Source organism: Rattus norvegicus, chromosome 4, assembly GCF_021556685.1.
Source record: "Rattus norvegicus strain SHRSP/BbbUtx chromosome 4, alternate assembly SHRSP_T2T, whole genome shotgun sequence".
Taxonomy (NCBI): Eukaryota; Metazoa; Chordata; class Mammalia; order Rodentia; family Muridae; genus Rattus; species Rattus norvegicus.
The window spans coordinates 158,692,165-158,764,253 of NC_141537.1; the positions used below are offsets into that span (position 1 = coordinate 158,692,165).

The following is a 72,089-nucleotide window of genomic DNA, read 5'->3' on the forward strand; positions in this document are numbered from 1 at the left end:
GTTTTTTGTACGATGTAGTTTCTCTCCTTGTGTTGGTGTTTTCCATCTATTGTTCTTTGTATGTCTGTATTTGTATGAAAATATTGTGTATATTTGGGTTTGTCATGGAATATCTTGGTTTCTCCATCTATGCTAATTGAAAGTTTTTCTGGATATAGTAGCTTGGGCTGACATTTGTGTTCTCTTAGGGTCTGTATGACATCTGTACAGGATCTTCTGGATTTCATAGTCTCTGGTGAAAAGTCTGGTGTAATTCTTATACATCTGCCTTTATATGTCATGGCCTTTTTTCCCTTACTGCTTTTAATATTCTTTTATTGTTTATGTGCATTTTGTGTTTTAACTATTATGTGACAGGAGGAATTTTGCTTCTGACCCAATCTATTTGGAGTTCTGTAGTCTTCTTCTATGTTTATGGGCATCTCTTTCTTTAGGTTTGGGGAGTTTTCTTCTATAATTTTGTTGAATATATTTACTGGCCCTTTAAGTTGACGTCTTCTCTCTCTTGTATATCTATTATCCTTAGGTTTGATCTTCTCACTGTGTCCTGGATTTCCTGAATGTTTTGGGCTAGGAGCCTTTTACTTTTACATTTTCTTTGACAGTTGTGTAGATGTTTTCTATGGTATCTTCTTCCCCTGAGATTCTCTCTTCTATCTCTTATATTCTATTGGTGATGCTTGTATCTATGACTCCTTGTGTCTTCATTAGGTTTTCTATCTCCAGGCTTGTCTCCCTTTGTGCTTCTGTTATCATTTCTATTTCCAATTTTAAATCCTGGACGGTTTTGTTCAATTTCTTCACCTGTTTGGTTGTATTTTCATGTAATACTTCCAGGGATGTTTGTGTTTCCTCTTTAATGGCTTCTACTTGTTTACTTGTTTTGTCCTGCAATTCTTTAAGGGAGTTATTTATCTCCTTATTAAAATCCTCCATCATTATCATAAAATGTGATTTTAAATCTACATCTTGCTTTTCCAGTGTGTTTGGATATTCAGTATTTTCTTTGGTAGAGGAGCTGGGCTCTGATGATGTCAAGTAGTCTTGGTTTCTGTTCCTTAGGTTCCTGTGTTTGCCTCTAGCCATTGGGTTGTCTCTGGTGTTTGCTTGTCATGCTGTTTCTGAGAGTGGATTGACCCTGCTGTAGGTCTCTGTGTCAGCACTCCTGTAGAACTGTTTTCCTGTTTTCTTTCAGCCTTTTCTGGTATTCTTATTTCAGGTGTGTAGGTGCTCCTGGTACCTGTCTTTCAGTTCTAGGCAGTGGCAGGAATCACAAGTGTCCTGCCCCTTTAAGTTCCTGGGTCCTTGTACCCAGGGGGCACAGTTGGCATTAGGTCTTGAACATGGGCAGAGGGTAGTCTCCTCTGATTTCTCAGCAGTGTACACACTTCTGAGCATCCAGTTCTCTCCCCCATGGGATTTGGGTGCAGGGATGTGTTCGACCAGTTCATTTCAGTCCTGGGCACAGGCCAGAATCAGAGTTGTTGGTGGCTGACTGTTCCTGTTCCTTTATTCCTGTGTCCAGAGGCACTGTGCAGTTTCCTCTTGGACCAGGGATGTGGGCAGAGGCATGCAGAGTGGCAGTCTGTCCTGCAGTCTCAGGATGTCTGCAATTCTGGGTGTTCAGCTCTCTTTCTTATTCATTCTTTTAAACATTTGTCATCTAATTTCTTGCAATTTTTTCTCTCTGGGAACAATTATTCTAGTATGTTTTTGCTGTTGATACCTTAAACCAACCCTCAATTTTTCAGTCAGGCAGTTACACTGTTCAGAGAGTTCAGAGAGTTGAGTTAAGACTGAGCTTTCCCTTGCCTCCCTAGGAATCATACTTCGGGAATCCAAGCTTTACCACTAGTTTCTCTTCGAAGGAAGCTACTGTCTTGTCAGGTATGCCTTCCATTCTACTTCATAGTTTCTGGCATTAGTTTTTGACCTCCCTTTGCCTGAATACCTTGTCCTGCTTTAGCTCTAGTCTCCTTCACAGTTCCACAGTTTCTGCTCTGTTTTGTGAAACTCCATGAATCTTTGTGTCTATACATGGGTCAGTTCTCACTACATACTGGGTCCACAATTTATGCTGGGTGTTATAGAACTCCCCAGCCCAGCATCAAATTCCCTGAGTTAGCCTGAGTTTCCTACCTGGATTGGCAGTCTACTGTGAATTGTAGAGGTTCCCATACCTCTGAGGACCTTACTCTTAGTCATATTATTCTCTGTGTCCACGGCTTCTTCACAAATTTTGAACTCATCATGCCTGGATGCCTTACTTACTTACTGGGGATAAGTCTTTTCTCTTTTCTAGATCTGCAATTTTTGCCATTCATTGTGTCTCTCCCAATCCTGACAATTGTTTCTTTTATCTTTGGTCAGCATCTTTTCCTTCTTTGGAACCATAGCTTCTGCTTCATGCTGTTGTATTTCCCTCAACTGGGCAATTTATCCTGTGTCAGCTCTGATCTAGCTTTAAGTTGTGGAACACCCTCACATAAGCCTTTGTTCTTCATAAAATCGCAGGTCTCCCACAGGTATCAACCAGCCATAACACAACAAGTACAGTAAGATTAGGCATCCCTTCTTCTATTTAGGCTACACAGGGCAATTTAATAGGAAAGGTTCCTAGAGGCAGGCAACAGAGTCAGAGAGAGTTTTTGTTTCCACTGTAAGGGGTCCCATAAGAAGAACAAGCTACACAACTATAACATATGTGCAGAGGGCTTAGGTCAGTCCCATGCAGACTCCCTGATTGGTGGTTCAGTTTCTGTGAGCCCCCATATTAGTTAATTCTTTGGGTTTCATTGTGGTATCCTTTACCCCTTTGACTCTGACAATGCTTTCTTTCCCCTCTTCTGCAAGATTTGCCACACTACTCCTAATCTTTTTAAGCGGGTCTCTACATCTGCTTTCATTAGTTGCAGGGTGAAGAATCTTTTATGTCAGTTGGCATAGACACCAATCTATGAAAATAGAATATTATTAGGACTCATATTGTCTTTGTTTTTTTTTAGTTAGTGTTGTTGGGGTTTGTTTGTTTTGCTATTTGTATTTTTTTCTATTGCAGAACTCTGGGCTATAGAGTTTCTGGATCCTGGCCCTGAGGCTCCCTCTCATATAATAGGTCTCAACATGGTCCAGTTATGGTTGGCCTCTCCCAAAATTTCTGTGCCAAATTTACTATAGCACATATTGTGGGAAGGATAAATTGTAAGATGAAAAGTTTGTAGCCAGGTTGGTGTCTCAATCCATCTACAGATTATATTGCATGATTACAGGAGATATTCAGTTAAGGCTCCAAATCTTCTAAGAGTCTTAGCTAGGGTAACCCTGATTGATTTGTGGAAGTTTCCATTGGTCTATGTTTCAGGATTGTCTCTAACACATACTCCATTCCAGTTGTATTCTGTTCCTCTGTTCTCCCCACAATTCATTCCACTTGTTTTCCTTAAAGAGTATAAGGTTAAATCCTTTTTTAAAAATCCAAGAAAATACAAACAAACAGGTGAAGGAAATCAATACACCTGTTCAAGACCTAAAAATGAAAATAAAACCTATAAAGAAACACACACTGGAGGAAAACTTGAAATGGCTTTTCATTTTGTTAAGTGAACAGAAACTACAAATGAAAGTGTATCACTGGCAGGATTCAAGAGATGGACGAGGGAATCCCAGGTGTAGAAAATATAATAGAAGAAAGTGACACATTGGTCAAAGAAAATGTGAAATCTAAAACAATCCTTACACCAAAAATTCCAGGAAACCTGGGACACTATGAAAAATACAGAACCTAAGAACAATAGGTATAGAGCAAGGAAAGATTCCCAGATCAAAGGCCCAGAAAATACTTTAAAAAAATCATGGAGACATCCTGAGACCACAGGAAAGAGATATCCTGAGACCACAGGACAGACTATCACCTCTGCACACCTCAGCCCACATCCCTGGTCTAAGGGGAAACTGCACAATGTCTCTGGACACAGGGATATAGGAACAGAGAGCCGCTGGTACCCGTGGTTCTGGTCTGCGCTCAGGACCAAACTGAACCAGCCAAATAGCTCCCTGCATCCAAATCCCATGGGGGAGAGAGCTGGATCCTCAGAAGTGTGGATACTCCTGAGAAGTCAGAGGAGAATACCCTCTGCCCACAGGCCAGACCCAAGAGAGAATCGCAGAATGCCAACTGTGCCTGCTGGGTGCGAGGACCTACATGAGCAATCAGGGGCAGGACCCTTTGACTCCTGCCCATGCCTAGAGCTTGAAGACAGTCTCCAGAAGTGCTGCCACAGCTGAGAACAGAGGTAAGACCCACTTTTCTGCTACCAAATTACCTGCCTGGTGGATTCAGGATACACAAAAGCAGAAGTCCTCTAGGTCAGGGCACTTCTTGTTTCTGGCTCTGTCTGGAAGTGAACTGACACCATCCCACAGTCCAATGCACCCAAATCCCATGGGGAAAAGGGCAGATGACCCAGGAGTACAGACATCCTGAGACCGCAGTACATACAGCCACCTCTGCACACCTCAGCCCACATCACTGGTCCAAGGGGAAACTGCACAGTGCCTCTGGACAGAGGGATATAGGAACAGACAGCTGCCGGTACCCACAGATCTGGTCTGTGCCCAGGACCGAACTGAACTAGCCAAGTAGCTCCCTGCACCCAAATCCTGTGTGGAAGGGAGCTGGAACCTCAGAAGTGTGGATGCTTCTGAGAAGTCAGAGGAGAATACCCTCTGCCCACAGTCCAGACCCAAGAGGGAATAACATAGTGCCAACTGTGCCTGTTGGGTACAATGACCTACATGAGCACTTTGATTCCTGCCCATGCCTAGAGCTGGAAGACACTCTCCAGGAGTGCTGATACACCTGAAATCAGAGCACCTGTTCTCAGGAAAGGCTGAAAGTAAACAGGAAAACAGTTCTACAGGAGTGCTGACACAGAGGCCTACAGCAGGGTCAAGTAACTCTCAGAAACAGCAAGACAGGCAAACACCAGAGACAACCCAATGACTAGAGGCAAGCGCAGGAACCTAAGCAACAGAAGCCAAGACTACTTGACATCATCATAGCCCAGTTCTCCCACCAAAGAAAATATTGGATATCCAAATACACCAGAAAAGCAAGATTTAGATTTAAAATCACATTTTATGATAGTGACGGAGGACTTTAAGAAGGACATAAAGAACTTCCTTAAAGAAATGCAGGGGGTTGGGGATTTAGCTCAGTGGTAGAGAGCTTGCCTAGCAAGCTCAAGGCCCTGGGATCCATCCTCAGCTCCGGAAAGAAAAAGAAATGCAAGAAAACACAAGTAAACAAGTAGTAGCACTTAGAGAGGAAACATAAACATCCTTGAAAGAATTACAGGAAAATACAAACAAACAGGTTAATGAATTGAAAATGGAACTAGAAACAATAAAGAAAGCACAAAGGGACACAACCCTGGATATAGAAAACCAAAGGAGCTGTAGATACAAGCATCACCAATAGAATACAAGACATAGAAGAGAGAATCTCAGGGGCAGAAGATACCATAGAAAACATCAACACAACTGTCAAAGATAATGTAAAAAGTAAAAGGCTCCTAGCCCAAAACATTCAGGAAATCCAGGACACAATGAGAAGATCAAATCTAAGGATAATAGGTATAGAATGAAAGTGAAGAATCCCAACTTAAAGGGCCAGTAAATATATTCAACAAAATTGTAGAAGAAAACTTCCCTAACCTAAAGAAAGAGATGCCCATAAACATACAAGAAGCCTACAGAACTCCAAATAGATTAGACCAGAAGCAAAATTTCTCCAGTCACATAATAGTTAAAATACCAAATGCACAAAACAAAGAAAAAATATTAAAAGCAGTAAGGGAAAAAAGTCAAGTGACATATAAATGGAGACTTATAAGAATTTCACCAGACTTCTCAGCAGAGACTATGAAAGCCAGAAGGTCCTGGAAAGATGTCATACAGACCTTAAGAGAACACAAATATCAGCCCAAGCTACTGTATCCAGCAAAACTCTTAATTATCAAAGATTGAGAAACTAAGATAGCCCATGACAAAACCAAATTTATGCAATATCTTTCTACAAATCCAGCACTACAAAGCATAATAGAAGGAAAACTTCAACACAATGACAGAAACTACACTGTACTGAATGCAAGAATATAATTTCCTTGCAACAAAACTGAAAAAGAGAAACATAATTCCACTTCTAACAATGAAAATAACAGGAAGTGGCAACCAATATTCCTTAATATCTCTCAACATCAACAGACTCCATTCCCCAATAAAAAGACAGAGACTAACAGAATAAACATAAAGAGGGCCCAGCATTTTGCTGCATGGAGTAAACATACCTCAGAGCCAAAGACAGACACTAGCTCAGAGTAAATGGCTCTAAAAATTTTTCCAAGCAAATGGCCCAAAGAAACAAACTGGAGTTGCCATTATAATACCAAATGAAATTGACTTTCAACTAAGAGTCATTTAAAAAGATAAGCAAGGACACTTCATATTTATCAAAGTAAAAATCCACCAAGATTAACTCTTAATCCTAAATATCTATGATCCAAATATAAGGGCACCTACATTCATAAAAGAACCTGACTAAAGCTCAAAGCACACACTGCACCTCAAAGGATAATAGTAGGAGATTTCAACAGCCCACTCTCATCAATGGACAGATCATAGAAACAGAAATTAAACAGAGACATAGAGAAACTAACAGAAGTTTTGAACCAAATGGCTTTAACAGATTTAACAGAACATTTCATCCTAAAACAAAAGGATATACCTTCTTCTCAGCACCATATGGAAACTTGTCCAAAATTGACCATAAAATTGGTCACAAAACAGGCCTCAACAGATACAGGCAAATAGAAATAATCCCATGCATCCTATCAGATCACCACACACTAAGACTGGTCTTCAATAAAAACAATAATGACAGAAAGCCAACATATAAATGGAAGTTGAACTATGCTCTACTCAATGACAACTTGGTCAAGGAAGAAATAAAGAAATTAAAGTCTTCTTAGAATTTAATGAAAATAAAGATACAACATTCCCAAACTTATGGGACACAATGAAAGTGGTACTAAGAGGAACATTCATAGCTCTGAGTGACTGTAAAAAGAAACAGGAGAGAGCATATGTCAGCAGCTTGACAACACACCTAAAACTCTAGAACAAAAAGAAATAAATATACCCAAGAGGAGTAGAAGACACGAAATAATTAAACTCAGGGCAGAAATCAACCAAGTAGAATTGAAAAGGACTATACAAAGAATCAACAAAACCAAGAGCTGGTTCTTTGAGAAAATCAACAAGATAGATAAACCCTTAGCCAGACTAACCAGAGGTCACAGAGAGTGTATCCAAATTAACAAAATCAGGAATAAAAATAGTGACATAACAACAGAATCTGAAGAAATTAAAAAAAACATCAGATCCTACTACAAAAGCCTATATTCAACAAAACTGGAAAATCTGGAGGAAGTCGACAATTTTCTGGACAGATACCAGGTACCAAAGTTAAATTAAGAACAAATAAACTATCAAAACAACTCCAAACTCCTAAAGAAATAGAAGCACCAAAAAAAGTCCAGGTCCAGATGGGTTCAGTGCAGAATTCTATCAGACCTTCATAGAAGATCTCATACCAATACTGCCCAAACTATTCCACACAATTAAAACAGACGGAGCACTACCAAATTCTTTCTTGAAGCCACAATTACTCTTATACCAAAACGACACAAAGATCCAACAAAGAAAGAGAACTTCAAAATAATTTCCTTTATGAATGATGATGCAAAAATAATAAAATTCTTGCAAACCACAGCCAAGAACACATCAAAATGATCGTCCACCATGATCAAGTAGGCTTCTTCCCAGGGATACAAGGATGGTTTAATATACGAAAATCCATCAATGTAATGTATTATATAAACAAACTAAAAGATAAGAACCACATGATCATTTCATTAGATGCTGAGAAAGTATTTGACAAAATTCAACAGCCCTTCATGATAAAAGTCCTGGAAAGATCTGGAATTCAAGACCCATATCTAAACATAGTAAAAGCAGTATACAGCAAACCAGTAGCTAACATCAAACTAAATAGAGAGAAACTTGAGACAAACCCACTAAAATCAGGGACTAGACAAGGCTTCCCACTCTCTCTCAACTTATTCCATATAATACTTGAAGTCCTAGCCAGAGGAATCAGACAGCGAACAGAGGTGAAAGGGATACAAATTGGAAGAAAATAAGTCAAAATATCACTATTTGCAGATGATATGTTAGTGTACTTAAGTGATCCCAAAAGTTCCACAAGAGAACTACTTAACCTGATAAACAACTTCAACCAAGTGTTGGGGTATAAAATTCATTCAAACAAATTAGTAACTTTCCTCTACTCAAAGGATAAACAGGTTGAGAAAGAAATTAAGGAAATGACACCCTTCACAATGGTCCCAAATAATATAAAATACCTTGGTGTGACTTTAACCAAGCAAGTGAAAGATCTGTATGGCAAGAACTTCAAGTCTCTGAAGAAAGAAATTGAAGAAGATCTCAGAAGATGGAAAGATCCTTCATGCTCATGGATGGCAGGATTAATATAGTAAAGATGGCCATTTTGCCAAAAGCAATCTACAGATTCAATGCAATCCCCATCAAAATTCCTATTCAATTCTTTATAGAGATAGAAAGAGCAATTTGCAAATTCACTTGGAATAACAAAAATCCCAGGATAGAGAAAGCTATACTCAACAATAAAAGAACTTCTGGGGGAATCACCATCCATGACTTCAAGCAGTATTACAGAGCAATAGTCATAAAAACTATGGTTTTGGTACAGAGACAGGCAGATAGACCAGTGGAACAGAATTAAAGACCCAGAAATGAATCCACATACCTATGGTCACTTGATATTTGACAAAGGATCTATAACCATCCAATGAAAGAAATATATCATTTTAAACAAAAGGTGTTGCTTCAAGTGGAGTTCAGCATGTAGAAGAATGCAAATCAGTCCATTCTTATCACCATGTACAAAGGTTAAATTCCAGTGGATCAAGGACCTCCACATCAAACCAGGTATACTCAAACTAGTAGAAGAAAAAGTGGGGAAGAGTCTTGAACACATGGGCACTGGGGAAAATTTCCTATACAAAACACCAATGCCTCATGCTCAAAGATCAAGAATCGACAAATGGGACCTCATAAAACTGCAAAGCTTCTGTAAGGCAAAAGACACTGTTATTAGCACAAAACAGCAACCAACAGATTGGAGAAAGATCTTTACCAATCCTAAATCTCATAGAGGGCTAATATCCAAAATATACAAAGAACTAAAGAAGTTTGACTTCTGAGAGCCAAATGATCCTATTAAAAAATGGGGTACAGAGCTAAGCAAAACATTCTCTGCTAAGGATTATAGCTTGGCCAAAAAGCTTCTAAAGAAGTGTTCAACATCCTTAGTCAACAGGGAAATGCAAATTGAAAACAACCATGTGATTCTACCTCACACCAGTCAGAAGGGCTAATATAAAAAGCTAAGGTAACAGCACATGCTGGCAAAGATGTGGAGAAAGGGGAACACTCCTCCATTGTTGGTGGGATTGCACACTGGTACAACCACTCTGGAAATCAGTCTGGAGGTTCTTCAGAAAATTGAACATTCCACTACCTGAGGACCCAGCTATACCTCTCTTGGGCATATACACAAAGATGCTCCAACATTCAGCAAAGACACATGCTCCACTATGTTCATACCAACCTTATTTATAATAGCTGGAAGTTGCAAAGAACCTAGATGCCCTTCAACAGAGGAATGTATTAAAAAAATGTGGTACATCTACACAATGGAGTACTACTCAGCTATCAAAAACAATGACTTCATGAAATTCATAGGCAAGTGGAATGAACTACAAAATATCATTCTGAGTGAGGTTACTCAAACACAGAAAAACACACTTGGTATGTACTCATTGATAAGTGGATAATAGCCCAAAAGTTTGAACTACCCAAGATGCAATTCACAGACCACAGGAAACTCAAGAATAAGGATGACCAAAATGTGGATGCTCCCACTCATTCTTTTTTTTTTAAACCAAAGATACATTTATTTTACAAATATAATATTTGTATTATATATAATGTAATTTTTATAAATAAAATATTTATTTATTTATTGTTTTTTTCCTGTTTTTCTTTCTTTTTTTTTTTTGAGATAGGGTCTCACTGTGTAGCCTTGGCTGTCCTGGAACTCCCAACTCCCTCTGTAGACCGGGCTGGCCTTGAACTCACAGAGATCTGTCTGCCTCTACCTCCCGAGTACTGGGATTAAAGACAGATTTTTAAAAACCCACATAAACAAAAAAGAAGAAAGAGGAAAAAGAGGATAATTTGGCATGTTTAGTTAAGCGTGGAAGATTGGAAAAAAATGAACTTATCTCTTGTTTTTTTTTCCCCAAGTATCATTAAAACAGTGCGAAACCATGCACACTGGGGCATAAACTGTGGGGGAGAGGCCAGAAAGTATTAACAGTGGAGAGAAGCCGGGTGTGGTGGCATCCTAGCTCTCTGCAGATGGTAACAGAATCATCTCAAAAACAAACAAAACCCAACTGCCACAAAAAGAAGGGAATTAGTTCAAATTCTCCATGTGGTACTGCCTAGCTTTGTTCTTCAAAAACACAGCCAAACATACACTACCTTCCTGGCAGAGGTTGGGAAATTTATTTGAAATGATTCCAGGAGAAAAGTCAGCTTGTTATGACACTGTCTTATGGTGAAACTTAGCAGGTGATGAGCCTCACCCATGCTCAGGAACCTTAAATAGCATTAAATAACATTTAAAAAGGTTTTGTGTGTGTGTGTGTGTGTGTGTGTGTGTGTGTGTGTGTGTACATGTGTGTAGATGTGTACACATTTGTGTACATGTGTGTACACGCAGTGGCGAGCATGCTGAGCTCGGATGACGACTTTGTGGAGTTGATTTTGTCCTTCCATTGTCTTTCGGGTATTGAGGAATCTAGATCACCAGGCTTACATGGCAAGCACCTTTACCTGCTAAACCATCTTGCCAGCCCTGTTGAAACTTTGTTATCATTTTAAAATGTTTTGCTGGTCCTAAGAATCAAACCCAGTGCCTTAAGCATGCCAGGGAAATGCTATAACACTGAATAAGATCCTAAGCTTTGAGGATAGGAAGTTTGAAGGCAGCCTGAGGACATGAGAGGCCCTGTTTCAAAAATCCAACCAACCAACCAACCAGCAACCAACAGTGACTGCACGCAGTACTGAAGTGGAGTGGGAAGTGGTGATGTGAATATGTGAGATTTTTCATCTGTTAAACGTATTCCCAGCACGGCCACACGAAGAGGCCTAGAAACAGTATCTCCATCAGTGGTATTCTAGATGTTAAGACTGAGGTCCTGAAATATCTTTATTTTTTTCTGGAGGTGGGGGTCTTACTTAATCCCTTCTGGCCTCAAAGCCACTCACTATGTAGCTGTGGATGACTTTGAACTTGTAAACCTACTGCCTCGACTTCCTGAATATTCAGATTACAGATGTGTGCTATCATGTCCTGTTTCTGGGGTCCTGGAGATGGAACCCAAGGCTTCATGCATGTTAGATATTCTGCCAATTGAGTTATACCTCCAGGCTCCCAGGCCTTTAACCCCTGAAGAATCTTTATCTATCTCTATCTATCTATCTATCTATCTATCTATCTATCTATCTATCTATCTATGTATATGGTCGATTGGAGAAATTACAAAATCTAGATGAGATGACTTATCAAGATAAGTCTGAAGAATTTTGTAATAATCAGTTGTGAAGAAATCAGAACCCCTTTGGGTTATGTCAAGATTCAGGCGCCAACTTAGACTAGGACAGTTGAGCTTTGTATGTAGGTGTGCATGTGTGAAAGGCTAGAGGACAACCTCAGGGACCATTCTTCAGGCACCTCGTCTGTGTCATTCTCTCATGGTATCTCTCTCTCATCTCTGACTCACCAAGGTGACCTCCTGTGATCTGTCTCCTCAGGTCTAGAGTCATTAAGAGATGACCACAGCGGGCCTTACGCAAGACAGTTTTCCAGCTAGGCCACTTCCCCAGTCCAACCATTTGACCTTTAGACAGGATAACATGGTAATAGATCAAAACCCCATGACATGACTAAATCTTAAAAGCAAGTCTTTGTAGGACATTGGTGAACCTACCTGTCTCCTTTAAAACTGGCGCTCCCACTCATTCTTAAGGGGAAAAATATCCATAGGAGGGGATATGGAAGCCACATTTAGAGCAGCAACTCAACGAATAGCCATTCAGAGTCTGACCCACATGTGGTCCATATACATACAGTCACCAAAACTAAATCAAAAGATTGATGAAACTAAAGAAGGCATGCTGAGAGGGATGGGATATAGATCTCTCCTGGGAGATACATCCAGAGCATATCCAACACAGAGGTCAGTGCTAGCAGCAAATCACTGAACTGAGAACAGGACCCCATTTAGGGGAATTAGAGGAAGGATTGAAAGAGCTGAAGGGGCTTGGTACCCCATAAGAACAACAATGCCAACCAACCAGAGCTTCTAGCAACTAACCCACCACCAAAAGACTATACCTGGACTATCCCAGGGCTCCAACTGCATATGTAGCAGAGAATAGGCTTATTGTGGCATCAGTGCAAGGGGAAGCCCTTTATCCTACCAAGTTTGGACCCCCAGTGCAGTGGAATATGGGGAGGGGGGAATAAGGGGTATGTATAGGGGGAATACCTGTATGGGGAAGGGGGATGGGAGGGAATAGGGGCTTGTGGGCAGAAAACTGGGAAGAGGAATAATGTTTGAAATGTAAGTAAAGAAATATTTCTAATCAAAATATTAAAAAAAAACAATGTAACTAATAATGGCCCACTTAATGTCAAGCACATTGATTACACAGTACCAACAGTTAATGCAGAGTAAATGAGTTACATATACGATTTCTGTACACTAGTTTCCATGAAAGTACACAGCATAGTACTTAAGATGCAAGGTATTGTAACAACAGCATACTTTGGACACTCTGAGCAGATATCTCAGGAGAGATACCAGTATGTTGACTATGGACAGAACACAACTTACCCGTTGGCCCAATCTGATTAATGTCTTTCAGCCAAAACAGTAAACACTGAAGGAGATGTGGTTGCAGCCAATAACACATCCGAGACATTGTCAGAACTGTCAGTGGGGAGGTACTGCATCAAAGGACATCTTTAATTGAGCACGTCTAAAGTTTACGCTGGAATTTTTACAGTCCAGCTATTAGAATTTTGTCCTTCTCTACTTCCTGGACTCTTTATTTTCTATGTTGGCAATTTGCTCCTACCAAGAGCTTTTCTTCCATTCTAAGTTAACTGATTGACTTTCTTCTTACCTTTGTTCCCAAGGTGAAAAATTGAGACTTCCTTAAAATACAATAAATAATTATACAAAAGCTATTGTTTTAATATATACATCTACTGATAATGTAGTTCAGTCCTGGAAATAATTTGAAAAATAACTTCTGAAGACCTTTATATGAAATTACTGAAAGCCTATTATTCATGGAGAACTTTTAAAAACTGACCTGTTTTATAAATTCCCATTCTTACATGGTAGTTGTTCAACTATATGATAACTTAGCTATTAGCTAAATGTTTTTAGCCTTTAATTTCTTGAAATTCTACTGACTTGCATGTTTTGTCTTATTTCTAGCTAATGGTTGCATAATATTCACCAACCATAACAGTCTTCCAAACTCTGTCCTACATTTTGTAAGAGCCTCTCAGTATGTATTTCATGTATAGCTTTGTGAACTTTCTGTGTGATCTTCGAACATATTCCTTTAATGTACAATATTGTAAATAAACTGAATGGCTTTTATATAAAAATAAATACAAATGGAAAGTAAAAAATCATGTAACTTAAAGAAAGAGATGCCTAAAAGGGTAGAAGCCTAGAAAATACCAAACAAATTGGACCAGAAAGCAAAATCCCTTTGCCACATAATAATCTAAACACCAAACGTACAGAACTTAGAAATTAAAAGCAGGAAAAAATGGCCAAGTAACATATAAAGGCAGACCTATTAGAATTACACATGACTTGTCAACAGAGATTCTCAAAGACAGAAAGGGGCTGGACAGATGTCTTTCAGACTGTAGGAGAAAACAGAGATCAACCCAGACTACTAATACCCAGCAAAACTTTCAATTATCACAGATGGAGAAAACAAAATATTCTGTGACAAATTACATTTATACAATATCTATCCACAAATTCAGTCCTAAACAAACATCAGATTGATCTCTAAGATTACCATATCCACTACCAACTGTGACTACTCACTTTTTAAGGATGGTATTTAGCCTGTGTGGAAGATGAGGAAAACAGTAGATGATAAAGATGATGGTTAATTACATTGATTAAGCAGCAGGGAGGAAGTGACCTCAACCATGTTTGGCTAGGGATACTGCTGTTCCTTTTTGGAGAATCTTCTGATGTTCTATGTGGAGCTGTTGTTAATGTTAAAGCTAAAGATGAAAAGATAGCAATATGAACTACTGAATGTGAAAACAGGGATGCAATCACACACATAGGGAGAGTATGCAAGGAAAAGTTAGAACTTCCTCTGAAGATAGCGATTAATGATCAGACCCATGTAAACACAGCTACAAAGAGCAGCTCCACCACTAAAATTAGGCTTGTTGTTTAAGAGGACACATTTTGAGTATTCTCGCTGTAGACTGCATCACACATCATTGAGATTGAGAGCTGAGCCAACACCTCATCGAAGCAGAGTGGACTACACCAGAAATTGATTCCATCCACATGATGCTAGGTTACAAGAGAAGTCTCATTCACCTTTGTCTTGTACTCCTGTGTTCATTCTCTTCTCCCATCCCCAAGTTTAACTAGTGTGTCCACTATCCTAATCAAAGAATTACAGTATACATCACCCCAGAACACACAGATATGTTCTGGGCCCACTCTGTAACAGCTGGTTTGAATTACCATGATGCATACATTTGCCCTTCCACAGTATTCATAAAAGAAGTTGCATCTCTATCACCTTAATAGGAAAAGATCTAGTTTTGTTCTATTCAGTGCAGGAGAGGATTTTGCTGGTATGAGGGTCTGAGTACAGCTTTCTAGCAACCTTCTGTTTCTTGTCACAGCATTGTCTTTGCTGTCTATTTGCTGATGGTTGTTAAATGTTAATTTATTTGCTTTACTCCTTAATAACATTAGTGATTCTGATTTCAGTTTTTCTTTGTTTTTGTTTTTTTCTCCATTCTTTACATTGGTAAAGAATCCAGGAATATGACAGAAAGTTGGAATAAATATTAAATTTGTGCATTCTTTGGTAACATTTTTGAAACTACAAAGCTTTGCTACAAATTTATGAATTTCATTCAAATCAGGGGTCTGTGTGGACTGTAAAAATGTAACACTATAATTACATTCCTTCCTAGAATTAGTATGTGTGTTTTTGTGTCATTATGCTATAGTTTACACTTTGTATTATAGGTTATTTTTCTTTGGTTACAATGACTCAAGTAGAAAAGCAGTCCTATCTATATTAAATCAGTGTACAAAACTATAAATAAAATGTGTACACTGATATCTTAAAAATTAATGACATCATGAAATTTGCAGGCAAATGAATGGAACTAGAAAACATCATCCTGAAAGTGGCTTCCCATACCCAGAAAGACAAACATGACAAAAGCCTAGCATAACTGTCACCAGAGAGGCATCACCAAGTAACTGCTGGACTCAGATGCAGAGACTCACAACCAAACCTTAAGACGAACTTGAGGAATGCTGTGGAAGATGGAGAGGAAGAACTGAAGGAGCCAGAGAGGTCACAGATACCATGAGAAAACCTACAGGATCAACTAACCTGTACCCATAGGGTCTCATTGAAAGAAACTAAACTGCCAGCTTTAGAGCATGCATGGATGGACGTAGACTTTTTGCACATGTGTAAGATTTGTTCAGCTCTGTCTTCATATGGAACTCCTAAAACAGGAGCACTGGCTGTCTTTGACTATTGATCAACTTTGGATTCTTTTCCCCTAACTGGACTATCTTGTCTAGCCTCAATAGAAGGTGTGCCTAGTCTTACTACAACTTGATATGACGGTTGGATGATATCAATGGGAGGCCTCCCCTCTTCTAGGGAGGGAAAAGGAGGGGAGAGGAAAGGGAGAAACTGGGATGAGAGGAAGAAGAGGGATCAGTAAGTAAATTTGAAATCATGCCATTTCTCTAAAAAAATCTGTGAGTTAAAAATTTATATTTAATTTTATGTATATGTATTTCAAAACATTATCTTATAATCATATACAATGTAAGATGTTAAAAAACACAAATTGAATAACACTCGAAATGTATATAAGAAATACTCAAGTTAATAAAAAAAAAAACCACTAAAAAAAAATACCAACTGCTCTCCTAGAGGACCAAGGCCTGATTTCCAGCACCCATGAGACAGCTCACAAGTATTCGACTCAAGTTCCAGAGACTCCGATGCCATCTTCTGGAGTCCTAAAAAAAAAAAAAAAAAAAAAAAAACCACAAATTGATAATTGTTAGAAGACCCTATATAGTTTTCTAATGTAAGGCTTTGGCTTGGTCTTACAGAAATATACTAAAATGACACTGATGTTAAATGATTAAGAGTCCAACATTTCCCCCACAAACATTGAGCTTTGATGCCGCCTTCAAATGACTCTTCATGACTTAATTATGCTTCCACTGGTTAGTCTCTCTTTACCTTGAGGCCTTGAAAAGTCTCAGCTCACAGAGTACATACCCCACAGATGTTTAAGCATACTTCATACTTGTTCTTAATTGTATGTTTTCCTGCTGAAAATCAGGATTCCCAGGTGCCAAGTGAGAGGTTCCTGAGCCCTTGGGGACTCACAGTGACTCTGTGAAGGGGACATAATCTAGGGCCAAGTAGAGGCAAAGAAGATTATACTCACAGGAAATAAAGGAGTGTTTGGATACTGGCAGGTCTGGATCAGGACAAAACAATGCTTAGTAACCTTGATCTACACTGACCAGACAGATTCGTATTTTATCAGTTTGTTGATGTGCTATCAGGATTCATTGGCTCAAGATTCTCAACTGAATAGATTCCTAAGTTTTATTAATTATTTATCAATGTTAGTATGAAATTACTCATCGTTTTCTCTCTCCTGATTGTTCTCATTGTATTCCAGGTACAAATTTCTTATGTCTCCTTAAATAATCCTGCTTCTCCTGGCTACTATCAAGATGGGGATTTTGTTATCGGAGGACTCTTTTCCCTTAGAATGACTACTGGAGACACTAGAAGTAAATTATTTGACTTTAAAGATGCAATCTATTTGCCAGAATATGTTTATGGGTAAGCATTTTTGCTTCTCTCTTTAAAAATATTGTTTCTGGATTTCATACCTATTAAACAATATATGTTGATCAAATCATCCTCTACCCATTCCACTGTAATGTTTAATGTCACTTATCTCTCAATTTCATAGAATTGCCTCTCTCTCTCTCTCTCTCTCTCTCTCTCTCTCTCTCTCTCTCTCTCCTGGATTCTCTCTTGCTCACACTTTTTAATACTGAATTAATTTAAGTATGCCAGTACTCCATGAGTTAGGACATCATTTAGTGTATTGGTAAGCTACTAGGGCAAACCTTTTAAGGAAACTCACTCCCTTCCCCAGTAGTCCAAACGTCAGTAGCTCCACATTCATGTTCTCCATGTGTCCCTCTCCTTCTCGTGCTGAATTTTCTTAAATATGTAAGAAAACTTTGAAAATACTTTTCAGTTGAAGCAATTTTTCTTTGTTTTTATTAAGTGTATTGTACTGAGAATACAATATATATTTTTCCTGCTTTCATTCATTCAACACAATTTTTCAATTACCATAGTTGCTCAAGCACTATTTATTTTCCCAAGATTTTTCCTCGTTTTGAAGAGCACATGATATATACTAAGTTTTAATGCTTGCCATTTTCCACATGCTTTCCATCTCCATTTTAATTTCTCAGACAAATGTCGCACATTAAAAACTGAAAATTGTACATTATAAAAGTTTGTGGTGGTACAAACCTTTAATTCCAGAACTTGAGAAGCAGAGCCAGGAGGATCTTAGTGAGCCTGTGATCAACCTAGTCTACATAGTGAGTTTAAATACAGCCTGGGCCAAATAGGCAAAACTCTGTTTCAAATAAAAATTTTAAAAAATTGTGAAATTTTTAATAGGTTGGACTATAAATCTTTTTTAAGACTACTTCCTCTACATTTTTAATATAGATTATCCTGCTTGGTTCTCAGATTATTGTGTATATTCATTACATGACTTAGATTGTTAGAAATAAAATTCCAGAATTTAAGAGGGAGCATGGGAGCAGCTGCATGGAGAAATAAAAGGTTGGTAAATGGCGTGATTATATTTTATTAAAAATTAACAGTAAAAAAGAACAAAAAATTGTCTTTCCAATTTTTTCTACTAGATATCTCACTAAACATTATCAGCACATGTTGGCAATGATTTTTGCTATAGAAAAAATCAACAAGGACCCAAATATTCTATTCAATATGTCCCTTGGATTCTATCTCTTCAATGTTGACTTTATTGAGAAGAAGGCCATAGAGAGTTCTATGGCTTTGCTCTCAGGAGAGAGCCCCCCAGTTCCTAACTACAGCTGCAGGCCTGAGAAGACTGATAAGCTGGTTGCAGTGATAGGGGGCATTTCAACAGGAATATCAACTCAGATCTCCCGAGTTCTAAGTCTCTACAACATTCCACAGGTATGCAGAGAATTCTGGCTCCTAGGTTAAACATAATGCCATGTTAATAAACACTAAATAATTCAGTTCTTTATTGATGAGGTATGGAAATACTTTAAAAATTACTATCTAGTTTTTAAATTATACAGCATAATTTATTCCAAATGCACCCCTGTTTGTATTATAAATTCACTTTCAAAACCTTTAAATTGAAAAATTATAAAGACAACTGTAGGATGATGTCGTCACGCAGGTGAAGGCAGGTAGAAGATAGAACAAGGCCTGTCATTGGACAAGTAGGAAGGGTGGGAAGGAGAAAAGTTTTAGAGAGAAGAGACTAGAGTGAGGCTAGAGAGGCAGCGGAGAGAACACAGAGACACATGTTAAGATTCTTCTCTGCACCTTTACAGGTTTGTATGACTGTTCTTAAGGGAGGGATGTGTAAAGGGCTTTGTGCCTATGTAGGCAATGGTATATTATCAATTGGTTGTGAGTTAATTGTGTGGATGTGTTGTATATTGAGCATTTAACACATATATTTGGTTGTTGGGTACCAGTTTGCTGAGTAACGATTTCACTGGGTGTTGGGAGTGTGAAAGAGTTCATGACAGGAAACCGTGTTAGTCTGTAGAATGATTGGGGCTAACATGGTATGGGGCCATGCTAGCATGGCCCACAGAATGCTATGAGAATCGCAGGCGTGGTGGTAACACCCGGCAAGGGGATGGTGTATGAAAGCGGTAATAGAGAAACAGTTAGTGCATGCAGATCTTTAAAAGTGAGAACTCAAAAGGACCAGGATGAGAGTCATTATTTATTGCTTTACAGCAGCAGAAAACCTGTATTTTATCACTCCAAGAAATTTTCCTTTGCCACGTACCATTGTTAATATCATTTTTTTTATTTGTATGCAGTTTTAGAGGACAACAAAACAAGAGAACTTTAAAAGTTCTACTCATGTGTTTTTACGTAATCAGGAATATTCCTGATTACTCTGGTACCAACCCAGATTTCCAAATCAAATTTATTTATTTATTTATTTATTTATTTATTTATTTATTTACTTGTTTGTTTGTTTGTTTATTGAGGTTTCTGCAGTCATTTATATTTTAAACAAATTTCTTTCTTTCTTTCTTTCCTTTTTTATTAGATATATTTCTTTACTTACATTTCAACTGTTATTCCCTTTCCTGGTTTCCTGTCCATAAGCCTCCACTCCCCTACCCCTCTCATGAGGGCATTCCCCCATCCATCCCCTTTACTGCTCCCCAACACATTCCCATGCACTGGGGGTCCAACCTTCGCAGGACAAAGGGCTTCCCCTTCCACTGGTGCCCAACAAGGCTATTCTCTGCTACATATGCATTTGGAGCCCTGGGTCAGTCCATGTATAGTCTTTCAGTAGTGGTTTAGTCCCTGGAAGTTCTGGTTGGTTGGCATTGTTGTTCTTATGGGGTTGCAAGACCCTTCAGCTCTTTCAATCCTTTCTCTAATTCCTCCGAAGGATGTCCTGTTCTCAGTTCAGTGGTTTGCTGCTAGCATTGACCTCAGTATTGGACAGGCTCTGGATGTGTCTATCAGGAGAGATCTCTATTCGTTCCCTTTCAGCATGCAATTTTTAACTTCATCGATCTTATCTAGTTTTGGTGTCTGTGTATATATGTGGGCCACATGTGGGGCAGGCTCTGAATGGCCATTCCTTGAGTCTCTGCTCTAAACTTTGCTTGCATATTCCATCCTGTAGATAATTTTCCCCTTTTTAAAAGAAGTGGGAGCATCTGCATTTCGGTCATCCTTCTTCTTGACCTTCCTGTGGTCTGTGGATCGCATCTTGGGTAATTCCAGTTTTTGGGCTAATATCAACTTATCAATGAGTACATACCAAGAGTGTTTTTCTGTAGATTGGGTTATATCACTCAGGATGATATTTTGTAGTTCATTCCACTTGCCTATATTTCATGAAGTCATTGTGTTTGACTGCTTAGTAGTACACCATTGTGTAGATGTACCACATTTTTTGAATCCATTCCTCTGTTGAAGGGCATCTGGGTTCTTTCCAGCTTCTGGCTATTATAAATAAGGCTGCTATAAACATAGTGGAGCATGTGTCTTTGTTGCATGTTGGAGCATCTTTGGGTATATGCCCAGGAGAAGTATAGCTGGGTCCTCAGTTAGTGGAATGTCCGATTTTCTGAGGAACCTCCAGACTGATTTCCAGAGTGTTTCTACCAGTTTCCAATCCCACTAAAAATGAAGGAGTGTTCCTCTTTCTCTACATCCTCACAAGTATCTGCTGTCACCTGAGATTATCTTAGTCATTCTGATTGGTGTAAGATTGAATCTCATGGTTGTTTTGATTTGCATTTCCCTGATGACTAAGGATGTTGAACATTTCTTTAGGTGCTTTTTGGGCATTTGATAATCCTCAGCTGAGAAAGTTTTTTTTAGCTCTGTTCCCCATTTTTAATAGAGTTATTTTGCTCTCTGGAGTCTAACTTCTTGAGTTCTTTGTATATTTTGTATATTAGCCCTCTATCAGATGTAGGGTTGGTACAGATCTGTTCCCAATATGTTGGTTACTGTTTTGTGTTAATGACAGTGTCGTTTGCCTTACAGAACCTTTGCAGTTTTATGAGGTCCCATTTGTCGATCTTAGAGTATAAGCCATTGGTGTTTTCTTCAGGAAATTTTCTCCAGTGCCCATGTGTTCAAGAATCTTTTCCACTCTTTCTTCTACTAGTTTGAGTGTATCTGGTTTGATGTGGAGGTCCTTGATCCACTTGGACTTAAGCTTTCTACAGGGTGAAAAGAATGGTTCAATTTGCATTCTTCTATATGCTGGCTTCCAGTTGAACCAGAATTATTTGTTGAAAATGCTATCTTTCTTCATTGGATGGTTTTAGCTCCTTTGTCAAAGATCAAGTGACCATAGGTGTGTGAGTTCATTTCTGGGTCTTCAATTCTGTTCCACTGGTATATCTGCCTGTCTTTGCACCAATACCTTACAGTTTTGTTTCTTTTCTTTTTTTTTTTTTCGGAGCTGGGGACCGAACCCAGGCCTTGAGCTTGCTAGGCAAGCGCTGTACCACTGAGCTAAATCCCCAACCCCTATACCTTACAGTTTTTATGACTATTGTTCTGTAATACTGCATGAAGTCAGGGATGGTGATTTCCCCCAGATTTTCTTTTATTGTTGAGTATCATTTTTGCTATCCTGGGTTTTTTTTTTTATTCCAAATGAATTTGCAAATTGCTCTTTCCATCTCAATAAAGAATTGAGTAGGAATTTTGATGGGGATTGCATTGAATCTGTTGATTGCTTTTGGTAAAGTGGCCATTTTTACTATATTAATCCTGCCAATCCATGAGCATGGAAGATCTGTCCATCTTCTGAGATCTTTCTCAATTTCTTTCTTCAGAGACTTGAAGTTTTTGTCATACAGATCTTTCCCTTGCTTAGTTAAAGTCACACAAAGATATTTTATATTATTTGGGACTATCATGAAGGGTGTCATCTCTCTAATTTCTTTCTCAACCTGTTTATCCTTTTAGTAGAGGAAGGCTACTGATTTGTTTGAGTTAATAGGATATCCAGCCACCTTGCTGAAATTGTTTATCAGGCTTAATAGTTCTCTGGTGGAATTTTTGGGGTCACTTAAATACACTATTATAGCATCTGTAAATAGTGATATTTTGATTTCTTCCCTTCCAACTTGTATCATTTTGACCTACTTATGTTGTCTGATTTCTCTGGCTAATATATCAAAAACTATGTTGAACAAGAAGGTAGAGAGTGTGCGGCCTTGTCTAGTCCCTGATTTTAGTGGGATTGCTTCAAGTTTCTCTCCATTTAGTTTGATGTTGGCTATTGGTTTTCTGTATATTGCTTTTCCTATGTTTAGATATGGACCTTTAATTCCTGGTCTTTCAAGGACTTTTATCATGAAGGGCTGCTGAATTTTGTAAAATGCTTTCTCAGCATCTAATGAAATGATCATTTGGTTTTTATCTTTCAGTTTGTTTATATAGTGGATTACATTGATAGATTTCTGTATGTTAAACCATCCCTGCATCCATGGCATGAAGCCTACTCGATCATGATGGATGATCATTTTGTTGTTTTCTTGGATTCAGTTTGCAAGAATTTTAATGAGTACTTTTGCATTAATATTCATAAGGGAAATTGGTCTGAAGTTCTCTTTCTATGTTGGGTCTTTGTGTGGTTTTGGTATAAAAGTAATTGTGGCTTCATAAACGGAATTTGGTAGTGCTCCGTCTGTTCCTATTTTGTGGAATAGTTTAGAAAATATTGCTATGAGGTCTTCTATGAAGGCCTAATAGAATTCTGCACTGAACCCATTTGGTCCTGGGCTCTTTTAGGTTGGGAGACTTTTAATAAGTGCTTCTCTTTCTTTAGAAGTTATGGGGTTGTTTAGATAGTTTATTTGTTCCTGTCTTAACTTTGGTACCTGGTATCTGTCTAGAAAACTGTCCATTTCCTCCAGATTTTCCAATTTTGTTGAATGTAGGCATTTGTAGTAGGATTTGATGATTTGTTTTAATTTCTTTATATGCTGTTGTTATGTCTCTCTTTTTATTTCTGATTTTGTTAATTTGGATACACTTTCTGTGACCTCGGGTTAGTTTGGTTAAGGGTTTATCTATTTCAAAGAACCTGCTCCTGGTTTTGTTGATTCTTTGTATAGTCCTTTTTGTTTTTATTTGGTTGATTTCAGCTCTGAGTTTGATTATTTCCTGCCTTCTACTCCTCTTGGGTTTATATATTTCTTTTCATTCTAGAGCTTGTAGGTGTGTTGTCAAGCTGCTGACATATGCTGTCTACAATTTCTTTTTCCAGCACACAGAGCTGTGAGTTTTCCTCTTAGCAGAGCTTTCATTGTGTTCCATACATTTGGGTATGTTGTATCTTCATTTTTATTAAATTCTAGGAAGTCTTTAATTTCTTTCTTCATTTCTTCCTTGACTAAGGTATCATTGAGTAGAGCATTGTTCAACTTCCATATGTATGTGGGCTTTCTGTCATTATTTTTGTTATTGAAGACCAGTCTTAGTCCGTGGTGATCTGATATTATGCATAGGATTATTTCTCTCTTTGTGTATCTGTTGAGGCCTGTTTTGAACTGATTATATGGTCAATTTTAGAGAAGGTTCCATGAGGTGCTGTAAAAAAGTATAGCCTTTTGTTTTATGATGAAATATTCTATAAATATTTGTTAAATCCATTTTGTTCATAACTTCTGCTAGTTTCTCTATGCCTCTGTTTAATTTCTGTTTCCATGATCTGTCCATTGATGAGAGCGGGATGTTGATATCTCCTACTACGTTGTGTGAGGTACAATGTATGCTTTGTGCTTTAGTAAGGTTTTCTTTTGAATGTAGGTGCCCTTGCATTTGGAGCATAGATATTTAGGATTGAGAGTTCATCTTGCTGGACTTTTCCTTTGATGAATATGAAGTGTACTTCCTTATCTTTTTAAATGACTTTTAGTTGAAAATCAATTTTATTTGATATTTGAATGACAACTCCAGCTTTCTTCTTCAGGCCATTTACTTGGAAAGTTGTTTTCCAGTTATTTACTTTGAGGTAGTGTCTGTCTTTGTCTCTGAAGTATGTTTCCTGTATGCAGCAATATGCTGGGTCCTCTTTACATATCCAGTCTGTTAGTCTATGTCTTTTTATTAGGGAATTGAATCTGTTGATGTTGAGAGATGTTAAATAATAGTGATTGTTGCTTCCTGTTATTTTCGTTGTTAGAGGTGGAATTATGTTTGTGTGTCTCTTACTTTCATTGCAAGGAAATTATATTCTTGCTTTATGTACAATGTAGTTTCTCTCTTTCTGTTGGAGTTTTCCATCTACTATCTTTTGTAGGGCTGTATTTGTAGAAAGATATTGTTTAAATTTGCTTTTGTCATGGAATATCTTGCTTTCTCCATGTTAATTGAGAGTATTGCTGGATACAGTAACTTGGGCTGGCATTTGTGTTCTCTTAGGGTCTGAATTACATCTTTCCAGGATCTTCTGGCTTTCATAATCTCTGAAAAGTCTGGTGTAATTCTTATAGGTCTACCTTTATATGTCACTTCATCTTTTTTCCCTTACTGCTTTTAATATTCTTTTTTTTTTGTTTCATGCATTTGATGTTTTGACTCTTATGTGATGGGAGGAATTTCTCTTCTGGTCCAATCTATTTGGAGTTCTGTAGGCTTCTTGTATGTTTATGGGCATCTCTTTCTTTAGGTTAGAGACATTTTCTTCTATAATTTTGTTGAATATAATTACTGGCTCTTTGAGTTGGAAGTTCTCACTTTCTTCTATACCTATTATTCTTAGGTTTGATCTTCTATTTGTATCCTGGATTTCCCAGATGTTTTGGACTAGGAGCTTTTTGTGGTTTACATTATCTTTGAGGGTTGTGTCACTGTTTTCTATGGTATCTTTCTCTTCTATGTCTTGTATTCTGTTGGTGATGCTTGTATCTATGACTCCTTGTCTCTTCCTTAAGTTTTCTATATCCAGGGTTGTCTCCCATTGTGCTTTCCTTATTGTTTCTATTTTCATTTTAAATCCTGAATTGTTTTGTTCAATTCCTTCCCCAGTTTGTTTGTTTGTTTGTTTGTGTGTGTGTGTGTTTTCCTGTAATTCTTTCACAGATTTTTGTTCTCTAAGGGCTTCTACTTGTTTACTTGTGTTTTTCTGCATTTTTTAAAGGGAGTGCTTTATGTCTCTCTTAAAGTCCTCTATCTTTATCACAAAATGTGATTTTTAAATCTAAATCTTGCTTTTCTAGTGTGGTTGGATAGCCAGTATTTTCTTTGATGGGAGAACTGGGCTCTGATAGTGCCAAGTAGTCTTGGTTTCTCTTGCTTATGTTCCTGTGCTTGCCTCTAGTCATTGGGTTGTCTCTTGTGTTTGCTTGTTTTACTGTCTCTGAGAGTGACATAACCCTCCTGTATGACACTGTGCCAACACTCCTGTAGAATTGTTTTCCTGTTTTCTTTCAGCCTTTTCTGAGAACAGGTGCTCTGATTTCAGGTGTGTAGCTGCTCCTGGTGACTGTCTTCCAGCTCTAGGCGTGGGCAGGAATCAATGGGTCCTGTGCCTTATTGTTCCTAGCTCCTTGCACTCCGGGGCAACAGATGGCAGTAGGCAGTTCTCTCTTGGATCTGGACTGTGAGCAGAAGGTAGTCTCCTTTGACTTCTCAGGAATATCCAAACTTCTGAGGGTCCAGCTCTCTCCCCCATGAGATTTGGGTGCAGGGAGCTGTTTGGCCCTTTCAATTCAGTCCTGGGCACAAACCAGATCTGTGGGTACCAGTGGCTGACTGTTCCTATATTTCTGTGTGCAGAGGCACTGTGCAGTTTCCCCTGGGACCAGGGATGTGGGCAGAGGTGTGCAGAAGTGGCAGTCTGTCCTGTGGGCTCAGGATGTCTGAACTCCTGGGTGCTCAAATCTCTTCCCCACAGGATTTGACTCACATTTATTTATTTATTTATTTATTTATTTATTTATTTATTTATTTATTTATTTATTTATTTATTACAAAGAACCATGTTTCAGACTTAGTCTATCAGGACATTTGGGCTTTTTCAATTTTCCTCTGTTGGAATGAAAGTTCTAATTTTTGTCTTTATTTAAAAATCTTTTTGTTGATCAGTAATGAGTTTTATAAACAATGCTAGAGTAGTAGTATTTATAAGCCAAGTATATCTTATTTAGTAATTAACTTAAAAAGGGCTATTGAAATTATTAGTTTGAAAAAAATAGTTATCCACCATTAACTGTTTTCATGATATTATCAGTGATAGTAGTCCCATGCATGAGGATGCCAAGTTGATTTATTTTTATTTTTAATTTTCTTTTTTTTGTTTCTTTTTGAGACTGTTTCTCACTATGCAATCTTGGCTGGTCTTAAACTTCCTATGTATTCCAGAATAGCTTCACAGAGATCCTCCTGCCTCTGCTTTCCCAGGGCTGGGATTAAAGCCTACACTATTATGCCTGTCCATGTTTTTATGAGTTTCTATGAGTGAATTCAATTTTTCTTTTAATTATTTGACTCTGGACTCATGTTTATTATGACAATTATAATGAATACATTTTTTCATAAAAATGTGTATATAAGTGTATTTGTCTTATTTTGTCATGGATCCTCCTTCCTAACTCTCATAGTTTCCTGAATTCTCACCTAATAGCTTCTCATTTTGTTTTCTTGATATAGGATCCCTTTGTTCTGCAGCTTTTTCACTGTATGTAGCCCCTTGATCTGCTGAGTAGCCAGAGACCTTTCAGAAGATCCTGTCCAAGGCAATTTTTCAAACTTTTACATTTTCCAGTAATGTCTCTGAGATGATCAGAATGGGTTTTTTACACAGGGTAGAAAGACAGACAACTCCACTAAGTTTTCCACATGTAGCTAGATATTCAGTTTCCCTAGAATTTATGGAAGCAACTGTCTTTTCTCCAGTATATGTTTTTGATTATAGCTACATGAGTTTATTTATTGTTCTTCTGTTTGGTTTATGTAAAGGTTTATCTTATATCAACAACAGGCTGATGTGTTACTATGGTTCAGTAGCATAAGACGAGTTCTGGTATATGAATTGACCTGTATCAACCAATACCTCCACTATTAAGGATGGCTTTGTCCAATGGGGGTCTTTGTGTTTCCAAATAAATGTTAGAATTGCCATTGGTAGTTTTTTGATAGTGTCATAAGAAGGTTGATGACAATTATGCTTAATAATATGTCATTTTGAAATGTTGAGCCAATCTCTGTGTGTCCAAGTTCCTTCTGTCTTCTAGAGTTCTCTTCAATGTATTTAAAATCCTTCCACCTCTTTGCTTAGGGCATATTCACCCCTTTGCTTAGGGCTGCTTTATTTTTTATTACATTTTTTAATTACTCCCATGAGTTCTCCCAGTAATAAGCTATTAATGATATATAGGAAGCTACAAGTTTGGATGTTTATTTTGTGTTCTGTTACTTTGATGAAAGTATATATCAGGCCTGAGACTTTTCATACTTAAGCTCCTAGGAACACCCTGCAAGAAAACATTTAGACAAGCATATCACATGCAAACAGGGATGATTTACCATCTTCTTATCCTATCTGTAGGTGTTTTCTTACTATTTTGATTTTGCTAGGATTTCAAGCACTAAAAGTGAATGGCAAAACTGAGTACTCTCTAGACCTTTGCTGGTAGTTTTACTAGTAAACATTCTTTTTTCATTTGGCATTTTATCTAGGTCAGTATTGCTGTATTCAGTAGTTAAGGAATTATGATCTTTGGAGTGCTGCATTGCTTTTAGGGTTCATGTTTCCTTTGTCTCTGTGTTTGAGTTCGGTGTCTGCAGGCTTTGATATTCCTTTAGCCTTATTTGTATACCACCTTATTGATCCATATACTCCTTTTATTTACATGTATTTCATTACTGTTAATATTGTGTGTGTGTGTGTGTGAGAGAGAGAGAGAGAGAGAGAGGGAGGGAGAGAGAAGGAGGGAGGGAGGGAGAGAAAGAGAGAAAGAGAGAGAGATGAAGACAGATAGACAGACAGAGAGACAAAGACAGAGACAGAGGAAGAAGAATGCATAGATGTAATGAGTTCAGGACCGACAGAGGCTGGATGAGTTAGAATTCCCTGAGTTGGAGTCAGAGGTGGTAATGAACCACCTGACGCAGTTTCTGGGAATTGAACATGGGTCCTTAGAATTATTATTTTGTCATTATATGATTGAAGGTTTTCATTATGGCCCAATTCACATGCACTTTCTTCTTACTTTCTGCTTCCTCATGCCTCTCAGATCCTCAAATCTTGCTGTTCTGCTCTCTGAACAAAACTTTTTCAGATTTAATTCAGTGTTTTATTACTGTCTCTTCTTATGATTTCTTTTACCATTCTACTGGGTCCCTTTGTCCCTCTCTCTCTCTCTCTCTCTCTCTCTCTCTCTCTCTCTCACACACACACACACACACACACACACACACACACACACAGCATTAAGTTCAGGTACCAAAGTGAAGGGGAAACACAAAGTATCTATCTGGTTTATTTTTCTTAATATATTTGCAGTTCCAGCCATCTTCCTCCAAATAAATTTATTCTTCAAGGCTACATATAATTCTGTTGTGCATAGGTATCATGTTTCTGTTCTAATCGATTGCTATTTATGGACATTTGGTTTGTTTTAGTATCTTTGTTAATGTGAATTGTGTAAAGAGCAAAGGCAATAATAAAAGTTGAATGTGCAGTTTCTCTTCCTTTGGCTTAGAGCATGGAATATCTATACCCAGGAATAGTAGATGTGAGTTGTTTGGTTGGTCTGTCCTTAGGGCTTGTGAAACTCTATGCTGGTTTTCATATTGTGTCAGTTTGCATTCCCTTTTTTAAATTTTATTTTCTTGGATATTTAATGAATTTACATTTCAAACGTTATCCCCCTTCTCCCCTTTCCCATACCCACTCCTCCTCTCTCTGCTTCTATGAGGATGCTCTGACTCCCACCCAACCAGTCCCAACTCAACACCCTAGCATTCCCCTACATTGGGGAAATGAGCCTTCAAAGGACCAATGGCTTTTCCTCCTACTGATGCTAGACAATGCCATCCTCTGCTACATATATGGCTGCAGTCATGTTTCCCTCCATGTGTACTCATTGGTTATGGGGTTAGTCCCTGGGAGTTCTGTAGGGTATGGGTATTGATACTGTTGTTCTTCTTATGGTGTTTCAAACCCTTCAGCTTCTTCAGTCTTTTCTCTAATTCTTCCATTGGGGTCCTCTAGTTCAGTCCAATGGTTAGCTGCAATCATCTTCATCTGTATCAGTAGAGCTCTGGCAGAGACTCTCTGAGGACACATATCTGGCTCCTGTCAGCAAGCACTTCTTGGCATCAGCAGTAGTGACTGGGTTTAGTGGATACATACATCCAGGTGGGGAAGTCTCTGGATGATATTTTCTTCAGACCCTGCTCTACTCTTTGTCCCTGTATTTCCTTCTGCGACTATTTTGTTCTCCCTTCTAAGAAAGACTGATAAATTCACATTTTACTCTTCCTTTTTCTTGAGTTTCATATGATCTATGGAATTTTTCTTAGGTAGTCAAAGCTTTTGGGCTAATATCCACTTATCAGTGAGTGTATATCATGTGTGTTCCTTTGTGACTGGGCTACCTCACTCAGGATGATATTTTCTAGTTCCATCCATTTGCCTAAACATTTCATGTAGTCATTGTTTTTAATAGCTGATTAGTACTCCATTGTGCAAATATACCACATTTTCTGTACCCATTCCTCTGTTGAAGGACATCTGGGCACTACCAGTTTCTAGCTGTTATAAATAAGGCTGCTATGAACATAGTGGAGCATGAGTCCCTGTTATACGTTGGAGCATCTTTTGGGTGTATGTCCAGGAGTGGATTATTTTCTGAGAAACTGCCAGACTGATTTCCAGAGTGGTTGTAGCAGCTTTCAATTCCACCAACAATGGAGGAGTGTGCCTATTTCTCCACATCCTCACCAGCATCTACTGTCATCTGAGTTTTTATCTTAACCATTCTGACTGGTGTGAGGTGGTATGTCAGGGTTGATATGATTTGCATTTCCCTGATGATTAAGGGTGTTGACTATTTCTTTAGTTACTTCTCAGTCCTCTATCAGATGTAGGATTGGTATAGATCCTTTCCAAGTCTGTTGGTGTTTTGTCCTAATGAGAGTGTTTTTTGTCTTACAGAATCTTTGCAGTTTTATGAGGTCCCATTTATCAATTCTTAATCTTAGAGCATGAGCCACTATTGTTTTGTTTGGGAAATTTTCCCCAGTACCCATGTGTTTGGGACTCTTTCCCACTTTTTCTTCTATTAGTTTGAGTGTACCTGGTTTGATGTTGAGGCCCTTGATTGGGTTTGGCCCTCTCATTTTGTCCTAGATTTCCTAGGTGTTTTTGGTTAGGAGCTTTTAGCTTTTTCATATTTCCTTTCATTATTGGGTCAATATTTTCTATGGTATATTTGCCCCAGAGATTCTATCTTCTATCTCTTGTATTCTTATGGTGATGCTTGTACCTATGACTCCTGATCACTTTCCTAGGTTTTCCATCTTCAGGGTCAACAACCTTTTGAATTTCTTTATTGTTTCTAGTTCCACTTTAGACCCTGGATGGTATTGTTCACTTCTTTTACCTGTTAGGATGTGTTTTCCTGTAATTGTTTAGTTGAGTTTTGTGTTTCCTCTATAAAGGCTTTTACTTCTTTACCTGTTTCCTCCTCTATTTCATTTTTTTCTCCATCTTTATTAAATTGGGTATTTCTTATTTACATTTCAAATGTTATTCCCTTGCCTGGTTTCCAGGCCAACATCACCCTAACCTTTACCCCTCCCCTCCTATGTGGCTGATCCCCTCCCCATTCTCCCCCAATTACTGTCCTCCCCCCAACAATCCTGTTGACTGGGAGTCCAGCCTTGGAAGGGCCAAGGGCTTCCCCTTTCACTGGTGCCCCTACTATGCTATTCATTGCTACCTATGAATTTGGAGCCCAGGGTCAGTTCATGTATAGTCTTTCGGTAGTGGCTAAGTCCCTGGAAGCTGTAGTTGGTTGGCATTGCTGTTAATATGGGAATATGGGGTCTCAAGTCACCCATGTATGTTTTACTGTGATTGGGTTATCTCACTCAGGATATTTTCCAGTTCTTTCAGTCTTTTCTCTGTTTCCTTCAATGAGGGTCCCATTCTCAGTTCAGAAGTTTGTTGCTGTCATACGCATATGTATTTGCCATATTCTGGCTGTGTCTCTCAGGAGAGAAAACCTCTAGATACTGTCAGCCTGCAGTTCTTTGCTTCATCCATCTAACCTACTTTGGTAGCTGTATATGTATGGGCCACATGTGGGTCAGGCTCTGAAAAGGCATTAGTTCAATCTCTGTTCTAAAGCTTGCCTTCCTATCTATTCCTAAGGGTATTCTTGTTTCACTTTTAAAGAAGGAGTGCAGCATCCACATTTTCATCATCCTTCTTGAGTTTCATGTGTTCTATGCATCTAGGGTGATTCAAGCATTTGCACTAATATTCACCTACCAATGAGTGCATACCATGTATGTCTTACTGTGATTGGGTTACTCACTCACGATGATGTTTTCCAGTCCCATCCAATTTCATAAAGTCATTGTTTTTGATAGCTGAGTAGTATTCCATTGTGTAGATGTACCACATTTTCTGTATCCATTCCCCTGTTAAAGGGCATCTGGGTTCTTTCCAGCTTCTGGCTATTATAAATAAGACTGCTATGAACATAGTGGAGCATGTGCCTTTGTTGTATGTTGGAGCATCTTTTGGGTATATGCCCAAGAGAGGTATAGCTAGGTCCTCAGGTAGTGCAATGTCCAATTTTCTGAGGAACCTCCAGACTGATTTCCAGAATGGTTGTACCAGTCTGCAATCCCACTAACAATGGAGGAGTGTTCCTCTTTTTCCACATCCTTGCCACAACTGCTGTCGCTGGAGTTTTTGATCTTAGCCATTCTAACTGGTGTCAGGTGGAATCTCATGGTTGTTTTGACTTGCATTTCCCTTATGACTAAAGATGTTGAACATTTCTTTAGGTGCTTCTCAGACATTCGTTATTCCTCAGCTGTGAATTATTTGTTTAGTTCTGAACCACATTTTTAATAGGGTTATTTGTCTCCCTGCAGTCTAACTTTGTGAGTTCTTTGCATGTTTTGGACATAAGCCCTCTATCAGTTGTAGAATTGGTAAAGATCTTTTCCCAATCTGTTGCTCTTTTGTCCTAACAACAGTGTCCTTTGCCATACAGAAGCTTTCTAGCTTTATGAGATCCCGTTTGTCAATTCCTGATCTTAGAGCATAAGCCATTGGTGTTTTGCTCATGAAATTTTCTCCACTGCCCATGTGTTATTAAAACTTCTGCACTTTTTCTTCTATTAATTTGAGTGTATCTGGTTTAATGTGGAGGTCTTTAAGGCGCTTGGACATAAGCTTTGGACAGGGTGATAAGAATGGATCGTTCTGCAATCTTCTACTTGCTGACCTCCAGCTGAACCAGCACCACTTGTTGAAAATGCTGTCTTTTTTCCATTTGATGGTTTTGACTCCTTTGTCAAAAATCTAGAGACCATAGCATGTGGTTTCATTTCTAGCTCTTCAATTCTTTTCCACTGGTCTGCTTGCCTGTCCCTGTACCAATACCATGCAGTTTTTATCACTATTGCTCCGTAATACTGCTTGAGTTCAAGGATAGAGATTCCCCCAGAAGTCTTTTTATTGTTGAGGATAGTTTTAGCTATCCTGGGTTTTTTGTTATTTCAGATGAATTTGTAAATTGTTCTGTCTAGCTCTATGAAGAATTGGATTGGAATTTTGATAAGGATTGGATTGAATCTGTAGATCGCTTTTGGTAAAATGGCCATTTTTACTATATTAATCCTGCCAATCCATGAGCATGGGAGATCTTTCCATCTTCTGAGATTTTCTTCAATTTCTTTATTCAGAGACTTGAAGTTCTTATCATACAGATCTTTCATTTTCTTGGTTAAAGTCACACCGATGTATTTTATATTATTTGGGACTAATACGAAGGGTCTCGTTTCCCTAATTTCTTTCTCACCTTGTTTCTCTTTTGTGTAGAGGAAGGCTACTGATTCATTTGAGTTAATTTTATACCCAACCACTTTGTTGAAGGTGTTTATGAGGTTTACTAGTTCTCTTGTGGAACTCTTGGGGTCACTTATATATACCATCATATCATCTGCAAATAGTGCATTTTGATTTCTTCCTTTCCAATCTCTATCCCTTTGATCTCCTTTCACTGTCTGATTGCTCTGGCAAGGATTTCAAGAACTATATTTCATAAGTACGGAAAGAGTGGGCAGCCTCGTCTAGTCCCTGATTTTAGTGGGATTGCTTCAAATTACTCTCCATTTAGTTTAATGTTGTCTACTGGTTTGCTGTATATGGCTTTTACTATGTGTAGGTATGGGCCTTGAATTCCTGTTCTTTCCAGGACTTTTATCATGGATGGGTGCTGAATTTCGTCAAATGCTTTCTCAACAAATAGTGAAATGATCATGTAGTTTTTATCTTTCAGTTTGTTGATATACTGGATTATGTTGATGGTTTTCTGTATATTAAGCCATCCCTGCATACCTGAGATGAAGCCTACTTGATCATGATGGATGATTGTTTTGATGTGTTCTTGGATTCAGTTTGCTAAAATTTTTTGAGTATTTTTGAGTCAATATTCATAAGGGAAATTGGTCTGAAGTTCTCTTTCTTTGTTGGGTCTTTGTGCGGTTTAGGTATAAGAGTAGTTGTGGTTTCATAGAAGGAATTTGGTAGCGCTCCGTCTGTTTCAATTTTGTGGAATAGTTTGGAAAGTATTGGTATGAGGACTTCTATGAAGATCTGATAGAATTCTCCACTGAACCCATCTGGACCTGTGCTCCTTTTCGTTGAGAGACTTTTAGTGACTGCTTCTATTTCTTTAGGAGTTATGGGGTTGTTTATATGGCTTATTTGTTCCTGTTTTAACTTTGGTACCTGGAATCTGTCCACAAAAATTTCCATTTCCTGCAGATGTTCAAGTTTTGTTGAATATAGGCTTTTGTAGTAGGATCTGATGACTTTTTTAATTTCCTCTGATTCTGTTGTTATGTCCCCCTTTTCATTTCTGATTTTGTTAATTTGGACACACTCTCTGTGTCCTCTGGTTAATCTGGCTAAGGGTTTATCTATCTTCTTGATTTTCTCAAAGAACCAGATTTTGGTTCTGTTGATTCTTTGTACAATAGTTTTTGTTTTTACTTGATGGACTTCAGCTCTGAGTTTGATTATTTCCTGCCTTCTACTTCTGGGTGTATTTGCTTCTTTTTGTTCTAGAGCTTTTAGGTGTGCTGTCAAGCTGCTGATATATGCTCTCTCCTGTTTCTTTCTGCAGGTACCCACAGCTATGTTTTTTCCTCTTAGCACAGCTTTCATTGTGTCCCATAATTTTGGGTATGTTGTACCTTCATTTTCATTAAATTCTAAGTCTTTAATTTCTTTCTTTATTTCTTCTTTGAACAGGTTATCAATGAGTAGAGCATTGTTCAAAATCCATGTATATGTGGGCGTTGTTTCCTTATTGTTATTGAAGACCAGCTTTAGCCTGTGGTGGTCTGATAGGACGCATGGGATTATTTCTATTTCTCTGTATCTGTTGAGGCCTGTTTTGTGGCCGATTACATGGTCAATTTTGAAGAAAGTACCATGAGGTGATGTGAAGAAGGTATAACCTTTTATTTTAGAATAGAATGTTCTATAAATATCTGTTAAGTCCATTTGGTTCATGACTTCTCTTAGTCTGTTTATGTCTCTTTAATTTCTCTTTCCATGATCTGTCCATTGATGAGAGTAGGGTGTTGAAATCTCCTACTAGTATTGTGTGAGGTGTACTGTGTGCTTTGAGCTTTAGTAAGGTTTTTTTTTTTTATGTATGTAGGTAACCTTGTATTTGGAGCATAGATGTTTAGGATTGAGAGTTCATCTTGGTGGCTTTTTCCTTTGATGAATATGCCGTGTCCTTTTTTATATTTTTTGATGACTTTTGGTTGAAAAATCGATTTTTTTAGGTATTAGCATGACTATTTCAGCTTGCTTCTTCAGGCCATTTTCTTGGAAAGTTGTTTTACTGCCTTTTACTCTGAGGTAGTGTCTGTCTTTTTCTCTCGGGTGTGTTTCCTGTAGGCAGCAAAATGCTGGGTCCTCATTACATATTGAGTTTGTTATTCTGTGTCTTTTTATTGGGGAATTGAGTCCATTGATGTTCAGAGATATTAAGAAATAGTGATTGTTCCTTCCTGTTATCTTTGTATTTTGTGGTGAGATTATATTTGTGTGCTTCTCTTCTCTTTGTTTTGTTCCAAAAAGATTAGTTTCTTCCTTTTTCCTGTGTGTAGCTTGCTTCCTTGTGTTGGGCTTTACCATTTATTATCCTTTGTAGGGCTGGATTTGTAGAAAGATATTGTCTAAATTTGCTTTTGTAATGGAATATCTTGGTTTCTCCATCTAAGATAATTAAGAGTTTTGCTGGATACAGTAACGTGGGCTGGCATTTGTGTTCTCTTAGGGTCTGTATGACATCTGTCCAGGATCTTCTGACTTTCATAGTGTCTGGTGAGAAGTCGCATGTAATTCTGATAGATCTGCCTTTGGATGTTACTTGACCTTTTTCCCTTACTGTTCTTAATATTCTTTCTTTGTTTTGTGGATTTGGTGTTTTGACTAGTATCTGACTGGAGGAGTATCTTTTCTAGTCCAATCTATTTGGAATTCTGTAGGCTTGTATGTTTATGTGCATCCCTTTCTTTAGGGTAGGCAAGTTTTCTTCTATGATTTTGTTGAAGATATTTCCTGGCCCTTTGAATTAGGAGTCTTTACTCTCTTCTCTACCTATTATCCTTAGGTTTGATCTTCTCATTGTGTCCTGGATTTCCTGTATGTTTTAGGCCAATAGCTTTTTTTTCATTTTACATTACCTTTGACAGTTGTATCGATGATTTCTATGGAATCTTCTGTTCCTGAGATTCTCTCTTCTATCTCTTGTAATCTCTTGGTGATGCTCGTATCTACGGTTCCTTGTCTCTTCCTTTGGTTTTCTATCTCGAGGGTTGTCTCCCTTTGTGCTTTCTTTATTGTTTCTATTTCCATTTTCAATTCCTTCACCTGTTTGATTGTGTTTTCCTGTAATTCTTTCAGGAATTTTTGTGTTTCCTCTCTAAGGGCTTCTACTTGTTTACTTGTGTTTTCCTGCATTTCTCTACAGGAGTTCTCTATGTCTTTCTTAAAGTCCTCCATCATCATGATCAAATGTGATTTTAAATCTAGATCTTGCTTTTCTGGTGTGTTTGGCTATTCAGTGTTTGCTTTTGTGGGAAAATTGGGCTCTGGTGATGCCATGTAGTCTTGGTTTCTGTTGCTTTGGTTCCTGTGCTTGCCTCTCGCCATCAGGTTGTCTCTGGTGTTACCTTGTTTTCCTATTTCTGACAGTGGCTTGACCTTCCTATAAGCCTGTGTGTCAGGAGTGCTGTAGACCTGTTTTCCCATTTTCTTTATGCCAGTTATGGGAACAGAGTGTTCTGCCTTCAGTCATATAGGAATTCCTGTCCACTGGCTTTCAGCCGTCCCTGTGGGCAGGAACCAGAAGGGCCGTCCCCTACTTCTCCTAGGTCCGTGTGAGCAAGGGACCCAGATGGCACTAGGTGTATTCCTCTAGATTCAGAAATGTGGGCAGAGAGTAGTCTCCTCTGGTTTCCCAGGTGTGTCAGCCCCTCTGAAAGTCTAGCTCTCCCTCCCATGGGATTTGGGTGCAGGGAGTTTTCTGACCGGGTCCTCTCAGATCCGGGTGCAGTCTGGACCACGGGGTTCCTGAAGCTTGACTCCTCTTAACTTCCCATGCCCAGAGGCACTATTCAGTGTCCTCTTGGGCCAAGGATGTGGGCAAAGGTGGGCAAAAGTGGCAATCTCTCCTGCCCTGCAGTCTCAGGATTACCCACACTTCTGGGTGATCAGGTCTCTCTCCCACGGGGTTTGGGAGCAGGGAACCATGGGCCGGGTCCTCTGTTTCTTTAATGGAGTTGTAAAGTCCTCTATCATCATCCTGAGATGTTATTTTAAATCCAAATCTTGCTTTTCTTGTGTACTGGGGTATTGAGTATTTGCTGTGGTGCGAGTACTGGGTTCTGATGATGCCAAGTAGTCTTGGTTTCTGTTGCTTAGGTTTTTGTACTTGCCTCTTGCCATCTGTCTATCTCTGATATTAGCTAGTCTCTCTGTCTCTGACTAGAGATTTTTCCTACTGTGGGCCTGTAAGCCTGTGGTTTTATGAGTGAGAGGGCTCCTGGGAGACCAACTCCCTCAGGGCAAGTTTTGTGTCTGAGAGCTGTGGGAAAACACCAGCTCTGGGCACAGATGGAGACCAGAATGATCCTATCCTAGACACAGTGTTCTCACACCCCTGGCATGTTTCTCCTTGAACAGTCAATGTGTAGAAATGGCATCCCACCTGTGGGCTGTGGGCTTAGGAAGGAGAGCAGTCCTTGAATACCAGCCCTCTGCATACAGGTTTTGTGTCCAAGGGCTGTGGAACAGGTACAGCTTTGTGCACAGATGGAGATTGGAAGCCACTTTACATTCCTAATAGCAGGAATAACACTTCCTGTTTTCTTAATCCCACCATTTTATTTGGTTTAGTATGGTTTATTTTTTATGACTAATTTTGTGTACAAGTGTCTCTCCTGAATTCATGTTATGTGCAACACATGTGTACCTAGTGTCCAAGGAGAATGCCAGCATAAAGTGTTATATCTGGATGTGGAGTTATGTGTGATTGGAGGCTACTATAGGGGTGCTGTGAATAAAATCTAGGTCTTCTGTAGGGACAGTTCATGTTCTTAACTGCTGAGCTATCTTTCCAGCCTCTGCTACTTATTCCCATGATGAAAGCAGCTATGATTTAGGTAGCAGAGTCTTAACGTATTTGTAGTTTGAATTTTGCTGGTGGTTAAGGATATTCAACATTGTTAAAATAATTATTAAACCTTTGTGTTTCTTTCTTTCTGAGAGCTATCTGTTTAATTCATTAACTGGTTTATTAATTTAATGATTCATGTGTTTTTGAAATTCAAGTTTTGCTCATACTGTGGCCAGCTGGCTGGCTGTCTTTGGCCAATGTTAGCCAAGCACATAGACCCACACATCAATTTCAACCTACACACAAATCAGGAGTCTTTTTTTGTCATTTCTTTTAGTAATTCACTTGTTCACTTCTTAAGTGTAAACTGTGTAGCTTGAAGTGCTGTGTTGCGGGTCATGTTTTATACATTTTTCTTTTTCTTTATAATGCTGGCATTTTTGTTTGAGTTTTTCTGTGTAGAGCAAATAAACCATCTCTAGTCTATTAACATGAAATTCTAATATATGCAAATCATTCCAACTTTACATAAGACAGATAATCCTTTCTTTCTAATTCTTCTTTTTGTTAGCCTGAGTGCTCTATGTATGGTCTTGAACAGTTCTGTGTGTTGCATCCTCTGCCATGTTAAGTCCTACATCTTTCTTGCTTCACTTTTACATTTTCCAGAACTCATAGTTGAGTTGAAGAAAATTTACAAAGTTTGTTCACTGGTTGTTTTCATTTGACTGACTTGCATTTTTTATTTAATTATTATTTTCAGTTTTTTCATCCAAATTTTGAATTTTTCTCACAAAATGCCTATTTGCTAAGTTCTACTTAGATTCAGAATTGATTCTCTTACTGCATCTACCAGCTTATGTGAGCTCTGTTGTGATTATTTGAGATTATTCTACACAACAGAACGACTCTGACATCCAATATTATATTCTCTATCTATCTATCTATCTATCTATCTATCTATCTATCTATCTATCTATCGAGTTTTTCTCTCTCTGTGTGTCTGTTTTAGTGTTTATGCAAATATGTGTGCATGTGTGCACCTGAGCATGTAAGTGTATGAGTGTGTGCTTAAATGTATGCTTAAATTGTGTGTACATTTTATGTGCATGTGTGTGTGTGTGTGTGTGTGTGTGTTTGTCTATGTGTAGGTGATATGTGGCATCTGTGGTTTATGTCAGGACTGTTCAGGTAGGCTTATCATTATACCTAGAGGCCAGAAAGTCTTCCTCCATCACTTTGTACACTGCTGCTTTGAAACAGGGTCTTTTACTGAAATGTAACTTAGAGATTTTTGAGCTGACTAATCAACAAATTCTTCAGATTTACCCGTCTGTTCCCTGCTATGTTGGTATACAAATACACAGCAATATCTAACTTTTTATGGGGATGCTGAGCATTCTAATGCATTCTCTTATGCTTGCTGAGTGAGCACTTCCAACCCACTTAGCCCTCCTCAGCCTCATAATTACACACACAGAGAGAGAGAGAGAGAGAGAGAGAGAGAGAGAGAGAGAGAGAGAGAGAGAGAGAGAGAGAGAGTTTTTCAGTCCTCCCAGGCTTTGGCCTTTCAGACTCCACACTTATTTTCTGATTCTGAGGTCAGGTCCTAATCAGCAAGACAGTGAAATAAATCATCCAGTCATAAACTGCCTGAGCCAAAACCACCTCCTACCTAACTCTTCAGTTTGTTGCCATCGTGACCTTCCATTTCCACACCTGTCTCTTGAGGCAGCCTCATCCATGCCTATTCAGGTGCCTTTGAACTCTGTGATTTGCTGTTACTACCCATTCTCAGCCTCCCATCGTAGGTCAGCATTAGAGAATCAGTTCTCTCCTGAGATGGCAGCCTACTAAAGCCTTTTGAGTCATGGGGAGTGACAAACTATAGCTCTTCTGTTTGGTCAGCCCATCTTCCTGGAGGAACAGATATCTAACAGAGAGCAACACCTGGATTGGAGACCTGACAGAAGCCTGGGCTTGTCCTGTCAGCAGGACAACAGGTCTCTCCACCTCAGATACTTGCCTTATCTTTTGGATGCATTTTTGCCATATTTCAAAAATGTAATTTTTAAATTTAAGGATAAACATTAGGACATAATGTTTTAAGTGGACATAATTATAAACTAGTTTCATGGGCTTCATGACCCCATTATCAGTGTTTAATAAGGTAAAAAATTGTATCAAGTTGTATCATCTACTTAAATTGATTATTTTGGGCATTTACTAAATATTGAGCAATTCTTTATCTACTGTTTCCCTCCTCAGTGTAATCATGCTTGCTTCATTTTGTGCTTTGTTCTTTCCTATTCCTCCTCCTTTGCCCCATCTACCTCTCTGTCTGAGACAATTAATATGTATTGAATATGTTTATGCAATTATCATAACTTTAGTTTCAATATTGGAATGTTCATTAAACATCCATATTCAGATGCCTGGGGAGAAGTCAGTGAATGGAGCCAGAGCATGAGTTGTGGATTAGAGCATAACTTAGTGGTTATAAGATTTTAGGCAATTATTTAGGAAATTTGTTTGGAAAGGAGGATCAAGTCCCAATATGAGCCATTGGATACTGGGATATTCTGATACCACCAGTGTAAACAGATATTGAATATTCAGCAAGGCAGATTGATAGTGTGGGCCAAACCTTTCAGTGCATTCCTTGACCAAAGAAAAAAATCCTGGAACTCATTCAGGAGCACATTTTCAAGAAATAGATTGTTTCATGTCAGTAAGTGAAGTGAATTTTAATAATTGGTATTTTTGTTTGGCACAATAATGATCTAGTCTGCTCCAAACCCGAGGAGAAGCCCTAAAGTGCATTGGAATGACAGTGTACTCATCTCAATTGAAATTTTCTGGTAAGAAGGATAGCAGTGTGGTGGGGTGGGAGGCAGTGCCCAGAGGTTACTCTTAAAGAGAAACTTTACAACATTCATTGTGGCAGATAGTGTTCTATCCTTAGCAAACCTATTTTAGGGTAGTTGACTACAGATTAAGCATTACATAAAGACGAAAATAGGAACTTCTAGGAAAATATAGGCTTCACTATTGGGTTTCAAAATGCTTCTTAGATTCTTTGTTACTGGTTAATCAGTTATGGATTTATGACTTCGACTAAAAAGGCCTTTAGTGTTAATGTTTCTCCACTTCCATATCAAGAGGAGGAAAGTTTTGGTATGGGAAGTAACAGATTTGCAAATGCTCTTGTTTGACTGGTATTACCTGAACTAAGGGGAGGTAGAAACTCCATGACCCTGTTTAATACATTTTATACAAATGAAAAGAAAAAAGATAAATTTCATGTAAGGACTAAAAAGTAATTGATGGGTTATAGGTAACAGATTATTATTTCTTAGCAAAGTTATTTAACTGTCTAACTTGTCCTAGAGTGCATTAAGCGAATAAGTAAAACAAATCAATTGAGAATAGACGTAATCGTAATGTTTTTAGTGGTAACTTTCTGTTTAGATCAGCTATGCTCCTTTTGACCACAGTCTTGGGACCAGAGTCCAGCTCCAGTCTCCTTACCAGTTTCCGATGCACACTACAGCTCTATATCATGGAATAATTCAACTGCTACTATACTTCACTTGGGTCTGGGTTGGCATGGTGGTTACAGATGATATGAGGGGAGAACTCTTCCTGAGGGACATCACAGAGGAGATGAACAACCATGGACTTTGTGTTGCATTTGTAGAAAAGATTCCAGAATTTTCTGCTCAGGACAGAGTAACCAAAAAAGTTTTTATGGAAAGATACACATCAACACGTGTTATTGTTGGATTTGGTGACACATATTCTCTTCTGAGGTTTGTTAGTAGTATCATTTTCCACACTAATTTTGGTAATGTCTGGATCACGACTTCTTATTGGGATTTCACCATACTTCCTTTTTACCAATTTATAAGTAGAGCATTATTCTCTGTTGGAAGATTATCATTTTCTGTTCGCATGGATCAAATTCTGGGATTCAAGGATTTTCTCAGAAGTGTTCAACCTAGAAAATACCCTCATGATATCTTTCTCCAGGATGTGTGGTCGATCTTATTTAAATGTCCATATTCCTATCAGCATGGAGTCAGGATACTAACTCAATGTGAGCAAAATGGCACCCTGAGCACACGACCTCTGCATGTTTGGGACATGAATACCTTACCCCCAAGCTACAAAGTCCATGCTGCTGTATATGCCATTGCCCAGGCACTCCATGAAGAGCTGTCACTTGGAATGGAAGGAGACTCCTTCACTAAATGTGTACCCCAGACTCATCTCCCATGGAAGGTAGCAGCGATAGCTGGTCTTGTGTTTTCCTAGGGTGTTGGGCTTTGGCTGTATGTTCTGCATATTGATTCATGACCTTTCATAGTTACTGTTAAATTTTAGATAAAATTAAAGAAAAACACATTATAGTGTTTCAAGTTGAACTTACATTTCTATCAAAAAAAATAAGTATGGTACTGAAATAATGGTTTTTCTATTTTAAGCACATTCAAACAATAATATTTATGCCCTTTCATAGTGACATCTTTTTTATTATTGCTTTTATTGTTTTGTGAAGAAACTATAGAATACAACTCAAATGCCTTGTACAAGTATAAATATAGACTATTTTAAGGTATTTTAGGCATATTTGATGCCAATAGTTCGTTTTATTCTGATAAACAGATCCCAGAAAGAACACATCACTCTATATGACTAGACATTGTCATCTATGACTATTCTCCAGCCTGTGTAGCTTCATCAGTTTGAAGCCAGCCTGAGCTGTATAGATAGAGCTCATCTTTAAAATAAGATCTCAAGCCAAACTGAAACAAAAACAGTTTCTCTAAAATGAAGCTGGATTTAATGGAGTGGCACTAATCACAATACATCAACTTTCCACATATTTTCCCCTCTTTACCTGCTTATCTTTTTAAATCTATTGAGTTCTAACAATGTACCAGAGTTCTTTCCTCTATATAGTTGTCTTGTCAGCACTTTATTTTTTGAGATTGTTTAAATTTGCTTAGTGTTTGGGCCTTTCAAACACTTAAATAATGAATTTTGGCATTTTCTACCTCTGTCCCATTGCATTCCCTAACCCTCTGTCCCCTGTAAGAGCATTTCTCCTAATCAGTCCTCTCTTTCTCATGACTTATTTTTATAGGTGGGATCCTCTGAATTTAATTAGAGTTTCTAACCCAAAAGTGGGAGGTTATTTCTGGATGCATGGCTAATTATCCATTTAGATCCCATAAATCTTTTGTGTGTTTTGAATTTTGACATCAAGCATCCTAACACATCGAAAGTAGTATAGGTCATGGTGAGCAGAATTCACCTTTCTCTCAGATCAATGCTGTTAAAAGTCCTTCCACAATATTACCACATGTATCCCTTTCTTGTAAAAACAATCTAACAAACACTTTTGTTTATTTTAACTTTTTGGCTAAATAATTTCATTAATTACCTTTAAACGTGGAACAACATCCCTTTATTAATTGTCTTGTTTGCAAATATCTTTTTAAATTACATGAATTGTCTTCTTATACTGTTGGTTTTTTTTTCTTTGCTGTGCTGATACTTTCTTGGTAGGATAGTGTATCTTATCTTTCATTGACAGTTTTTGAAATTGTATTTGAAAATACCATTAAGACAAATGACATTGAAGGACTTCTCTCTGTGTTTTGCCCTAGGAGGTTTTTGTTCTGAGGTTTTGATGGGTTTTTACTTCATTTGGTGTATGAAACAGACAAAAATCCAACTGCAGTTTCTCACTTTGTTTTTACAATAGCATTTGTAGGAGATACTATAGTTCACCCTTTGCATATTCTTGGTGTCTACTGTGCTTAGTTGATTTCGGTATTCTGTTCAGCTCCTCTGTGTTGCGTGCATATGATAGGCCATGCTTGTACTGTTATAATTTTATAAAACTATTTAGAATGGGAAATACAATTCTTTGATTTTTTCTTCTTGATTAAGTTTGCAAAAGGCATGTGACTTCTTTGTGGTTCTTCTCTCCTTTGGGGATTTTAGGCCTTGTTAATCTCTGAGAAAAACCACTATTTAAATTTTCATAAAGAGTGTCCTACTCCATGGAACCCTTTATCTAATGAGCTATTTTAAATAATTTTAACTTTTCTAATCCTTGATGCTCTTTCCTTTCTATGTTTCTTCATTCTTTTTCATCAGCATCTTACAGATTTTACCATAGGGATATTTTACCTACTTGCTTAATTTTTCCATAGGTAGTAAAATAATAAGGAATATTGTTTTATTGTTTATATTGGCATATACTTATTAAACATGGTATTGGGTTTCATACAGATACTTGCATTGAAGTGTATACAATACTCATTTAACTGTTTCCCCTTAATTCCTTCACCTACCTTCTACTTCCCACAGAGATGTGGTGATTTAAATGAGAAATGTCCCTCAGAGGCTTAGGATTTGAACAATAGATTCTCAAGGCATTTGTCTAGAGAAATTTGGATGATGCAGTTTTCCTGGAGTAAAGAAATCGACACAGAAGGATTGTGGCATTTATATATCTTCATCTTACTTCAGGGCCACCTTCTCATCTTATAGGTGAAGATGGGAACATTCAGCTTCCTATGGCATCACATGTGCCTGCTGTCATGCTCCTCATCCTGATAGACTCTGGTACCCCTGGAGCCATAGGCCCAAATAAACTCTACCTTCTGTCAGTTGCTTGTGTCATAGTGCTTTATCACAGCAACAGAGCAGTAACTAATACACAATTTTGTCAGTCACATTTAGTCCTCTACACAGTTAAGCCTTCAATTCTGAGTCTTCCATTTTTATGTGTGTGTGTGTATGTGTGTGTGTATGTGTATGTGTGTGTGTGTTTGTGTGTGTGTACTTTTCTGTGCCTTTGTGTGTGCAAGTGTGTGTACAGTTAAGTGTAAGTGTGTGTATGTGTATGCCTGTGCATGCATGTGCACATGCAGGTGTTTATTAATCTCTCTCTCTCTCTCTCTCTCTCTCTCTCTCTGTGTGTGTGTGTGTGTGTGTGTGCGTGCGCACGCGTGCATGTGTGTGTGATAAATTAAACTTTAGAAATGAAAGAAAAAGATGCCAGATGTAAATTTATGAATCTGATTTTCCTTAAAATTATAATTTTCTCACACCAATTTTCCCATAAGTGGCATAATTTCATTAGTCTTTATAACTGAACAAAATTACACTATATGTATTCCAAATTTTCTTTAAGCATTCACTAATTGATTGATAAACACTATATTAATTACATTCCTGTGGCTGTGACAAAACACCATGACCAAGTGCACTCATAGGAGAGAGGGTTTGGCTTTCAGTCCTAAGGGTAAAAGTGTTCATTGTGGTAAGGAGGCATGGCATGGCAGAAAGCATTGGTTATGATGATGGGGCAGGAGAACATTTCAACCATAAGACAAAGCAAAGAGAAGCAACTGAAAATTTCTATTCCATCAAAACCAATCCATAGTGAATTTCTCCTGCAAGGCTACACTTCTGAATCCTCTCGAAACATTGCTAACTAACCTGGTAACAAGTGTTCATTACCTGAACCTATGGAGCAGCTTTATTTAAACTACCACACACTCCTAAGTTGACTCATGAACTCATTATTGTTGCAATAAGCCCTAATGTCAAGCACTTCTGATGCATTTACTTAAAAGTCCTTCAAGTAAACACCAAGAACTGATAGAGCTGGATCACATAGTAGGTTCATTTCTGTTTTTCCGGGTTCCACAGTGGCTTGATTAATCCACATTCCCACCAGTGGTATGCAACCATTCTCTTTTCTACACATTACATTCCATATTTTTTATTATAGGGTTTTTTTATTGCTATGATAAAGCAACCAAAGTGACTTATGGAAGAAGTTTATTTTGGAATAGGTTCCAGAGAAAGAGTCCTTAATGATGGGGATAGCAGCAGGTAGCTAGAATAAGAAGCAGAGAGATCACATCTTCAACCACATGTAGAGACCAGAGAGAATAAGTAAGATGAGGCTAGACAGCCTCAAAGCCCAGCTCATCAAAATACTTCCGCCAGCAATGCTCCATGGTCTCAAAATTTCATAACCTGCCAAAACAACACTTTCAATATGGCCCAAGCATTCAAATACCTGAACGTACTGGAAACATTGATTATTCAAATCACTATATATAGTACCAATGCTTGTGTTTGTGGTGTGTGTGTGTGTGTGTGTGTGTGTGTGTGTGTCTTTGAGAATTCTGAGAATTTGTTAGTGTGTTTTAATTGGATTAAAATTGACCCTCTTCTACAATAGCTTACAATTGCCAATGGCATCTAAGATACAGGTAGGTATGACTTAATACTCAAAACTTTTAGCCTGGCTTCACTTTGGAAATTGTCATGCATGTCATGGAAACTGAGCTCATATGTGCAGCTGCCATCCAGTCACCAGAATATACTGTTTTCTTGTAATCATTCACTGCCTTATTGCATGTGGGTTCATCCACATGCTCATATTTGGTAAGGCTAATATTATATCATTCAAAACAATTTCAAATTTAACATATTTAGTTTATATTCTCTTCTACCCCAAGTTCATCCAGATCCCTGCCTCCTCCCAACCATAAGTTCTTTCTCAAAAAACCAAAACTCAATAGAACAAATTGCCCAAAACCAGGAAAACAAAATAAAACCACACCCCTCAAAACCAAGACAAAATAAAATGTCACACTATGTACACACAAATATAAAACAACGGAGTTCATTATGTTAGCCATTTGCTCCTGAACACAAGAACTGACCTGGAGTGGTTGATATACCCAGTGTTATTCCATTGGAGAAAAAAGATTTTCCCTATACCAGCAGGTATACATAACAGTTCACTTGTTAATTTTTAAACTAGTGACTTGTGTTTTTATTCAGTTCATTAATTCATTCACTCATTCATTTGCTTTTCTTAAATAAAATGAAAATAATTTAATAAAATCAAACAAAACTATCTCATGGAAGTCAGACAAAACAAAGAAAAATGTCCAAAAGAGGAGGCAGGAGTTGGAGACTCAATAATTTGCACACTCAGGAGTTCCATAAAAACACTAAAATTGAAGCCACACTATATGCACAGTAGACCTGGTACAGATCCTTGCAGCCCATGTTCTTGCTGCTTTAGTCTCTGTCTGTTCACATGACTTTTTCTTACATTAATTTAGAGGGAGTGCATTGTTCTCTTGTTTTCATCTTCCCTCTGTCCCTTACATTCTTTCTGCCTTCTCTTCTGTAGTGTTCTCTGAGCTATAAGGGAAGGGTTGCTATTTTTATTATTTAAAAAATTATTCTTCTCTCATAAAATATGTTCTAACTGTAGACTCCCCCTCTACATTTCCTCCATTCCCCTGCCCACCCCTGCTCTCCCTCAGATCCACTGTTGTCCTCTGTTTTCCTTCTCTAAAAGTAGGCATCCCAGGGATATCAACATGACTTAACAGGATACAGTGACATTAGGCACATACCATAATATCAAGGCTGGATCAAGCCAACCAGTAGGAAGAAAAGGATCCCATGAAGAGGCAAATGAACGAGTGAGATAAACAGCCTCTTCTATTGTTAGGAGTTCCATACAACATCAAACTATACAATCAGAGGATATATGCAGATGGCCTAATGCAGACATGTACAGGCTCTGCACTTTTTTCTTTTTTCTTTTTTGAATATTTCTTTTTTTAAATTAACTTTATTCCCTTTCCCGGTTTCCAGGGAAACATCCCCCTAATCCCTCCCCCTCCCCTTCTTTATGGGTGTTCTTCTCCCCATCCTCCCCCTATTGCCACCCTCCCCCCAACAATCACGTTCACTGGGGGTTCAGTCTTAGCAGGACCAAGGGCTTCCCCTTCCACTGGTGATCTTACTAGGATATTCATTGCTACCTATGAGGTCAGAGTCCAGGGTCAGTACATGTATAGTCTTTAGGTAGTGGCTTAGTCCCTGGAAGCTCTGGTTGCTTGGCATTGTTGTTCATAAGGGGTCTCGAGCCCCTTCAAGCTCTTCCAGTTCTTTCTCTGATTCCTTCAATGGGGTCCTAGTCTCAGTTCAGTGGTTTGCTGCTGGCATTTGCCTCTGTATTTGCTGTATTCTGGCTGTGTCTCTCAGGAGAAATCTACATCCGGCTCCTGTCAGCCTGCACTTCTTTGCTTCATCCATCTTGTCTAATTGGGTGGCTGTATATGTATGGGCCACATGTGGGGCAGGCTCTGAATGGGTGTTCCTTCTGTGTCTGTTTTAATCTTTGCCTCTCTCTTCCCTGCCAAGGGTATTCTTGTTCCCCTTTTAAAGAAGGAGTGAAGCATTCACATTTTGATCATCCGTCTTGAGTTTCATGTGTTCTACGCATCTAGGGTAATTCAAGCTTTTGGGCAAATAGCCACTTATCAATGAGTGCAAACCATGTGTGTTTTTCTGTGATTGGGTTACCTCACTCAGGATGATATTTTCCAGTTCCAACCATTTGCCTAAGAATTTCATAAAGGCATTGTTTTTGATAGCTGAGTAATATTCCATTGTGTAGATGTACCACATTTTCTGTATCCATTCCTCTGTTGAAGGGCATCTGGGTCCTTTCCAGCTTCTGGCTATTATAAATAGGGCTGCGATGAACATAGTGGAGCACGTGTCTTTTTTATATGCTGGGGCATCTTTTGGGTATATGCCCAAGAGAGGTATAGCTGGATCCTCAGGCAGTTCAATGTCCAATTTTCTGAGGAACCTCCAGACTGATTTCCAGAATGGTTTTACCAGTCTGCAATCCCACCAACAATGGAGGAGTGTTCCTCTTTCTCCACATCCTCGCCAGCATTTGTTGTCACCTGAGTTTTTGATCTTAGCCATTCTCACTGGTGTGAGGTGAAATCTCAGGGTTGTTTTGATTTGCAACTAAAGATGTTGAACATTTCTTTAGGTGTTTCTCAGCCATTTGGCATTCCTCAGCTGTGAATTCTTTGTTTAGTTCTGAACCCTATTTTTAATAGGGTTATTTGTCTCCCTGTGGTCTAACTTCTTGAGTTCTTTGTATATTTTAGATATAAGTCCTCTATCTGTTGTAGGATTGGTAAAGATCTTTTCCCAATCTGTTGGTTGCTGTTTTGTCCTAACCACAGTGTCCTTTGCCTTACAGAAGCTTTGCAGTTTTATGAGATCCCATTTGCCGATTCTTGATCTTAGAGCATAAGTCATTGGTGTTTTGTTCAGGAAATTTTTCCCAGTGCCCATGTGTTTGAGATGCTGCCCTGCACTTTTCAATTCTGTCTTTCTGAGGCCCTATAAACCCTGCTCTTCTGATTTTGTAGGATGTGTTCTCCTGGTGTCTTGGACTGCTCTGGCTCCTACAATTTTTCCTCCCTATTTTCCATGTGATAATCAAGCAATGCCTAACATTTGGCTGTGGATCTCTGCATCTACTCCCATATGTTGCTAGATGAAGTCTCTCTGATAAAAACTGGTCTAGGCACTACTCTATGTCTATAGTAGAATATACTTAGGAATCTGTTTTTGAGTTGCCATTGTTGTGGTCTATCATGTTTGGTTCTCCATTAATCCTCTGAATCTCCCAGTTTCAGGTTCTTAGCCATCCAGGCAGTGTCTGGCATAGGATGAATCTCATGGCTTGAGTCTTAAGTTAGAACAGTCATTGCTTATTCACTCCCACAGATTTAGAGCCACCAATGTCCCAGAACATCTTGCAGTCAGGGCAGGTTTTGGATCCAAGCTCTTGTGGCTGGCTTGATGTCTGAGTTACACTACTGGGACCCTTGCCTAGTTACAGAGGATGCCCAGTTCAGGTCCCACATCCTCCATTACTAAGTCCTTACTAAGGTCACCTTCATAGGTTCCAGGAAATTCCACTACACTAGGTTTTGACATTGCTTCTAAATATCCCACTATTCCATCTTTCTTTGTGTCTCTCTGCCCTCTGTACCTCCCTCTCCAAATGTTTTCCTTCTTGTTCCCATCTCTTCTTACCCTCTAGTGTACCCAAAAAAACTATTTCCCAGGGAAATCCATGTCACCTTCCCTACCCACCCTCCCAACACCAGAATCCCCCTTGTTACTTAGACTCTCTGGGTCTATGGAATATAAAATGATTATCCTTTACTTTATAGCTAATAACAATATATAAAGAAGTGCATGCCATGTTTGACTTTCTGGGTCTAGGTTGCCTCACTTTAGATCTTTTCTAGTTCCATCCATTTGTCTGCAAATATCACAGTCTCATATTTCTTATAGGTAAGTAGTAATTCATTGTGTAAATGTACCACACTTTGCTGATTCATTCTTCAGTTGAAAAATGTCTAGGTATCACCCAGTTTCTGGCAATTTTTAAATAAATACTCTACGAACATAGTTGAGGAAGTGTCCTTGTAGTAAAATGGAGTTTCATTTGGGAATATCCTGAAGAGTTGTATAGCTGGATCCTGAGGTACATCAAATCTCAATTTTCTGAGAAACCAGCATATTGATTTCTATAGTGGCTGTACAAGTTTGCACTCCTTCCATCAATGCAGAAGTGTGTGCCTTGCTCCACATCCTCACCATCAGGAGCTTGTTTTTTTGACCTTAGTCATTCTAAAATGTAGAAGAAAGAATCTCAAAGTAGTTTTGTTTTGCATTTCTCTAATGGCTAAAACATTGAATATTATTTTTAAGTGTTTCTCAGCCACCTGAGATTCCGCTATTGAGAATTTTCTGTTTAGCTATGTAGCTCATTTTTATTTAAATTGTTTGGTTTGTTGTTGTCTAATGTCTTCATTTCTTTATATATTTTGGATATTAGCTCTCTGTCAAATGTAGAGTTGGTATAAATAATTTCCCATTATATAAAACTTTGAAGTTATATTTTTGCCTTGCAGAAGCTTTTTGGTTTCCTGAGGTCCCACTTAGTAATTCTTGATCCATGTGTCTACACTATCAGTGTTCTGTTTAGGAAATTGCCTTATTCCCTACTTTTTCTTCCTTCAAGTCCAATGTGTCTGGTTTAATGGGGCTGTTAATTGGCCTTGAGTTTTGTGCTGGGAGAGAATATAGTTCTATTTGCATTCTTCAATTTGAAGCTATTCAGTTAGAATAGCACTGTATGTTGAGGAATCTTTCTCTTTCCATTGTGTATTTCTGGCTTTTTTTTTCTTTATCAAAAATCATGTGTCCATATGTGTGTGGATTCATTTCAGTGTCTTCAATTTGATTCTATACTCAATGTGTGTATTTTATGAAAACACTTTGCACCCCCTTCTTTTTTTAACTATAGCACTGTGGTAAAATTTAAAATTAGGGATAGTGATACATCTTGAAATTATTTTGCAGTTTATCATGCTAATTATACTGATCTATGAGTAAAAGAGATCTTTCTATCTTCAGATATCTTCTTCTGTTTTATATTCTAAGACTTAAAGTTTTACCATACAAGTTTTTTGCCTGTTTCATTTGGCTGCCACAAATTAAGTGATATTGCTTGTGGCTATTATGAAGAATTTTGTTTCCCTGATTTTTCTCAGTTTGTCATTTGAATACAGGAATTCTACTAGATTTTTTGAGTCAATCTTGTGTCCAGACACATCTAGACATGTTCATCAGTCATAGAAATTGTTCATCAGTCATAGAAATTCTCTGGTAGGAGCTGCTTATATATACTATCATAGCATCTTCAAATAATAATATCTTGGATTTTTATTTACTAATTAGTATCCCTTGATCTCCTTCAGCTATATTATTGTGGTAGTTTCCATTTTGTTTTTAAACATCTGTTACCTCAAGTATTTGTTGACTTTTTATCTGAATTTGTGTGTGTTGTGATATAGGCCTATTGCTGGCATAGATTAGCCATATGACAAATGTTTGACAAATTGCACAGTAATGAAAGGCACAGGAACTTACAGTTAGAAAGAGAGGGCAGTTAATGTAACCCGGTTTATTTGATTCTCAGTGATTTATAGTGCAAGTTCTGAACATTAATTTTCATATTTAGCTCCATCCATTTTTACAAAAGGGCAAACTATGGAGAAGGACCAATCAGGAGAATATTATTAACAAGGAGGTTTTGGCAACTGTATTTGACATCTTCAATTCCCAGTCTCTGCAAAAGGGTAATGAAGTTCAAGTTCAAGTTGGCGAGTTTGTCTTTGAATCTCACAGTGTTCAGCATTTTTCCCTAAATGAAAAACTCATAACTTGGCCCAGAAACCAAAAGGAGGTGAGTATCTTTGAAATCAGTACCATGTGCTATCCTCAGAATAGAATTACTCAGAGAACAGGGTTGTAGAAGTCATCAGCTTTTGGCCAAAGAAGAGCATAGAGAGTTAATTGCCAAAACTCCAAAAGCTTCTGGTCGCAAGTGAGAGTTAAATCACCAGAAGCCATCAGCTTCTGGGTCAGAGAAAAGAGAGAGTTAATAGGTCATTAGGCTTTTGTTTTCATTGGTCACTGAGTCTTACCTCAGCACCAGCAAGTTACCTCTTTCCTATCTACTCTAATGAGACTTGGGTGTATCCTATCTCTGACTCTGTCAAATTTTTCTCTGTCTCACCACTTTGTCTGCCGCATCAATTAGATTTTTTTTCAAACATGTGTGTTTCCTTCTACAAAAAAAATTACCTTCTTGGTTTGGGTTCAAAGATGTGCTAAGGGCTGAGCTATGCCACAACTAGAAAAGGTATTTTCAGTAAAAACACAATCTCTGGGTGCACAATGTAATTAAATATCCTGGACAGGTATTTCTGGATTTGAATTTTAAAGTTATATTCACATCCATCCCCATATTATTGAAACTGTTCCCCCTGAATATGTACATGATGTGATAAAGAGGTGATACATAGTATGGGAAACATTATGGTCTTCAAAATACCCAATAAACTTTCATCAAAGGAAGACGCTATGTATATCAACCACTCCAAGGCAAGGTAGGTCTCCTGTTCAGGAATAGTTCGGCAGCACAATAAGTGAACCCACAATAAAATCAATATATCAATATATATCAATATATCTATGTCTGTCATCTATATCTCTATCTATCTATATCTATCTATCTTTTTCTTTTTGTACCACTGTATTTTATTTCCTAGGCTTTTATTGGTTGTTATTTGGATTTTGGTTTGCTCTTTGAAAAAGAACATAAATTTAGGTGGGTAGGGGGGAGAAGGGGATCTGGACAGACTGGAGGGTAGGAAAGTTATGATCAAACTATATTCAAAGTTTACAATTGTTTTAAATATAATAAAATATATTATATAAAATATAATAAAAATAAAAGCTAATTGAAATTTTAAAATAAGCAAGAATTCAAAAAAAAGGAAGAGAGAAACAGATCCTTTGGTTTCACATTCTCTAAAAGCACAGTAGTTCTTGGTTATTACAGTACACAGATGTCCTGCTGAAATTTACCATCTGGATGCTAATACTGAGTGTCATGAATTGACAGCCTTCCCTTCTCCCATGTCTCCTCTACAGATTCCTTTGTCTCTTTGCAGTCAAAGTTGTCCACTTGGATTTAGGAAAACACCTGTTGAAGGGAAACCCTCCTGTTGTTTTGATTGTCTCCCATGTCCAGATGGAGAGATTGCAAATGAAACAGGTATTTACAAAATGATTCTGAATGTGGAAGTTTCTGGAAAAGCTTCTAAATGTGGAAATTTCTAGAAATGGTTCTGAATCTGGAAATTTCTAGGAATGGTTCTGAATGTGGAAATGATTCAAATGGGACAGGGGTGAGTAACACCAAGTCTGACGACACTGTTACATTTATATACCTAACTCATAGTACTTTAAAACAAGTTCTTGCTGGGAGGAGGTTGCACAGGATTTTAGTCTCAGCACTCAATATGTCGAACTCTACTTTCAAGGCTAACCTGGTCTATGGAGTGAATTCCATGACAGCCAAGGATGCACAGATAAACCCTATCTTCAAATCCAAGCAGACAATGACAAATCTGGAGTTTGACCCAGTCATTTTTGTTACTGTTGGTTGTTTCTTTATTGGTTGGTGGGTTGGTTTACCCAGATTTGTCTCAAACCTTTGGGCTCCAGCAATCTTCCAGGCTCAGCTTTCTTGGTGACTAAGAGCACAGGAGTGTGCTCCTGCAGTTGGACCTGCTTTGTCTTCTAAATATCTGTTTTGAGTTCAATTTTTTGCTTTGTAGCCCTATTTTTCACCAATGGTTATGTTACTGCTGTACCAATAGGAAAGATTAAAGTTATTACTCCCTGTATACCCTAGATTATGAGCAATGGTCAAATGTAGGGCTCTGTGTATTCCCCAAACTGTTAGTGGTCCATGCAAACCTTAAACTATAGGTAAAGTTAATACTTTTCCTTTGGAATTATTTTGATTTGTGTGGGAGTTCACATTATGCATTCCTAGTATTGTATCCTAGCAAGAGATGATTGTACAACTAAGAACTGAGGGATCCCAGAGGGTGAGTAAGATGTGGAAAGTTGTGAGTGATATGCAAAGGTGTGAGTGATATTCAGGGATGCTCCTCCCATTGCACTCTGATTATCCAGATGTCACATTTTCTTGAAATTGATTCTAGTTGGATAGCATCCCCAGAGCACATAAAAGTCAATTATTACAAAAATTGACATCCATTATGCCACCTTGCAGGCTAATATGCTAATTCAAAAAGGGCCATATTTTGGACATATGTAGGCCACAATTGACCACTTAGCTTGTGACTAAGACTTTGGGATAAAAATGTGATGGAGAAATGATTCTATTCAAATACAAATCAGAGGTAGGAATAAGAGGATGGAGTTATCCAGATCAAGGATGACTCCATAACAAGCTGGCAGTTTTGAAATCTAGACCCAAGTTCCTATTATCCAGAATTTCAAAAGTCCAAAACAAGTCAATTCCAGAAAAAAAAATCACCCTTCATGGGCAGTCATTGGTAGCTGCCCTACCACCTAACCTGAGCCCATCTCATAAGCAGTCAATCAGGAGTATGGAAGCTACCAAACCACTGAGGTTTAGCCAAATTAGCAAAAGTCTCCAAAATCCCCCAGTATCTTCACAAAGGCATCCATACAGCTTGAAATAGAGCCATGCAATCAAGTGAAAGAAAGTGAAGTCACCAACTCCTACCCTAACAAACTTTCAATTGTCCCTGAAGAGTCCATACATCTACCTTCCATCCTGAAGTATGGTAGACCCATACATTTAGGTTCTCTGCAAAACAAATGCTCTTCGCTGTTATACACTATTTGAGTCTGGGTTATCATTCTTCACAAATCACACACCCTTACAGTACTAATTCAACCAGTTTTATTTTCTGTGTACCATTTTTCTTCAAACCACCAGTGTCTAGCTGCTCATGTCAAAGAATATATTCTTCAAAATCAAAGGGGAAAGTGAACAGAACTGACAGGCACAGTGAATTTGGTTAATGATCATGAAGAAACCCCTATCCCTCAAAACAACTTATGTATACCACTGGAAAAACAAGTTTGAACCTCTTCTAAACAAGAAGAGAAATTAGCAGTATAGACTGTACAATAGTTGACTGGTATTTTTTTGTGACAATACAAACTCACAGTTGAACATGTAATGTTTTTCTTCCTTCTTCTTTCTTTTCTCTTCTTTTCTCCTCTCCTCTCCTCTCCTCTCCTCACCTCTCCTCTCCTCTCCTCTCCTCTCATTTCCTCTCTTCTCTTCTCTTCTCTTCTCTTCTCTTCTCTACTCTTCTCTTCTTTTGAGATAAGGCCTCACTGTGAAATTTTTGTCTGGCTTGGGATGTGTTATATAGACCAGGCTGGCTGGTAATCTTCCTGTTTCTGTCTTCTGAGTACTAGAATTGCAGGTTCATAGTACTGTGACTTGCAGTATTTATTTTTGTAATTAAAGAAGGGTCCCATGCAAGTGCCCTTCAGAGTGAATGACATCTAAGCTTAATGAATAAGACTTTGAAATCCACTGCATTTGTCTTCAACATATAAAGATTTGCTTCTACCCATATATTTTTTAAAAAGGACACCATGTGAAGAAATTTACTACATTTTTCTGTAAAAGTATAGCAAATTAAAATAACATAAATGCATGTAATAAATGTACATTGGAAATTAAAAGAAAGAGTCAGTTTTCTTCAGATATATGATCCTGATAGGCTAACCATGTTATGGAAGATGGTCCTATATCCATATAGACATGATGAAGTGAGTAAATGCAGTGGGTTAAAAAAATCTAGAAAAGATAAAGTTGGGAGGAACAATTGTTGGAAGTGGAGAGAGAAAGAAATGAAGGGCAAAGAAATTGGTTGTGGGTTTGGTCAAAACATATTATATGCATGTATGATATTCTCAACCAATAAAAAGTTTTAATGAAGAAAATGTACAAAATGGAAGGAAAAACTAAAAGCTTTAAAGTGTATTTTTCTCTTCCTTTCATATGTAATCAATTATAAATTTCACATTGTTGATTTTTTTCTCATTTAATTTCTAGATTTCTGACTCCTTCATATTATTCAAGTCCACTCACTTTCTGAATATCTTATGGAATCAAGTGTATATTTTTCTCTCATGAAAGAAAAATTAACTAATTCATCTATTGTTTTTCAGTACTATGGTTCAGTAAATATAGCCAGGGACATTTCCTTCAGAATTCAACAATGTTTCAACTCAAGATATACATCTCAAATGTTCATTCATGGACTCACCACAGAAATATTATAAATTATCCATCTCCCTTTCAGATATGGATCAATGCATCAAGTGCCCTGAAGATCAGTATCCAAATAAGCAGAGGAATCAGTGTCTCCCTAAAATTACAGCATTTTTGTCCTGTGAAGATCCTCTAGGAGCAGTTTTGGTTTCTGTGGCCATTAGTTTATTTGCCTTTTCAGCCATGATTTTAGGATTATTTATCCACTATCGGGACACACCCATTGTCAGAGCAAATAACAGAAATCTCAGTTATCTCCTCCTGGTTTCTCTAATGCTCTGCTTCTTTTGCTCATTGATATTCATTTGTCAACCTACAACAGTCACTTGTATCTTGAGACAAATGATTTTTGGGGTTGTATTTTCTATTACCATTTCTGCTATCTTAGCAAAGACCTTCATTGTGGTTGTGGCCTTCAAAGTCATCAAACCAGGAAGCACCTTACAAACATGGATGGTGACCCGAGTCTCAAATGCTATAGTCTGCTGTGGTTCCAGCATTCAAGTGTGCATCTGTGCAGTCTGGCTGGGAACGTATCCCCCTTTCCCTGATGTCGACATGCAGTCAGAGTTTGGGCAAATCATCCTCTGGTGTAACGAGGGCTCCACCCTTGCCTTCTATTGTGTTCTGGGCTACTTGGGCTTTCTGGCCAGTCTCAGCTTGCTTATTGCCTTCCTGGCAAGAAGGCTGCCAGACACATTCAACGAGGCAAAAACAATCACATTCAGCATGCTGGTTTTCTGCAGTGTGTGGATTTCTTTTGTACCCACTTACCTGAGCTCCAAAGGCAAAACCATGGTGGCTGTGGAAATCCTTTCAATTCTGGCCTCTAGTTCTACACTATTGGGCTGCATATTTCTTCCCAAATGCTATGTTATCCTAATGAGGTCAGGTGGCCATTCTAGAAAGAAGATCTTTAAATGACTTCCTCTTTAAGGCAAAGGAATTTATTGTGGTTTGTGTAAAATGAACTGTGTAGAAATAAAAATTCAAAAGAGTGGTTTGAAGTCAATGTATTTCTCTCAACAAGGGCAACTGCTATTTAATACAATATCCCTGCTGTCATTTGAGATGACCAGACACAGGGTACAAAACTATCCATCACAGGTTAGATAGTTGCCAACTAGAGGAGGCTTCAGCTATGTCTACTAGATGCTTCTTTAAATCACTGTTCTCACATTTTAAACATAGTGCATGAGGACTGCAAGGGATTAAGGGTAAGAATAAGAAAAAATCATTTGTGTGAAAATAAAAGTAATAGATGTTTTAAAATGTGCTTCTTCTCTGTTAGTCCTATGCAGTTATATTCAGTACAAATTAATTTTAAAGCATCCATGAGTTCTGCTACAGAAAGCTCATGGTTTCTGATTTAAAGGGCCTCACCAAGAAGACAACATGTAATTTAAATATCAGAGATTGGGAGCATTTTCTGCACTTTCCTATGCTCAGGCGGAACAGCATGGATGAGAGCTTAGCCAGAGTCCCAGGGGAAACACAGACAGGTTTACCCTGGGATATCCAACACATAAGTAAGTAGAGGGTCTCTGAGAAAACAGCCTGCCTTCATGGAGTTCTTGCTGTTCTTTAGCAGAGTTGGGAGCTTCACATTGTCTTCCACAGGTTCACCTAGTGAAAGCCGATATCATTCACATGTATTGGATTCTATTCTTAAGCAGGGATTTTTTCTGAAGTTAGATGTGAGCAAAGAGATGAGGTTTAAGACCAATGATTCAACAGGGCATGGATAATTGTCAATTCATGCATCTTAGACTATGTGGCTTTTCATGTACTCGTTTTTATCTAGTCAAGAAATTGCTTTAAACGTAACTGCCAGATGATGCCAAGGGCAAACTTAAGTTGTAGCTTGCAACAGTGAGGGGAGTCACTATTCAGCCATAGTCAAACACATGCTCAGTGAGGACTACATAATCAAAATAGTTTGTTTATACTCTAGAATATTTATGACATTCATAGTTTTAAAGTCAAGTGAATGTTTGCAAACTGAAATATTGCACCACTGCAATGCCAAGAATATTTTAAGGTATTCTTAGGCTATTTTGAGTCTCAATTATTACTTAACTTCCATTTATTTAAACTTATACAATACTATACTGAATTACTTCTATTTGGCCATAAAAACATTAGAGAAAATTCCACTGGAATCTGCTATGATGTGCGTAACATAAAGTTTGCTTGATGGGCATAAAAACACTTGTGCTAAAAGTGTCTGAAACTATATACTCATGGGGTTTTACAATGTTAAAGAGGAAGACAGTACACTCTGAAAAGTTACTAGGAAGTTTGACACCATGAGTAGAAAGTAACCCCTGTTTTCTAGATCCAGTTTCTGTCTTGCAGCCATGTACCACCATGGTGCAAGCCAAGCATAGTACTGACAGACAGATAGAATACTTCAGGAGTAGTTCCAGGTGGATGGGAGAAATCTCACATCTTGGTTGGAGCTTATCCAAAAGATTAAGGAGCTGTTCATCCAATATATGCTACTAATTAATGTTCAGACATTCAAATGTAATTTTCTAAATGGGCAGACTGTAGCAATCAATACATGTTTAATGGAGACTATCCATTATCCAATCTCTCCAAAAATACAAATCTATTACTTGATTATGATTTATAAATACATGGAAGAAGTGTCATACACTCTCATAAACTCATTAAAAACGTTTCATTATATAATCTTTTTTGCCACTTTGTTTAAAAAATATGACAATGGTTAAAGCTACCTCTTTCCCTACTTCAAGCATGTTTCCTCCATTGCAGTTCTCAAGAGGGAAGCCTCATTGTTAGCCTTGTGTTAATTCCTTGCTATGTTGTAAATATAAATTTATATTTTTAATTATACATTGTTAAATTTTCAGAGAGAGAGAGAGAGAGAGAGAGAGAGAGAGAGAGAGAGAGATGTGATTGTCTCTATGAATAACTTTAGCATCCAAATCTTCTTATTATAATTCTATATTCATTCTGCATAAAAGTGTTTGGAAAAATATGACTTAGTGTTTCCAGAAGGCCAGTTTCTAACTTCAAGTGAAGCCTTATGAATTTCAATTTGAGGTCAAGTGCAGGACACTTATTTTCTGTATTGCCATCACTCCTTAGCACTGAAATAGAGACAGGGGAACACTGTATCTTTTCTCTTTTCAAAATATCTTCATATAAGTACCTAACCATGTTGAGCAAATCTCATGTTCCCCTCCCATCATTCCTGTAGTTCTCCATGGCAGATTTGATTCTATTTTCACCATGTACACCTTACAATTGCAATTTATCATTATCAAAAGTTAATTTTAATAAATACTAATAAATATCTTTTAATATTAATTTTGTTTTAATGTTGCTTATTTTAATAGTGTGAAAGATGTCACTGGAAATTGTATTTGGGTTACTATGAACCTGTAGAATACTTTTAGTACAATAGTTGATTTTAAAATAGTATTTCCTCCGATAAGTGAGGATAAGAGGTCTTTCAATATTCTGGTGCCTACTTTAATTTCAGTTTTCTTCAGTGCTTTAAAGTATGTTTTTCTTGAAGTCTTTCACTTTCTTGGTTAGTTTCAGTGGTTTTGTTTGAATTTGTTTTTTAGGAATGTTTCCTTATTTATTTCTCAATATAATTGTTATCCTGTTTAGTGGATAAGCAATATTTTAATATAAATTTGTATCTTGATACTTTGCTGGACTTTTTAGAAAATCTAAATGGGGTGAAGTTTTAGGATGTGGGACTCAGAGAATCATGGCATCTGCAAATAAAGATATGCTGGCCTATTATTTACCTATTTGTATTCTTTTTATTTTTTCTCTTGTTTTATTACTAAAGCTCTGTATTCAATGTGAATAGAAAAGACAGACACCCTTTTTATTCTTGATTTTATGAGAAATGCTTAGAATTTCTCCCATTCTGTATGATCTGTAGCTGATTAGTACTGTGTTTGTTAACCATAGCCTTTATTTTGTAAAGAAGATTTCCTTCTATTTTGAATGCCTTCAGATCTTTACCTGGAAGGAGTATTGTTTTACTACAGTTCCTGGGGATACTCTCCTTTTTCCTCTATAGGAACTAGACATTGGCATAGGCAAAACACATAACACACACACACACACACACACACACACACACACACACACACACACGCAGAGAGAGAGAGAGAGAGAGAGAGAGAGAGAGAGAGAGAGAGAGAGAGAGATTAAAATCATTTATGATTAGCAAGAAAAAATCAAGACATAGTTGTTTAGATCACCCACACTTGGGAAGAAGAGGTACATGGATCCTTATGAATTCAAGGCCAGAGTGGTCTACATAGTGAGTTCTAGAAGAGCCAAAGTTGCACAATGAGATATTGCAATATTTGGGTATCACCCACATTTTCCTTTACCCAGTTTCTTCTTTGCTGTGTAGAAGACAATACCAGTGTGGAAATATTGCCTGCATCAAAACTAACCAATGCATTTTTTTTCAAAAAGAAAAAACATTTTAAGACAATCTGTTGACATAGTGAATATCTTTGGCTAGCCTGGAAATCACTATGTAGACCAGGTTGGCCTTAAACTCAAAGACACCATCTGTTTGTGCCTCCTAAGTGCTAGGATTGAAGGGATTTATAATGAAGAAAGAAAATTCCTTGAATCATAGCAATTGTAAAAGAAGATGCAAAACTACCTCTCCTGATAAATAATATAAAAACATATGGGGAAAATTCAACAAAAACCATGATAAAACAATCAACAAGCATATACAAATTGTAAAAGAAGTCAAATTATCTCTAATCATGGATGATAGTATACAATAGCAATTCCAAACATTCTATGAGAGAACAGATACAGATGATAAACAGCTCTACCAAAGTGGCTGGAAACAAAGTTAACTATAAGAAATTGGTAGCCCTCCTTTATGCAAATGATAAACTAGTTGAGAAAGAAATTAGGAAAACAACAATTTTTACAATATCAGCAAAATATAAAATATCTTCTGTAACTCTAACCTAGCAAGTGAAATATTTGTATGACAAGAACTTCAAGTCACTGAGAAAAGAAATCAAAGAAGATATCAAGAGATAGAAAGATCTTCCATGCGCACAGAAAGATAGGATTAGCATAGTGAAAATGGCCTTTTTACCTGAAGCTATCTACTGATTCAATGCAATCCCCATCAAAATTACAACACGATTCTTTTATATATCTTCAAAGAGCAATTCTCAACTTCATATGGAAAAAAGGCAACAAACAAACAAACAAATAAACAAAAAACAAAGAAGAAAAAACCCTAGGATATTCAAAACAACCCTGAAAAAGGAAAGAATTTTAGGAAAAATCACAAATCATGACTTCAAGTTGTACCACAGAGTGATAAAAATAAAAACTGCAGCTCTACTCAATGATAACTTGGTCTAGGAAGAAATAAAGAAATAAATTAAAGACATTTTAGAATTTAATGAAAATAAAGGAACAACATACCCACACACAATAAGACACAATGAAAGCAGTACTAAAAGGAAAACTCATGGCTCAGAGTGCCTCTAAAAAGAAACTGGAGAGAGCATACATCAGCAGCTTGATAGCACACCTAAATACTCTAGAACAAAAAGAAGCAAATATACCCAAGAGAAGTAGAAGTAAGGAAATAATCAAACTCAGAGCTAAAATCAACCAAGTAGAAACAAAAAGAACTATACAAAGAATCAGCAAAACCAGGAGCTGATTCTTTGAGAAAATCAACAAGATACATAAACACTTAGCTAGACTAACCAGAGGACACAGAGAGTATATCCAAAGTAACAAAATCAGAAATGAAAAGGGAGACATAACAACAGAATCTAAGGAAATTCAAAAAAATTATCAGATCCTACTACAAAAGCCTATATTCAACAAAACTGGAAAATCTGGATAAAATGGACAATTTTATAGAAGAATCAACAAATAGGACCTCATAAAGTTACAAAGGTTCTTCAAGTCAAAGGACACTGTCATTAGGACAAAACAGCAACCAATTGATTGGGAAAAAATCTTTTCCCACCCTACATCCGATAGAGGACTGATAACCAAAATATACAAAGAACTCAAGAGAATAGACTCCAGAGAATTAAATAACCCTATTAAAAGTGGAGGCCAGGGCTAAACAAAGAATTCTCAGCTAAGGAATAGGGAATGGATGAGGATTACCTAAAGAAATGTTCAACATCCTTGTAATCTGCGAGATGGAAATCAAAACAACTATGAGATTCTACCTTACACTAGCCAGAATGGCTAAGATCGAAAACTTAGGTGACAACAGATGCTGGCAAGGATGTGGAGAAAGAGGAACACTTCTCCATTGTTGGTGGATTTATAAACTGGTACAACCACTCTGGAAATCAGTCTGGAAGTTCCTGAGAAAATTGGACATTGCATTACCTGAAGACCAAGCTATAGCACTCCTGAGTATATACCCAAATGATGCCCCAACATAAAAGAAAGACACATGTTCCACTCTGTTCATTGCAGCCTTATTCGTAATAGTCAGATACTGGAAACAACCCAGATATCCTTCAACAGAGGAATGGTACAGACAATGTGGTATTTCTACACAATGTAATACTACTCAGCTATACAAAAACAATGACTTCATGAAATTCATAGGCAAATGGATGGAACTAGAAAACATCATCCTGAGTGAGGTAACCCAATCACAATACTACACATGGTATGAACTCACTGATAAGTGGATATTACCCCCAAAAGCTCGAATTATCCAAGAGCACATGTAGTTCAAGAAGAAGGATGACCAAAGTGTGCATGCTTCAGTCCTTCTTAAAAAGGGGAACAAAAATAGTCATAGGAGGGTTTATGGAGACAAACTTTGGAGCAGAGACTGAAGCAATGGGCCTTCAGAGTCTGCCCCACCAGGATATCCAGCATACATACATATACATACAGCCACCAAACCCAGTCACTACTGTGTGTTCCAAGAGGTGCACGCTGACAGGAGCCTGATATAGATGTCTCCTGAGAGGCTCTGCCAGAGCATGACAAATACAGAGGCCAGTGCTAGCAGCAAACCATTGAACTGCAAATGGGGCCCCCATTGGATAAGTTAGAGAAAGGATTGAAGGTGTTCAAGGGACATGCAACCCCACAAGAACAACAATACCAACCAACCAAACCTCACATGGACTAAACCACCATCCAAAGAATACACATGGACAAACCCATGGCTCCAGCTGCATCTGTAGTTGAGAGTACTCTTGTTGGATATCAATGGGATGAGAAGCTGTTGGTCTTGCCAAGGCTGGATGCCCCATTGTAGGAAAATGTATATATGGGGGCAGAGGCAGAAATGAGGGTTGTTTGGGGATCTTCCCTAGATGAGGAAGATGGCAGAGATGGGATATGGAGCTTATGAATGGAAAACCAGGAAATTGAATAATATTTGAAACGTAAATACAAATATTCAATAAAAAAACTGCATAATATTGGTCCAGAGAAATACATGTTGATTAATGGAATTGAATAAAAGGTTCAGAAATAAACCCACACATATATGGTCACATTATTTTTGATAAAGAAGTCCAAAGCATACAATGCAAAAAAGAAAGCATCTTCAACAAATGGTCTAACTGGATGTCTACAGGTTGCAGAATGAAAATAGATCCACATTTATCACCCTTTACAAAATACAAGTCCATGTAGATAAAGGACTACTATAAATCTCTTAGAAGAAAGTATGACATACCCTTAAAAGCACCAGTACAGGTAACAATTTGCTGCATAGGACAACAGTGGCTCAGGCTCTAAGATCATCCATTCATAAATGGGACCTCAAGAAACTGCAAAGTTTCTGTAAAGCAAAGGACATTGTCAATAGAACAAAACAGTAGTATTCATGTTGGGTAAGGATCTTCACCAAGCCTACATCTGACAGAAAGCTCATATCCAAAGTTTACTCAAGAAGTTAGATACCAACAACTGGAATAACCCAATTCAAAATATTGGGGTACAGAACTAAACAGAGAATTCTCAATAGAAGAATCTCAAATAACCAAAAAGCACTTATAGAAATGCTCAAATTCCTTAGTCATCAGGGAAATGCAAATCAAAACAACTCTGAGGTTCAATATTATACCCATCAGAATGACTAAGATCAAAAATTAAGGAGATACCACATGACGGTGAGGATGTTGAACAAGGGGACCACTTCTTCAATGCTTGTGGGAGTGCAAAGTTGTACAACCACTTCTGAAATTATCTTCTGGTTTCTCAGAAACCTAGGAATAGTTCTACTTCAATACTCTGATATACCACACTTGGGCATATACCCAACATTCATTTCATTATCATACTGGCTTAACTATGTTCGTATTAGCTTTATTCATAATAACCTGAAACTGGAAACAAATTAGATGTTCCTAAACTGAGGTACAAATAAAAAAATGTGGTACAACTATACAATGGGATATTATTCAGTTTTTATACACCAAGAATCATGAATTTTGCTGACAAATGAATGAAACTTGAGAATATCATCCTGAGTGAAGTATTCCAGTCCCAAAGGTCATGAACAGTGTATATTCACTTATAAGTGGACATTAGCCATAAAATACTGTTACCATGCTATACTCCATAGACCCACCCAATCAACCTAAACAAGAAGAAAGCGCAGGAGAGAATGCTTGAGTCTCATTTAAAAGGGGGAATAAAACAGTCAAAAGAGGCAGATCACGGAGGGATGTGAAAGGGAGAGCAGGAAGTGGTGGGGAATGAAGGAGTTCAGGAACAGGTGTGGGAAATGACAGGAGAGAAGGCTAGAAGGCCACACATAATAAATGAAAATCTGCAACTGAAAAGGATAAGGTGGTGAGATGCATCTCAAGGAGAAGACAGAGACCTTGGATAAGAGAGGTGCCCGAGAATCAATGGCAGTGATGTAAGCTGTGACTGACAAATTTGGGGATATAGAACCTGACAAGGCCACCTGCTGTAGCCAAGAAGGAACTCCAGTGGAGTGACAGAGACAACACACCCACAAAACTTTCAACCCAAAATGTATCTTGTATGTAAGAAATGCAGATATGAGGAATGGAACAGAGACTTGAGGGAATGGTCAAACCATAACCAACCCAACTTGAGACCCATCCCATGTGTAAGAACCAATCCATTATACTATTAATGATGCTCTGTTATGTTTGCATGCAGAAGTCAAGCAAGGATGCCCTCTGAGAAGCTCCACCCCTAGGCTGACTCAGAAAGATCCAGTACCAATACCAGTCAGTGGATGGAACTTAGGGACTCTTATGGAAGGATAGGGGAAAGGACTAGGGATCCTAAGGAAAGAGGAATTCACAGGAAGACCAGAAGAATCATCTAACCTGGACCCTTGGGTTTCTCAAGGACTGATTGACCAACCAAAGAACACACAGATGGACCTAGGCCTCCGTGCACATATGTAGAAGATACACAGCTTGGTCCTCACGTGGGCCCTAAATAACTGGAACATGACCTTCCCAGAAGCTTTTGTCTCTCTGTGGGATATGTTCTTTGAACTGGGCTGCCTTGTCTAGCCTCAGTGAAAGAGGAACTGCTTAGCCTCACAGAGACCTGAAGAGCCAAGGTCTTCAGGAGGAGACCCTACCCACACTGAAGGAGGTAATGGGGAAAGGAGAGTAGTAAGGGGAGACTTGAGAGGGGGCAGTGAGTGGGATGTAAAGTGAATAAGTAAAAAATAAATAAAAAATTCTGCCACATCCTCTAAATTACAAATTAGTCAGCTAAAACTGATGTAGATACCACAGTTCAAACATGAAGTGTCAATTTATGTTCTTTTTTCTTTTTTCTTGGATGATTTTATTTACATTTCAAATGTTATCCCATTTCCTGATTTCCAGTCCATAAACCCCCAATCCTATAACCCATCCTTCTGTTACTTTGAGGGTGTTTCCTCACCCATCACTTCCTGCCTCCCAACACTGGCATTTTCCTAGACTGAGGCATCGAGCCTTGGCAGGAACAGGGGCTTCTCTTCCCACTGGTGCCAACAAGGCTATCTTCTGCTAAATAGGCAGCTGGAGCCATAGATCTGTCCGTGTGTACTTGTAGGTGATGGTTTATTCCCTGGGAGTTCTGGTTGGTTGATATTGTTGTTCTTATGGGGTTGAAAACCCCTTTAGCTCCTTTAATCCTTCCTCTAGCTCCACCATTGGGTATCCTGTTCTCAGTTCACTCTTTATATGTTTATATGTAACTTTCATTATCTTTTCTAGCTTTGAAAATTATTGCTAATTTATGATATTTAAATACTAACAGAAAATGTTGTTTTACTACTATATTAAGCCAGACTTCCTTCCTGAGATAACTAGAGCACCTTGTCTAGAGAAGAATTTTTCTCAAGTGACCCAATCATAATCATGAATAGAAAGCTTCTTTCCTCCCTTCTAATTTTTTGAGTTAGGCTTCCTCTCTGTATCAGGGTGTAAGAACCAGGGAGTCAAGTGGATCAAGGACCTCCACATCAAACCAGATACACTCAAACTAATAGAAGAAAAACTAGGGAAGCATCTGGAACACATGGGCACTGGAAAAAATTTCCTGAACAAAACACCAATGGCTTATGCTCTAAGATCAAGAATCGACAAATGGGATCTCATAAAACTGCAAAGCTTCTGTAAGGCAAAGGACACTGTGGTTAGGACAAAACAGCAACCAACAGTTTGCAAAAAGATCTTTACCAATCCTACAACAGATAGAGGCCTTATATCCAAAATATACAAAGAACTCAAGAAGTTAGACCGCAGGGAGACAAATAACCCTATTAAAAATGGGGTTCAGAGCTAAACAAAGAATTCACAGCTGAGGAATGCTGAATGGCTCAGAAACACATAAAGAAATGTTCAACATCTTTAGTCATAAGGGAAATGCAAATCAAAACAACCCTGAGATTTCACCTCACACCAGTGAGAACGGATAAGATCAAAAACTCAGGTGACAGCAAATGCTGGCGAGGATGCGGAGAAAGAGGAACACTCCTCCATTGTTGGTGGGATTGCAGACTGGTAAAACCATTCTGGAAATCAGTCTGGAGGTTCCTCAGAAAATTGGACATTGAACTGCCTGAGGATCCAGCTATACCTCTCTTGGGCATATACCCAAAAGATGCCCCAGCATATAAAAAAGACACGTGCTCCACTATGTTCAACGCAGCCTTATTTATAATAGTCAGAAGCTGGAAAGAACCCAGATGCCCTTCAACAGAGGAATGGATACAGAAAATGTGGTACATCTACACAATGGAATATTAATCAGCTATCAAAATCAATGACTTTATGAAATTCGTAGGCAAATGGTTGGAACTGGAGAATATCATCCTGAGTGAGGTAACCCAATCACAGAAAAACAAACATGGTATGCACTCATTGATAAGTGGCTATTAGCCCAAATGCTTGAATTACCCTAGATGCCTAGAACACATGAAACTCAAGACGGATGACCAAAATGTGAATGCTTCACTCCTTCTTTAAAAGGGGAACAAGAATACCCTTGGCAGGGAATAGAGAGGCAAAGATTAAAACAGAGACTGAAGGAACACCCATTCAGAGCCTGCCCCACATGTGGCCCATACATATACAGCCATCCAATTAGACAAGATGGATGAAGCAAAGAAGTGCAGGCCGACAGGAGCCGGATGTAGATCGCTCCTGAGAGACACAGCCAGAATACAGCAAATACATAGGTGAATGCCAGCAGCAAACCACTGAACTGAGAACGGGACCCCCGATGAAGGAATCAGAGAAAGAACTGGAAGAGCTTGAAGGAGCTCGAGACCCCTTATGAACAACAATGCCAAGCAACCAGAGGTTCCAGGGACTAAGCCACTACCTAAAGACTATACATGGACTGACCCTGGACTCTGACCTCATAGGTAGCAATGAATATTCTAGTAAGATCACCAGTGGAAGGGGAAGCCCTTGGTCCTGCTAAGACTGAACCCCCAGTGAACGTGATTGTTGGGGGGAGGGCGGCAATGGGGGGGGGAGGATGGGGAGGAGATCAGCCATAAAGAAGGGGAGGGGGAGGTGTTAGGGGAATGTTTGCCTGGAAACCGGGAAAGGGAATAACACTCGAAATGTAAATAAGAAATACTCAAGTTAATAAAAAAAAAAGTAACATTAAAAAAAACAAACAAACAAACAAAAAATAACAAACAAAAAAAAAGAACCAGGGAGTCTAAAGTTCATGGTTGAAATTGATTCTCAACTTTGGTCCAATGTTTTCAGTCTACATAATTTTTTAATCCAGTCAATTTACTGAGTCAGGATTTTGTGCATGCATACAGTGCCCTGGCAATGTTTTTATAACTGTGGCCAGCATGTAACTTAACAAAATAAATGCAGTGAGGAAAAAGTCACACTGTAAATACAAGGAAACAATATTTCTTTTTTCATGATGTCAAAATTTGTTCTTGAAGCAATTGTGTCCTCCTGTGGCAGACAACACTACATTGTCAACACCAGAGTCACAAAAGTTATGCATGACTTCCTATATTGTGTGTCATCAGGGCCTAAGAAAATTCTGTTTCCCTACCTTCCTCCCTTTTTATCATCCCCCTTCTGTGTGTAGTGCTGTCTAACTGGCAGTCTGCATGTAGAAAATGGAAATTGATGTATTATTTGTCTACTTGTACAAAGCTCAAATCCAAGTGGATCAAGGAATTCCACACAAATCCAGATAAACTGAATCTAATAGAAGAGAAAATGGGAAAGAGTGTAAACACCCTGGCACAGGGGGAATTTTCCAGAACAAAACAATAGTTCAGGCTCTAGGATCAACAACTGACAAAGGGGATCTCATGAAACTGAAAAGCATCTGTAAGGCAAAGGACAATGGCAATATGACAAAATCTTACTAACCCTATATCCAATAGAGGCCTAATATCCAAAATATGCAAAGAATTTAAGAAGTCAGATTCTGGAAAACCCGATATAACTATTCAAATTGGGGTACAGATCTAAACAGAGAATTTTCAAGTGGCAAATCTCAACTGGCTGAGAAGCACCTAAAGGAACATTCGACACCTTTTAGTCATCATTGAAATGAAAATCCAAACAACCTTGAAATTCCACTTTAAACCAATCAAAAAGGCTAAGATCAAAACCTTAAGTGACAGTAGATGCTGGCGAGGATGAGAAGAACGAGGAACACTCTTCCATTGCTGGTAGTTTTGAGAACTGGTATAACTTCGATAATCAATCTGACCACTCCTCAGAAAGTTAGAAATAGTTCTACCTGAAGACCCAACTATACCACACTTGGACATATGCCCAAAAGATACTCCAACATATAAGAAGGACACATGCTCTACTATGTTCATAACAGCAGTATTTATAATAATCAGAAGCTGGATATAACCTAGATGTCCCTCATCAGAAGAATGGATACAAAAAATGTGGTACATTTACACAAGGGAATATTAATTAGCTATTAAAAATGAGGACATCACAAACTTTGCAGGCAAATGGATAGAACTAGAAAATATCATTTTGAGTGAGGTAACACAGACCCAAAAGGATATACATTGTTTGTACTCACTGATAAGTGGTCATTAGCCCAAAAGTACAGAATACCCATGATACAGCTCAAAAACCATATGAAGCTTAATGAAAAGCAAGGTCCAAGTGTGGATATTTCAATCAGCTCTGAATGGGGAACAAAAGAATCACAGGAGGCAGAGAAAGGGGAGGACATGGATGAGAGAAGGGAGGAAGAGGAAAAAGGGTGGAGCAGGTCACGTGTAGGAATAAAACAGAAGAGAAGCCCAGAGGGCCATGAGATTGAATAGTAATATGCAGCAGTGTGGGGTGGGGAGTGGGGAGAACCACTAGAACATTCCAGACACTAGGAATGAGGGAGGCTCCCAGGACCGAATAGAGATGACATTGGCCTAAATGTACATCAGCTGGGAGATAGAACCTGAACAGAGCACCTCTAGTAAATAAACATGGTTCTCAGTTGAGGGATGGGGCAACCCACTCATCTTCAAATTTTTTAAACCAGAATTGTTCCTGTCTGAAGGAAATGCAGGGACCAAAGAAATGGAGCAGAGACTGAAGAAAAGGCAATTCCAAGACCGCCCACTTTGTGATCCATTCCAGGAGCAGATACCAAATCTTGACACTATTGCTGATGCTAAGATGTGCTTGCAGACAGGAACATCCTATGGCTGTCTTCTGATAGGCTCTGCCAGCAGCTGCCTGAAAGAGATGCAGATACTTAAACTCAACCATTGGACTGAGTCCAGAAACCCTAATAGAAGAATTATGAGAAGGACTGAAGAGGCTGAAGGGGATTACAAACCCATTGGAGAACAACAGTTTCAACAAATTGGACCCTCAGAGCTTAAGGGAACTTAGCCACCAACCAAAGAGTATACATGGCCTGATTTGTGATCCCCAATACATGTCTAAGAGAGGACTTCCATGTCAGCCCTCTTTGGGAAAAGATGCACTTGGTCTTGTTGAGGCTTGATGCCTCAGGGAATTTGCTTGATGCTAGAGGTATGAGGTAGGAAGGGGTGGGTGTGGGAGCACCGTCTTAGAGGCAAAGGTGACAGGGGAGGGATTGGAGGGGCTTGTGGAGGGAGAACATGGGAAATGTAAAAAAGTAATAAAAAATTCTGAAGTTTTATTTGTGTGCACGTTACAGCTGTCTCCCCCTAAGGAAGTTCTCATGAGACCATCCTTGAACCAGTTTTCAATTCCCTTTTTATAGGGCAAAACCACAAGGTGGGATGGGAGATCCTTTCAAGCAAGACTGCAGAAACAATCCGAGGCAGTTATGCTTTCACAAAGCAGATAAGGAATATTTCTGGAGCGTTACAGAACATTTCATGGTTATAGGCTCCAGTGCAACTCAAATTCCCAAACAACATATGTTATTGCCAAGACAATAGGATGCTCTCCACAAAGTTTGACAGCAAAGCTCCAGTGCTGAAGACAGCACTCACAGAAATCATTGAACATGGAGAAGTTAAGCTAACGCCTACATAAAGCAGGAAGGTACTCTACACATTCTCAAAAGAGAAACAAAAATATTGCAAACTCTTTTGATCTACAGTGGTTTCTTACTTCCAAGATATGCCAATAGTGGCA

At 38.2% G+C, this 72,089-nt stretch overlaps 1 protein-coding gene and 1 pseudogene across 1 annotated transcript; both read left to right on the forward strand.

Moving 5' to 3' along the window:
* Positions 1 to 13,037: 13,037 nt before the first annotated feature.
* Positions 13,038 to 14,745, forward strand: Eif4e-ps1 (eukaryotic translation initiation factor 4E, pseudogene 1; annotated as a pseudogene).
* A 2,467-nt stretch (positions 14,746 to 17,212) lies between these two features.
* Positions 17,213 to 57,885, forward strand: Vom2r48 (vomeronasal 2 receptor, 48). Its single transcript, NM_001099514.1, is given in 6 exon segments — positions 17,213 to 17,430; positions 18,546 to 18,843; positions 41,778 to 42,590; positions 52,279 to 52,503; positions 53,757 to 53,880; positions 56,993 to 57,885. Coding segments are annotated over 6 exon segments (2,571 nt in total).
* Positions 57,886 to 72,089: the final 14,204 nt, after the last annotated feature.